The sequence below is a fragment of the Diadema setosum genome, chromosome 17 (assembly GCF_964275005.1).
Source record: "Diadema setosum chromosome 17, eeDiaSeto1, whole genome shotgun sequence".
Taxonomy (NCBI): Eukaryota; Metazoa; Echinodermata; class Echinoidea; order Diadematoida; family Diadematidae; genus Diadema; species Diadema setosum.
The window spans coordinates 21,808,462-21,880,550 of record NC_092701.1 but is presented as its reverse complement, the minus strand read 5'-3'; the positions used below and the strand labels follow the sequence as shown (position 1 = coordinate 21,880,550).

The 72,089-nt window shown below is 38.4% G+C and overlaps 2 protein-coding genes across 2 annotated transcripts; both read right to left on the bottom strand.

Annotated features, from left to right (window-relative positions):
- Window positions 1-1,927: 1,927 nt before the first annotated feature.
- LOC140240530 (high affinity copper uptake protein 1-like) lies at window positions 1,928-4,554 on the bottom strand. The gene is made up of 3 exons (XM_072320297.1): window positions 4,428-4,554; window positions 3,829-3,997; window positions 1,928-2,194 (listed from the first exon to the last, which is right to left on the bottom strand). Exons 1-3 carry the CDS (start codon window positions 4,552-4,554, stop codon window positions 1,993-1,995), a joined length of 498 nt encoding a protein of 165 aa, XP_072176398.1. The 3' UTR covers window positions 1,928-1,992.
- A 26,858-nt stretch (window positions 4,555-31,412) lies between these two features.
- LOC140240935 (high affinity copper uptake protein 1-like) lies at window positions 31,413-70,479 on the bottom strand. Its single transcript, XM_072320706.1, has 5 exons — window positions 70,379-70,479; window positions 37,187-37,351; window positions 33,811-33,883; window positions 32,372-32,540; window positions 31,413-31,656 (listed from the first exon to the last, which is right to left on the bottom strand). The coding sequence occupies exons 1-5, from the start codon at window positions 70,388-70,390 to the stop codon at window positions 31,482-31,484; spliced, it is 594 nt and encodes a 197-aa protein (XP_072176807.1). The 5' UTR covers window positions 70,391-70,479; the 3' UTR covers window positions 31,413-31,481.
- Between the last annotated feature and the right edge of the window lie 1,610 nt (window positions 70,480-72,089).

The window sequence follows — 72,089 nt, the reverse complement described above, 5'->3', positions numbered from 1 at the left end:
AGAAAGCAGGGGGAATAATATTATGTTTAAAATTCATATCAATAACAAGTCAAGGGAATGTGTCATTTTTAAAAAATGAAAATTTGTGGAATTTTCTTCATAGCGTTGTACATACGTGACATCATGAACTGCAGTAGTGTTCTCATCCAACGACGGCTGAACCGAAACATAAAAAATTCAGAACTTTTGAACGAATATCGTTCGAACGAATAATTGGCTTCAAATTTCCCAAATGTGTTCTACTAACATTGCTGCAGTCATTCAATCCACGCACATAATTATATTTGGGTCAAGTTGTCTTTTAGCTCTTTATGTGCTTTGAGTGCCTACTGACACAGAAAACCCCGTAGCGTTGTCCCAAAGTCCCTGGCACAAAAAGGGTTAACCTGTTCAGCTTCCCACCCGGTCGAACTACCCCCGTCAACGCTTGGTACAAACGGCGACACCGATAAGCTTTTGCCGTAGAGGGAGCCACGACACTTGATGAGATCACGACAGATCGGGTTCAATCATGTCAATGGAGTAATGACACTGTAATAATGCTGTATCACAGAACGTGTAGAGTTTTGTGTGCTGTACGCAAACGGTTTGGCCCGATCACCCAGCTGCCAGCTTCCGTAGAAGTTCATTGGGAACCCCGCGGCAGAATATGAATGATATATGATATGAATGAAAAAATAGATGAATAAAATTATCAAATTAGTATAGGACTGCAATGATTCAGTTGCGATCTGATCAAAATATTGAACACATATCATCAATGAATATTGAACATGGAAAATTAGAAATTTTGCCCTAAGAATGGCGATTGGCGATTCGCGGTCACTAATTGGTAGAGACAGTTCTTGCTTCGTTAAACAGCATATCTCTACTTTCTTTTCAGATCTAAAGACTGCCAGTTACGTATATCATCGCAGAATCAACATGAACACGGTGTCGTTTCTCTCCGTTTCATGAAAATGGTGAGATGTATTGTTTTCAGAACATCGACAGAACAATGATACAAAATGTTTCACAGCGTCCAAATGCATAATCATCTTTATGTTTTATTCAACTCTTATTTACATGGCAATTTGACCAATGATCAAGAGGACAACTCTGCCCTACTTTGGCAAAAGCAAGCAAGTGACATACCATCCGAATTTGAGTTATTGATGTTTTCATAATTCACATAATGAGCTCTTCTTCCAGGCCAAATTTCATGCAGAAACACTCATCCTACTAAGAGATATGTTAGATAAGACATCATGATAGTCCATTGACGTCAGTGTAAATGACAGACACATTTTGAACTCGTTGTCACACGACAAATCTTGATTCGATATCAAAATAGATCGCCTGAGCTAAATGATGTAACTAGCGCAAATAGCAAGAACATTGAGACACATTATGTATCACTCCCATGTGCAAGGTAAGGATTTTTGCATTGTCCGCGTTTTTTGTGAGTAAAAGTATGACTACCACTTTAAAGATTCACGAAATGACAATATAACATGCGTAGAACGTAGGGCTTAAAATAATAATGATAATTGCGTCAAATCCACTTGCCATCAAAAGTTTACGTCGAATTTGAGCAAAGAAGATGAAGGAAATCAACGAACGTGAGTTTACACACGTTGAACTGAGACACTGCAGCTTCTCTGAAGTGTACTACGACCCTCAGGTTAGCGCCCCTAACGCACGGGGTTCATGCCGTTCTGCTAGTATGCAAGACCTGCTTGTCCCTGCACATTGCGATTGACTTCGATACCCCGTTCTCTTTCTGCAGAACGTTGCGTGCTCACTGGACAGCATGGTGTGTTTCAGAAATCTTGACGAACATCACATCTCATAAATAATCTTTCCCAGTAACTTAAAAGAATCTTGCCTCCTATCGCATCAGCAATATTGACCTCAAGTTCATGCAATCACTATATTCTATAGAGCATGTTTTCACGGTCCACGGGCAAGTTTGGCCATCGTCACTGTCACTTATGAGGAGTAGACAAGTGATCATTTCTTGATGCTCATGAGGTTAAAGCTGATTGAGTCTCGGCCTGAAAACAAGAAATAACCCAGAGTGGCGCCCAGGACTACGGCGAGGAAGATGCAGACGTTCCCGGTCATGACGGCCAGCATCAGAGTGTAGAACAGAAACACCCTGACAACGTAGATGGCGCTAAGTAGCAAATGCATCCATGACAACATCGGAATTCTGAAAGAAATTGAACAGAAAGGTAAATTTGCGTGAGAAAGCTAAACTGACTATGGAAAAACTGGTCGTGTTCCATTGACCCTAGACCCCCCCCCCTTCCCCGACTCGCAGCTCCCCCACCCTAAAAATCGTCCCACGACCCCTGAACATAATCGTGTTTTTTTTTAATGGTTTTTGATGGCTATTTAAAGGCATTATTTACCATAAGAAATATGCAGATGAAACAAAACCCAGCATTAGTGCTTGAAAATAGTTCTAAAATGTGAGTTAGGGATAGAAACACCCAATGTGAAAAATTGAATAAAAATAATCAATGTTAAGTATTGTTAGATTTACAAAATATGAATAATAGTTATAATAAAAACGTTTCTAGACTAAACCGTCTGCAGTTATGGTCTACTGAGTAAAATAATGATATCTCCTAATATTTTAGGCTTTATTGCAACATTCTTATATGGAAGGATGTTTTGTGATACCACTGACCTACACATATGCGTCAAATGTGATAACTCGAACACTTTTTTTAATCACTTCTCCCAGTGGTAAACAGGACCTTTAAAGGGATGGTACAGTATTGGTGGAGATGAGAATTGGGCTTTTAGCATTTTGCAAGATACCAAGAAAACACTTATGAAATAGTACAGAGCATACCATTTTAAGAGGAATTCAAAGTTTATTTGATGAAAATCGAGTTTGGAATGACTGAAACATCCAAAAACAAAGTAGAACAAAGCGATAGTAATAAAAGGTGGGTCCCACACTTTATAAGAATCGCTCTGTTTTGGATATCTCAGCCATTTTAAAACCAATTTTCATCAAATAAAATTTGAATTCCTCATGGAATTACAGGCTCTTTCATATTATTTCATACGAGGTTTCTCATTATCTCACTAAAAAAATGTTAGAAACCTGAAATTAGATCTCAACCAAAACTATACGATCCCTTTAAGGCTAATGGCATTGACATGAAAATTATCATGTGCAACGCCCTGATCACGGTACTGATTACTAGTATTATTTTTATACATTGAACATTTATGTTTATCACTTGTATTTTATGACATGTGTCTATATCATCATTATTAGAATGCAAAGTCACCATTTCTTGAAGGTAAATACACTAAATGTCGTTTTAATCTTCACCTCTAGAATCTCCTTTGGACACTTTAGCCAAATTGCGCTTGAGCATGTTGAGAACGTCCCAGTACTTGGTAAAGAAGAACACCGTCCTATGGTTTTAGTTTATAAGTTCTTTTACTTGTTTCATTTTTATCTACATTTATAATCAATATAGAGTGCGCAAATATACCAGCCTGCGAGATGCTCATAGCATAGCCGGAAATTATTACCTATATCGGATTCTTAACTGTTATGTGTGCTTCATGATAATAGAATGTGTAAAGGTTTTAGTTGCAGTCTGTGTGTATTATGAGTGTCTGTGGCTCGTTTGTGCCATGAAGTTTTTTTGTTTTTCTGTCGGTTTTCTCTACTTGCGTGATTGCTGTAACGCAACATTCATGTATGTTTGTCAAAATTGATAGATGAAGTGTGTGGAGTGGATATGATTTGACAACGACTCTTGGGGAAAAAAAGAGGCACACGGCTCATAGTGTGATGGTCGAGTGGTCACTCACTGTCCCTCGGCCTGCTCCTCCACGAGCCGGGTCGATTCGGTGCATCCCGCCTCAACCATCCGATGTCGGATGTCCGTGGCGAACCGCTGCTGAAGTCTCCGCATCGTTACGACCACGCCCTCGGCCACCAGGGCGAAAAGGAAGACGGCGAGGCATGATCCGATCAGACCTGTGGATGTTCGCCAGAGTGGGGTAAGGTGGAGAGAGGGGGTGCAAGAACGAAAGAAGGGTTCAAGTATGAAAGAGAGGTCCTGTTTGAGAGAGATGGTACATAATCACTCAGCCTTCAACGGAACCTCAGATTTCGCGCCTGCGCAGCGACTTACTGCCATACATTGTGTAATCATATTGATGCTTTAAAGATCAATGCGTTGCTTTCGATGGAATATGTAGAAGTGTTCCGCCCTTCTCTAGTGGGCGAACAAAAGCAAAAAGTTCGATTATCGCATGATCTTTTACATCTATTTGCCGACCGATATCCCATATCATGATATAACAAAATGTTTCGCTGTATATAGGATAACATTTAAAATCAAGTTACCGACATCATTATATTTGGCTATACGTATCCCATAAGGTAGAATAGGATAACCACGAACCTCCAATGGATGATATCGTCCAGGCTTTAAAGAGGATCGTTTCGGAGGTGCCAAGATGGAAGCTGAAAGGAGTCACATCGGCTGGCTGCACGGTGGGAAGACAAAACAAACACTGACAGAGAACCATCACCTTTTAGTTGGTAGATGAAAATCCTGTCTTTTTACCTTTTCCCCCTGTTCATACTCTTTTAATGTACGGATGTGCCACATTGCCACATTGATCAGACATGCCAACATGGGCATATATATGCATATATATATATATATATATATATATATATATATATATATATATATATTCCAAAAAAGGAGGAACAGTACAAGGGGAATAATAATTTCAAAGCTACACACTACTTTCTTTTTCCTCATATATTTTATTCATATGTTACCTATAATATGTATATATATACATATATATACATACATACGTATATACCCTTTCTGCATTCAATATCAATCCTTTCTAGAAATTACATACTGTTGACAGCAGTGTGCCCGAAAGCAACATTCTAAAACGAAACAGATGAATCATCAATCCTTGATATCCCTTGTTACTTAAATACTTTGGTGGTACTTCACTCTTACTTTTTATTTCCGCATGACGATTCAAGAGAATCTTCTTGTGGGGAAAAACATATATGATTTCGGCATAATTATATGAATGAGAACATCACAGACTGGTCTGTTTCTTGGACGTATGTTATGTTTGCACTGTATACCAGCTGTTTATACACAAACCACACTGTAAATCATCCAACAGCCGCAAAGTTACGGGTATGGATTATTTCCCACTGGTTGTAACAAAAACCTTTCCTTCTGTGCGAGAGATTGGTGAAATGATACTATGCTCGATATTTCATATTTTCTGTCTCGCGCGTATAGCCAAGTTCTCTGCTTCATTGCCAGACACAACGGATATTAAAATGTATGTGAACGCATGCATCTAAACGAAATAGTCATGAAATCTCACATTTCCACAATTACACATACGGCAAGTCATAAGAACATGGTGTTATGGGTTTGCCCTTCTCTTGCTCTTTTCAAAAGAGAAGAAACATAACGAGTGATGACAAACTCCAGTGAGGATGTAAGGTATTTTAAACACACGAACAAAAGCTATCTATTGAGTTTAGCTTTAATCAAGATCCTCTATTGTCTATGGATCTTCAAATCAAAACTCATATGGCTCTTTACAAGTCCCGTATATAGAAAAGTAACCAACGACGATTCCGTTTGTTTGATTTTACTATACTTCGGATGATGACGATGACGTGAATAGAAATTTCTCCTAAATTTACGACAGTCGTGGAAAGCGTTCCACGTTCATTGACACCCCATAATTATTATGCAGTTTTAATTCGCAGACAAGCTGAATCAAAAAGCATTATAGTGATACCACAAACTCACAGCATATTGGCATATAGAAAATGAGGATCTTTCTCCAGTACATAGAAACCCACATAATTACATACATACGTGCATACATACATATATACATACATACATACATACATACATACATACTACATACATACATACATACGTACATACATACATACATACATACATACATACAATATACATATAGAGTGCAGTATTAAGATCTTGCTGCTTTATACTTACAAGGCTTTGCATAACTTAACCCCTGGATACGTGTCTGCACTTATCAGTGTACGTAAGAGGCTACCAGAACTATACGTTATAAAGTTATACTGGACTGATTCTCCATGTGCCCAATACCGCCTAAAATGTATGGGGACAACGGCGTAGCCAGGATTTCATCATAGGGGGGGGGGGGGGGGGCGGTTAGTCTGCGAGGGAGGGAAGCGACAGAGCCCGAGCGAGCGGAGCGAGCAAGGGGGGAGGGTGTGGGAGGGGGTGTCCCCCCTCCCACGGTAAGAACTTTGTGCATTTTGATGTTGTAAATGGTGCAATTTGCTGCATGTTTTTGCGCGTTTTATCGACGTGAAACAGTCCCACTTGTATAATGTAGCAGTATATTTTGATGTAGATTATTATTGAACAATTTGCCTATAAAATGGTATAATTCAAATACACTTCTTGTATCAATTCTTTTCACTGAATATCATGAACGCGACTGAACCCGAGCGAGCGGAGCGAGCGAGGGGGAGGGGAGGGTGTGGGAGGGGGGTGTCCCCCCCCCCTCCCTCCCACGGTGAGAACTTTTTACATTTTGATGTTGCAAATGGTTTAATTCAATGCATGTTTTTGCGCGTTTTATCGACTTGAAACAGTCCCACTTGTTTAAGGTAGCAGTATATTTTGATGTAGATTATTATTGAACAATTTGCCTATAAAATGGTATAATCTGAATCCGAGCGAGCGGAGCGAGCGAGGGGGAGGGGAGGGTGTGGGAGGGGGTGTACCCCCTCCCACGGTGAGAACTTTTTGCATTTTGATGTTGCAAATGGTTTAATTCAATGCATGTTTTTGCGCGTTTTATCGACTTAAAACAGTCCCACTTGTTTAAGGTAGCAGTATATTTTGATGTAGATTATTATTGAACAATTTGCCTATAAAATGGTATAATCTGAATCCGAGCGAGCGGAGCGAGCGAGGGGGGAGGGGAGGGTGTGGGAGGGGGTGTACCCCCTCCCACGGTGAGAACTTTTTGCATTTTGATGTTGCAAATGGTGCAATTTGATGCATGTTTTTGCGTGTTTTAACGACTTGAAACAGTCCCACTTGTTTAAGGTAGCAGTATATTTTGATGTAGATTATTATTGAACAATTTGCCTATAAAATGGTATAATCTGAATCCGAGCGAGCGGAGCGAGCGAGGGGGGGAGGGGAGGGTGTGGGAGGGGGTGTACCCCCTCCCACGGTGAGAACTTTTTGCATTTTGATGTTGCAAATGGTTTAATTCAATGCATGTTTTTGCGCGTTTTATCGACTTGAAACAGTCTTGAAACAGTACCCCCTCCCACGGTGAGAACTTTTTGCATTTTGATGTTGCAAATGGTGCAATTTATTGATGCATGTTTTTGCGTGTTTTAACGACTTGAAACAGTCCCACTTGTTTAAGGTAGCAGTATATTTTGATGTAGATTATTATTGAACAATTTGCCTATAAAATGGTATAATCCGAATCCGAGCAAGCGGAGCGAGCGAGGGGAGAGGGGAGGGTGTGGGAGGGAGTGTACCCCCTCCCACGGTGAGAACTTTTTGCATTTTGATGTTGCAAATGGTGCAGGTTTTATTTTATGCATGTTTTTGCGTGTTTCAACGAGTTGAAACAGTCGTTTAATGTTGCAGTATATTTTGATGTAGATTATCATTGAACAATTTGCCTATAATTATGTTACAATTTAAATACACTTCTTGTATTAATTCTTTTCACTGAATATCATGAACAAGACTGAACCCGAGCGAGCGGAGCGAGCGAGGGGGGAGGGGAGGGTGCTTTCTGTTCAGCAATCAAACAGAAAAATCATGCACACGAGGGTGTAGATAGGGGCATATCCCCTCCCACACGAAGGTGATTTTGCGTTTTCAGACCTAAAATTCAGCGATCTGGTGCAAATTTTTTGTGCAATACTTTTTCATCGAAGTGTTAAAATCACGGAATTTAGCTCTTATTCCGAATGTGCATCATCTGTGTGTATGTACAAAGTCTAGTGAGGTAGAGCTTAGGGGAAGGGGGATTCCCCCTCCCGCTCGCGGAGCTTTTGCGTTTTTAGAATTGAAATAAAGCGATCTGGGGCACACTTTTTGTGGTAAATTCGGAAATTGTCATTCCCAAAAATGTACTAAGTCTATAGTGGGTAACAAGCAATGAATGGGTGGCAAGATACCTCTCCCATATTCAAGGGAGCCTTTTTTTTCAGCTTTAAGCTTTTAGAACTGAAATTCAACAATCTGACGCACGTACACTTTTGTTGAAATATCTGGAAATTTGTCAATCAGAAGAGAAGTGTCTGTGGAAGGAGATTTTGAATGATTTTCTGATTGCAGTTAAACGTTGGTGCACACATTTTGTGTCATATTTGGAAAAATGTTTATGTTCAAAGTGTAGCCACAGTCTACTTCTATGCATGGCGGGGGGGGGGGGGGAGGGAGGAGGGGCGGGCGAGCAGAAGGCGTGGGCGAGTGTTATCTCCACCCTTCCCTTACGATGGAGCTTTTGCCTTTTTAAGGCTGAAATTGAGATATCTCATATACGCATATTTGATGGAATATTTGGGAAATCACAAACAAACAAACAAAAAACTGATGGGGGGGGGGACTGAGGGAGGAAAGGGTCGATTAAAAGGGGAAATCCCCCTTATACATGAGGGAACTTTGAGTTTTCGGAATATGAGTGATAAGTCTTGTGCACTCAGAATTATTCATTTTTTTTTGTTGTTGTAAATCTAAAAAGTGTACTAAGCTAGGGAAAGAGGCACAGAGGGGGAGGACGAGAGATTTTGCATATTTTGAATTGAAATTCAACGATCTGGTGCACACTTTGAGTGAAATATTAAAAAAAAAACATGATCTTATTTGATGAAAGGTTGCAAAGGAAACCCGCTTCATGTGCATGCATACAGTATACACGCATTTTTTTTTCCGCCTCCCAAATCCCCGGTCCAAATCTTGGGGGGGGGGGGGGGGGGGGCGACCGCCCCCATCGCCCCCCCCCCCCCCTCCCCCCTGGCTACGCCAGTGTATGGGGATAGAGCCTTCTCTTCTGTTACGACACGTCTATGGAACTCTCTACCTACGCTTCGGAATTGGAACAACCTCAATATATACCTTCAAATCTGAACCAGGTAAAGACCTATCTTTTCTAGCAACTTTGTGAATGATGTGTGACACATTGTGGGAGCCGGGCGCCTTTGAATGTTTCCACTGATAAATGGCGCTATATAAATGCTTCTTCATCATCATCATCATCATCATCATCATCATCATCATCATCATTATCATCATCATTATCATCATCATCATTAGCATCATTATCATCCTCATCATCATCATTATCATCATCATTATCATCATCATCATTAGCATCATTATCATCCTCATCATCATCATTATCATCATCATTATCATCATCATCATCATCATCATACACCTGGCGCCTTAACTGCTGTAACTCTGATTAGATGAAGTGCACAGTGCACGCCATGGTAGTACCTCAAGTGTGGGTCCATCCGTCATGATGCGTCCGAGTCGAGCTCTCTTCTGGTGAGTGGACTAGACTTGGTTCTCTGCATCTTTCCTCGTCACATGAGTGAATGCGATACGTCTCCACCACGTAGATGTAGCTTATGGCACCACTAGGGTGAAAAAAAAGAAAAAGATATGGGCCATGACAGCGAGTCACGTGAATGCATGGAACGTTACTACGTATAAATGCACTTCCGTTATAACGAACACGGTTACTAGTATAACAAAATTCCAGTTACTACGAAGTAAAAATTAAGGCCGCAACGTTATCCTCTCTATGTACATGTATTTGTATTCTTTATTTGTTCGGTTATAACGAAATTTGGATATAACCAAAGAAAACTGCCGGTCCCGAGGACTTCGTTATAATGGGAGTCCACTCCGAGGTTTTGATTGTTTTTAACGATATCATACTATTAAAGGTCCAGTTTACCTTTGGGAGCAGTGATTTTAAAAATGTTCAAGATAGCACATTTGATGCATATGTGTAGGTCTGTTGTATCACAAAACGACCTACCACATAAAATTTTTGCAATAAAGCCTAAAATATAAGGAGATATCAGTATTTTTCTCAATAAACCGTAACTGTAGACGGTTTAATCTGGAAGTATTCTTATTATAACTATTGTTCACATTTTGTGTATCTAACAATACTTAACATCGATTATACGGATTCAGTTTTTTACAGTGGTTGTTTCTATCCCCAACTCGCATTTTAGAACTACTTAGTAGTTTAAAGCACTAGTGCTGGGTTTTTGTTTCATCTGCAAATGATAAACTATACCTTTAACATTTAATCCACCAAATTACTGTTTTATGACTAAGGCTATAACAGTGACATGCCATGTTTGCTCTACTTTCAAACTCAGACATCCCTTGAGAAAAAAATCAAGTCGAAGCATTTTTTTCGTCAAGATAACATTTGGTCGACACTATACAACTCTGTGGGTACAGAAAGAGCATGCGTAATTTTCACACGGACCCTCACACACATTAATAAACTATAAAGTGTGTTACTATGTTCGGGTGAGTGTATGTCTGTTTGTGTGTGTGTGTGCGTGCGTGTGTGTGTATGTGTAAAGGCAAAATCATAACATGGATGCAACCATGTGTAACTCTGACTGATAAATATAGAAATAGCTTTAGAGATCAAAGCCAAAAGACGTAAGAAAGATATACAAGTATAAAATCGAGTCAGACCTATAATAAGCATACAACAATGTATTGTGATATAGTTTTCCCACACTGTCATACATTTTCCATCAATCAAGAAAACTCAGCAGCATTTGCAGAACTGCGGGCAAAGGCCAAGTCAATGCAAACAGCAAAATAATTTCGGATCATGTATTGTGTAACAGTTTTGGGATACATAATCATAGCTGGACTCTGTACACTAGCTAAATGTATCCTGGTACATATACCTGTGTCTTGTAGTCCCCTTTAGTACCAACAGTTGAGACGACAGTCCTCTTTTTACTCGGAACTCATACCCAATCCGCAAACACGAGCAATGATATTTGTATTGCATTGTTTCACTCAAGTGTCAAGAGTCAAACGTATTTGTCGAATCTCTATTGAGGCACCATTGACCTTATTGTAAAGATGTTCTTGAAGTTCTTGAAGTGTATCCGTGCGCGACGTTTATATAATTCTGCCAGTTAGATGACCTTAAGTAATTAAAGACATCCATTGTTTTCTCCTTTCAATTACTGCTATACCAAATTAAAGTATAGACGGCCAAAATGCTGCGCTTACACCATGTTCCTGGCGGCCGCGGCAGTCACGTTTCAGGCCACCGTGGACAAAACGGGTGAACGTGAGACAACGTTGTGGAACAGGATAGGCAGACGTGTCAGGACGTGATTGCCGTGGATGCCGTGTCAGATTTTTAAACTGTCAAAAAAAAAAATGTGCCACGGTAGTGCCGCTGTTGATGAGAAACCTTGCATGCCGTACTGAAATGGGGTGAACGCAACAAATCACGACGGCACATGATAGACCGTAACAAAACTTGGAGGCGGTATACGTGGCGGGACGCGATTAAAAATATTGATAGTCCAGCCTGACCAGACGCCGCGAGAACAGAGTCCGATAGCCATTATGTTCACCGGTGCCAGGACTGGAACGAAAAAGACTAGAATATCTTAGGGAAAAACGGGAGATGGAATGTCTCATCTGCCCACGGCGCATTACGTTTCGGGCAAATGATGCTGCGGTGACCATCGGGAATGTCAAAGTTGCAACTGATTGACAAATTGCCCTGCATCGACGTAAATAAGCACTGAATTGATCACTAGGCGTTTTCACATCAGCCCGATAAAAATCCAAGCTCGAAATATTTTCCGCGATTGCGAATTAGAGCGCTATTTCATTTCTTACAAGGCGTTTTCACATCAGCCCGATCAAAATCCAAGCTCGAAATATTTTCCGCGATTGCGAATTAGAGCGCTATTTCATTTCTTATTCACATCAGCCCGAAGAGGGGGTAGCCCGAATAGTTAAAAATTTTAAAATAGCTAATTCGACAGCTGAGTATGTGCAAACAGCATCAGTAATCTGTGTGTCCTTTCAAAAATTCCTCATGACTTGTGTGCAGTTTACCTCGATCGATCGGGTCAGACACGCTAGGCATAATGGGATTCATCGCGCTAATTTCTCGAGTCGTTTTCACATTATCAAATAGCGCGCTACTCTCCCGCTATTTCAGAAATTTCCCGAGTTGAAGTCGAGAAATTTTCTCGATCAGAGCGATACAATTAGCGCGCTAATTTGTGTTCACATTATCAAATAGCGCGCTATTTCGCTATCGGGAAAATTTCCCAAGTCAGAGAATAGCGCGCTATTTCGAAACATCGGGCTGATGTGAAAACGCATAGTAGCCATAATAAAAATGGGCGTACATACACGAGCAGGATTCGAACCTACGACCTCCTGATCACCGGACAGGCGTCATCTCCACTAGACCACCGAGCTTTCGCCCGACAGCAAGTGTTGGTTCTAATCCTTATAGCATGCATTTGAATAATGTCAAAGTTCTTGTGAATTTTGAAACAGCTTGTTTGTAAGCTGTTCGAAGTATGAATACAGTATCAGGCCTACATGCCCGACGGACGGGTGATGTCAAGACGGAATAGGCGGTTTTCGCATGGACCTACTAAAAGATGGGCTTTCAAAGAAACTTACCACTTTGAAGTACGAGATCCGCCGCCACCTGACTATTCGCATCTCAATGAGTACATACAGATGTCTCAAAAATGATGTTTGCATAATCATGCATCGTCACTGACAAAAGAATAAATGTTTCCATAATTCTGGTCGTATTTGGCTGATGTGCCTTTTCAGACTGAAATGCCTTTGAATAAGCACCAATGATGAGAAGTAGCAAACCTCAGAACATGATTGATCTCGTGTCATTGGACTGGAAATTACCGATTCGCTCGCTAGCGCTCACACATATGACTTTGCCTAATAGTAAGACAGACATAATCTTCTTCCCTTGCTATCTGTTTTTACTCTGGAAAAATGTGCGGAAAAAGTGGAAAATGAGATAACAAATCATGTTTAATTGACTAAAAACTTAGCTATCTCTTCAAAAGTACCTGCATTTCGCTAATGAAAATGTCTGAGCGGTGATATACCAATGCATACCACAACTGCACATGCATTTTCCTTGATTTAAGTCAGTTGTTATCTTCTGCGCATTTAGTTTATATATTTTTTTTTCAAAGCTGCGTTGTGTTTTGCCCCGGCTTGTCGGCGGCGGAGCTCATATTAAGATCAAAGCAGGGAAGAATGTTCAAAATGCTTTTGTGACACTTTTGACATAGACAGAGGCATGCATCAATCAAGGAAATGATGAATGTCCATGTGTAATAGGTCCATGGTTTTCGTAACATATTCAAATTTTAGGCATACCTTTTAAATAGAGGATGTTCTTGACAACCCGAAAGCTTGTCCGAGGCTTGTACGACATAGTTACAAGTAACATATGCAAACTGATCCCGTCAGTTGAATTCCATTTAAGAAGAGCAGGTTAATTGAATAACTTGTCGCTATATAGTTCCCGGGAATGAAGCATCCATAAATTTGAAACATTACGACAACAGACTATTTACTTGAAAGGTTTAATAAGGTATATCATGTATATAATGTAGAGTGGTGTGGCAACATGAGGGAGGGGAGGGGATATCAGGAAGTCTTTCAGATCACGAGAGCCGTTTACTGTGAAACCATATGGAACGGGGAAATATGATGGTATTCACCGCAACAGGACCACTACTGTATCAAAGTGCTGACTGAGATATAAAAAACACAACTCTATGCCTGATTAACCCCAGATAATGACAGTGATATTGTGAAACGACAGACTGGATGTAGAGCGACTTTGCGATCGAGGTCGTATTATGTCAGCCATTCGATATTAACAAACTTTACGTTAACTGCTACTTACTTTTCCACGACAAACTTGGATCCGGGTATCAGCTTGGTTGGACGACGTGCAAAATATGAAATACTTGTCAGATGGCGGCAATATCAGTCTGAAGCATGATGTGTAAGATAACAGGCGCAAACATTTCGAAATGACTTCGGAAAATAGACGAAGGAATGACTGTAAGCGGGTATCTTGGGACTGGCACACCTGTGAATCTCCGCTCCCTGCTCCGTGGTATGCCCGCCGATAATGCACACACCGCGTCTAGTCTATACCGTTAGCACGGTAAATGCGCAAGTACACAATTACATTCACAAAGGCCAACAAAAGGTATCTCGTACGGTTTCCACCACTGAAGAATCTCTTTGGTTTCTACTGACTTGCTCGCTGGAGCGTTACATCGAGCTCTTGGAAAAAATCCCATTTAGAAGCAATTTCGTTGAGGAAGAGGAGGAAGAGAGAGAGAGAGAGAGCGAGCGAGAGAGAGATCGAAAAGGAAGGAAGTCAAAAGAAAAAAGGAAAAAGAGAGTTTGCGTCACTCGTCATGATTATAATGGGGAATGGTACGGAAAAGACCGTTTGTGGCCATATTCCCAATTTTTATATATATAAAAATTGGGAATAGAGGAAGATATGATTTTCAAAGTCATCTCCCTTTGATCTGTTCTTTAAAATACTTTATTAGTGGAAATATGAGCAAAGAATATGGGATCTAGATCCGAACCCGAGACCTCCGGATTGCTAGCCCGGTGCTCTACCGACCGACAGTGTTCGTCCCAGAAACCCTTAATTCTCAATGCTCAAAATTAAAGGGTGTGTACACTTCTGGTCGAGGTGAGGATTTTAACGTTTTGCGAGATATTCAGAAACCACTCTATGAGATGTCAAAGAGCATGCAGTTCTAAGGAGTATCAAAAGTTTATTCGATGAAAATCGGTTTTGAAATGGCTGAGATATTCAAAAACAAGGTGAAACAAAAAGACGCTAATAAAGTGGCATGTCGCCTTTTATTATTAGCACTTTTTTGGATATCTCAGCCATTTGAAAACCAATTTTCATCAAATAAACGTTGAATCCTTCTTAAAATTACATGCTCTTTCATATTTTATAGGAGGCTTTTCATTGTCTCACTTAGGAATGTTCAAAACATGAATCCCCACCTCAGCCAGTACTGTACAGTACCTTTAAAGTAATTGTGTTATATAGCTCGCCTCAATGGGAAAAGGGTTACACGTGGATGCCATCTTAACAACAAATAGCATCATTATGAAAAGGGAAACCTTACAAAATTCAGAGAGCGTGTAGAGGAGCTGATTTCAAAGAAATTACATACCACACGCACATTCACATACTGAGTCGGTCTACATGAAACAACATACAGTTTGTGCTTAGCGTTTTTTTCCCCATTTCTACTGTGCCTAACCACTAACCTAATCTTTCATCTTGTCTATAGCAACGCAGATGTCTAGTATTTCTCGTCTTTCTTTCTTGTACGTGTGTGTGTGTGTGTACGCTGTATATAATCAAGAAGAACGAACAAGTGCCATTTATCTGCATCATTCTTCTCTCTCTCTATCTCTCTCTCTCTCTCACTCTCCCTGTCTCTCTTGAAGCGATCTTTAAAGACATCCAAATGGAGCGTCTCTTTCTTTTCCGCCGTAATCATTTACCAAGATATTATTATGCTCATCAGTTATATAGATCATTTATTGAATGAATTGAATCATTTCTGTCAAATATCACAATCGTAAAATATTGTTGACCATTTCGGATTGTAGGTCTATCATACTGACTGATAACACGTATGAGACAATATACCGGATCCTCGAATATTGACATTTGGTTAAGCATAATTTACATTACATAGTTTGAGTAAAATTAATGAAGATTAAATCTGCTTATATATGTATGTATTTATATATATATATATATATATATATATATATATATATATATATATATATATGTATATATATATATATATATATATATATATATATATATATATATATATATGTATATATATATATATATATATATGTATATATATATATATATATATATATATATATATATATATATATAGACAGAAGTAATGAAACAAGTTCACAAAATTAGACCTCAACGAAATTGCTTCTAAATCGGATATGATATGTATATATGTATATATATGTATATATATATATATATATATATATATATATATATATACTGTATATTCCCACCCACGTATGCTATCATAGAAGCGTATCAATTCATTTTTTTTTTTAAGTTTATTGAATTGTTCATTTGTATACAAGTCTTGTAACTAATACAAAAAAAAAAAAGAAATCATTTGTATAAACCGCTTCACGGAATGCATGATAAATCTCTCTTGGACGTATTACATACAACGTGAGTGAAGTACGTGATTCTTATTACTTCCTTAGCGGTAACAGAAAACGAATCAATTTAAATCAATACAGTATGAATTATGATCTGTAAAAAAAAAAAAAAAAAAAAAAAAAAAAACAGCCCCCCCCCAAAAAAAAAAAAAAACCCCGCAGCGTTTCTACTCGATTTACGGATGGTAATGAGCATATAGACTTTGCTTTTGAAAATGTTCTTCAAATCCAGCCATCATCTATTGTCGTTATCATTAAGAAAAATGACAAGTTTACATACAAGGGGCCCGTTTTATCAAAAGATAAAATCGATTCTAAATTGCCTTACCACACAGGCTGTCATAGACTTATAGTTGAATAATCAATTTTAACTCTTCATAAAACAGAGTCCAGGCCATACACATTTCACTTGCGGCGAAGGAAAAAAACCGTCATGCGCGTAAATTAAATTTATCAAGGTTTTGAAGACTTGATTTTCTGTATCTTAATTCCGATCAGAAAACAAAATGATACAATATCAATACCATAAAGTAATAACTCATGCATATTATATCTTCTGAAGTAAAACAATTCCTTCAATATAGCTGAACTAACTTTCCTCAACGTTATAAAAAACAACCTATAGAACTTGACAAACATAGCACATGTTTCAAAATTTTACGAAATACTACGAGGTAAAATTCGCTTCAAATTAGCTGACGCTGCGTCTGCATCACAGATCGATGGTGTCAAAACTTTTGACTTATACTGTGCATTTTCATAGAAATACGTAAATAGTGGGAAGTGAAAGGAAATTTGACAGTGAGGATGGATTCTTCTTAAGCAGTGATCTTCAGATACCTCGTACCATTATCCACAACTCTCTGTCAATGTACTGTAGCTGCACGGTTATAGAAAAGCATTTTCACACATCACAGAATGTGCGTATGTTGTTTCAGAATGTAGGCGATATTTTAAGGTACTGTATACGGGAAGGTAGATTTCAACTAATAATTCTATATACATTGTACTCTTGAGCCAGAAGTTGTCTGAGATACAAAAACATCAACAAACTTTCTATTTAAACGGGTAGTAATTTCTCTCATTACCTCGTTCTGTATTTAAAAAAATAGAACTTTTAGAGTACACTCTTTTCCTAAAGTTTCTGTTGGCTTTTTTTTTTTTTTTGGGGGGGGGGGGAGGGGGCGGATTACGGTCTTTTTCATCAATTGACTGTCCGTCGAAGCCTAAAATTATTTGTAAATTCAGACACTTTTGTGACCAAAACTTACTGGGACACCTAACTATGTAAGTTTTCAATAACAATACTTGGCGAATAGAGAAATACCAGGAGAGATGTTTTAATAAGAAATGGTGGGCGCTTAAGTTTATCCGACACCAAATTCAAAACTTGCCACCACAAAGGAACTGGTTATAAAACTGTGTTCAGAGTAGTTTTCAGACTATCGGCTGGATATCTCAGCACGCTCGACTGGTCACTATAAAGGGTCAGTGGTAATCCTCGGACACGTCGACCACGATGGTTCTCTTCCACGCAAACATGAAGTACCCCAGCCACTGGCCGACGATCACGGATAGGAAGAGCTCCGCGTCGTAGGTCATGACGATGAGCATGAGGAAGTAGCCGATGGTCACCTGAACGAAATGGAGACAGCTCTGTATCACGTGACCCCAACTAAAGCAGCCGAACCTATAGACAATGAAATGTATATATTGTTTATCATTGGGAGCAGTGATTAAAAAAAAATGTTCGAGTTATCACATAATAATGATGCATATCACTCAAGGCTGAACACTGACACTGGTCCGATGGTCCGGGACCAGTAAAACTCACTGTCGGACCAGTAACTTTTTCGGGAATGGACCAGTAAAAAAAAAAAAAAAAAAAAAAAAATTAAAACTTGGTACCTACTGGTCCGACAGACAGGTCGGACCAGTAGAAAAAATGGGTTAGTGTACAGCCCTGCTGCACCATATCAGTGATATGGTGCAGGTCAGTTGTATCACAAAACATTGTACCATATGAAAAAAATGCAATGAAGCCTATAAGGAAACATCAGCTTTTTTTTTTTTTCCTCAATAAGCCACAACCATATTGACAACTGTGGATGGTTTATTCTAGAAGCAATTTTATTAAAACTATTGATCACATTTTGTATATTTCAACAATACTTAACATTGATTATACTGACTCACATTTTGACATTGGTTGCTTCTATCCCTTAACTCACATTTTACAACTGTTTCGAAGCAGTAAAGCTGGGTTTTTGTTTCACCCACAGATGGTAAATAATGCCTTTAACATTTTACATTGGGTTTTTATTCCTAACTCACATTTTGAAGCACTAAAGCTGGATTTTTGTTTCATTTGCAAATGGTAATTAATGGCTTTAAATTAGCTTCTGAATGATGACATTGTAATGTTCGATAATCTGGCCATCATTATGGATGTTACTTTGATGGTATTCGAAATTTTCTCAGCAGCATCAGCAGCATCTAAAGTGGAAATCCCGAAAAAAGTCAAGGTAGGCTGAAAAGACAGAGTAAAATTTGACAAGAATAACAATGAAAGTTCGATCAAAATTGGACGGAAATGTAGGAAATTAAGAAATTTTGCTAATTTTCAAAGCACAGTTTTTGAACAGTTAAAATGAATAAAATGAAATGATATGCACACAAAAAAAGTAGGTTGACGATGTCATACCCTCACAATCTGACATGCAGTAGGCTCCCACTATATATGTACAAAATCATTAAATTTCCAGTTTTTATAAAACAAAATTATATCTATATTATTTCAGTAGAGAAATTAATACAATTAATAGAATTTTTGTCATTTTCTGGTACACAATAAATGGAAAACTGCGAGGTGATGATTTCATCACTTAAAGCGTCAATTACTTAATTCATTCCAGCTTTTCGAAAACTGTTGTATGAAAATGAGAGAATATTTGAAATGTCTTATTTTTATTATAACTTCCTTACTTTTGATCCGATTTTTATCAAAGTTTCACTGTTGTGCTTGCCATATTTTACGCTTTTTCTTTTCAGACTTTTTTAAACTCGCCTGGAATTTCGCTTTGAATTCCCGTCAGCGGGAAGAATCTCATGGCACCAACTTTTGAGAGTCATGGGTTTTGTTGTGATTCTTTTTCCTCTTTTGGTCATCATTTTTGGACTTTCCCCTGTTTCGTTTTGTTATTTTGAAGAGCTAAAAGTGTGTATGTGTCCATGTGCACGTGTGTATGTGTGCGTGTGTGCGGGGGGGGGGGGGGGTGCATCCCTGAGTTCCAGTGCCCCTGTATGTAATGTATGTATGATGAGCTAGGCGGCGATATTATAAGTAACTCACCTACAGGGTACCTCAGTTGGAATAGCCGTCGTAGAGAACCTTACGACTTCCGGATATTGAAGGGCGTGGCGCCTGATAAGTATCTCTCGGAGGACCTTTAACCCCTCGTACACCACGGACAGGAAAAGAACTGCGAAACAGCTTCCAACCAATTCTGGCACAGCATAAGGTAATAACAAGTTGATCAGTTGATATAAAACTGGTGTCACATTCATTTATGAATCAATGTGATGTACGTCTATCTATCGGCGTGAGGAGTCGGAGTTACGATAATGAAGACACTACCAGATGAACAGAGCTAGAGAAGTTTCATCTTAATTTATAGATATAAAATAAGAAAGTTGTGGACGGTTAAGACAATAATGCCTTTGCCTTACATAGTTACCATATAGTTTGTGAAAAAAAAAATTTCTAATCGCTAATTCAAAAACTGCAACAACTGTAGTCACTTAATTCACGGTTGCTATACAGGTGTATATAGGTTATTGAATAACTAGAAGGATACATCATTTTCGTTTTGTTATTACAAACAAATCAATTATATTATAGTGTAGATGTTGGTGCAGATACGAATACATGTATTGATTTGAGAAAAAGTAGGAAACTTTGAAAGTCCACAAAACTTAAGTTTGTCATTCAAGGTCGGAACTACTTCCATTCTATCCATCTGATTTCACCAAAGTTAGTCATTGATAATCTGAATAATGTCTTACTTTTTGCACTTCAAGTCCTTGCCCCAACTCTTGTAAAACTTTACTGGCACTCTTGTAACGAACTCGTGGTGTAATAGAGAAGTGCCTATGATATACCTTAATTGTCGACCTTATAGCTGGGAATAAGGCTAATACAATTACAAGATTTTATACCGATAAAACAAAACCATTTCCATATCTTTCTTGATATCTTTGCCATGCAAGTTCATATCAGAATTAAACCTGGCTGCATTTCTATGTATTATTCGTGCGTGTATTTCTGCAAAGCGTGATATCGCTTTTTATCAGTGGCATCCGAACGATAGTGTAACATTTCAGGTCAGCTATATCGAGTGAAACAAACAAACAAAAATAATTTCGAGCTCATTCTTTAAATAATCAGAACCCTCATCTACGGGCCCTACTTGAAGGAAAATGTCTTTTTAAAGGTAGTAAACGAGGAGTTTTTAAAGCAAACAAAAGATTCTGGCAAAAAAAAAAGATCAAAAGTCTAGAAGTCCCATGTTTGGTGTCCTTACCACCTCTGGTCTGAATTTGGCACTTCTGAAAGAGAACATAGGTGTTTTTCCAGTTTTTGAAATGCAAGTAAGCTTCCATCTACAAGACAATAAAGAATCAAATTAAGACATTACATGAGTATAAGTATTTGATTTAACAAAATCAAACAAAAACCATGCAGAAATATTTTGAGTTCTGGATTATTATGAACCATGCATGCACACAACTCCATTGGATAATGTTGGACTCCATCAGGATGAATATTTACAATCCACATTCTCCAGGTTAAGATCCCTGTTTTACATAATCCATTAATACAACGCTTTACATTCATCTTGAAAAGTCATACTATCATTGACTTATACCTACATTTGTTCTTTATTGTCTCTTTTAGGGCCTTTGCTCATCTTAATTTTCCTGATTTCCTCCTTATTGCATTGCCTTGTCTCCTATATGTATTCCGTGTATGCGTTTACACCATACTTGAATTTGTTTATTTGAACTTTCATTTACAGAAGTTTGGATAATGTGCATTGCTTGAAGTCTTATACTGGGATCCCACTAAGAAGCTGTATGCTCCCAAGGAGTCCGGGCCTTTAATTTGTTTGATTCTCATAATATTCATATGTCATATCAGTTGCATCATATATATCATAGTGAATATAAAACTATAAGTCCATAGTTTAATACAGGGGTGTTTCACAGAACTCTTATAACATCGATCCTATAAATAAGTTCGTGCAATTCAACTGGTCTTAGGAACTATTACTGCACTAATCAGTCCCACAGAAGTGGGAACTGTTTCGCTATAAGCCTTTGGGGAACAATATCTTGCTCCCATGCAACTTGTCATCCGCGTTCTCGAATATACATCTTGAATGCCCATGCATCCTTCCCATCTATACAGATCTGATCCAAACCTGTGCCAATTTTGGATTCATTGTTTGGCTCGATATAGTTCCCATGTTTAATAGTGAAACGGGGTCCATGTCTTTTTAAACAATCTCCCGACCCTATAATGAGTCTAATGAGTGTCTATTAAACCGAAAGTTGGCAGCAAAAATAGAATGACAATAAAAATCACAAGTGATTAAGATCACAAGTGATTAAGATAACAAAAAAATGAAACAAAAAGGAAAAACATAAGCTGTTTTATCATTATTTTGAAATTCTGGCAATTACACTCACCCTGCAATAATAATAAGAAGAAAAAAAGAACTTTGTTTGAAGAGATGAACACATTTTCACAATATACGATAATGAAATCGTAGTAATCGACAAATTTCAGTCAAGCTTCTAAAATGTCTATTTACCATATCTACTTATGACTGACAATACAATGTGCAGTTAAACGAGTAACGATATTTACATGAATCATCGATCAATTCAGGTCAGCTTTGATATAGGTCTCTGACATTCCTGAAAATCAGCAATTCGCACAACTCTGATTTATCAGTCAACATATATCTACGGACAGATTAGAGATAGTGAAATCATATAAATCTATCATCATTCCGCATGTGTTTTCGCTTTATAACCCACGAGGAATGACACTGCACAAGCGGAATAGATTGCAGAAACTAATTTTGATGTGTAATCTAGTTTGACTGTGACTGCATTATATTCATTTATATGAGGGAAATAAGCAAGAATAAGCAAGGAACGAGTATAGACCCAGCGCATTTATAGATTGGAATCGCTTTTATAACCTTTCTCATGAATGGTATATTATAACATATATATATATATTATACAAATAATGAATGTTTATGAGTGCAATGGACAGAATATTTCATGAGGTGAAAGATGAAATGATCCATTCAACCAGGCGCAGCCGAGTTGAATGGATCAACATTTCATCTTTCACCTCATGAAATATTCTGTCCATTGCACGAATGAAAAACATTTATTATTTGTTTTATATAAGGCCTAAAATAGATCCTTGCCATTTGATGTTTTATTAATTTAGAAACGAGAGAATTTGTGATCGCGAGAGTGCTCACAGCGCTTTACGCTAGCGCGCTGTCGCATACACACACTGTAAACGCAAGCGTTTTACACGCGTAGTGTGCCGGGCTCTCAGCGAGCGTGCAATGGAGCAAATCGTATACTTGGGTACCTAAGGGGGGGGGGGGGTCACCGTGCATCCCCCCCAGGACTCCTCGAAACTTACATTTTCAGGATCCTCATGACATACTAAAACATAATCAAGATGTTAACAGGAACGAAAAGTGGCTGTTCTAGGTGAAATTTAATGTATTCTATTGTCTTTCATAATTTCTTATGTATTTCTTTGTTTTGCAACTTTTTCAACTTTTGTTTTTTCTTTGTTTTTCTATTGGAAATTGTCACTGACCACTTTTCTACCATAATTAGCACAAAAGTAATCAATGAAAGTGATTAATTGTAAAAATAATCAGGTTTTCATGACTTTCACGACAGAGCACTGTTTTCCATAGGAAATGTACACAAAAGCACAAAATTGTGCCGTTTTGGGACGACATTCCGTTACAAAAATGGGCGTGACTTCGCAAAAGTATACGCGGATGTTGCAAATTTGGTCTCAAAAGTTGTGCGAGACTTGACCAAACAAAGTCAAGAAACCTCGCGACAGATTTATAGCACGAAACTTCGAGGGGGGGGGGGGCGGTTCCCCCACCCCCCGTCCTTATGTATGTATGTAATATATAATGTGTGCTTACATGTAGAGCCTACATACTAGGGTACCTAAGGGGGGGGGGAGGGGTCACCGTGCACCCCCCAGGACTCCTCAAAACTTACTTGACTTTGTTTTGTCAAGTCTCACGCAACTTTTGAGACCATATTTGCAACTTCCCCGCATACTTTTGCGAAGTCACGCCCATTTTTGTAACGGAATGTCGTCCCAAAACGGGCACAATTTTGTGCTTTTGTGTACATTTCCTATGGAAAACAGTGCTCTGTCATGAAAGTCATGAAAACCTCATTATTTTTACAATTAATCACTTTCATTGATTAGTTTTGTGCTAATAATGGTAGAAAAGTGGTTAGTGACAATTTCCAATAGAAAAACAAAGAAAAAACAAAAGTTGAAAAAGTTGAAAAACAAAGAAATACATAAGAAATTATGAAAAACAATAGAATACATTAAATTTCACCTAGAACAGCCACTTTTCGCTCCTGTTAACATCTTGATTATGTTTTGGTATGTCATGAGGATCCTGAAAATGTAAGTTTCAAGGAGTCCTGGGGGGGATGCACGGTGACCCCCCCCCCCCCCCCCCCTTAGGTACCCGACTAGTATGGATCAAAATTGCACGGTAAATGGAGCCACAATTGCACGGATGATGACGTCATAGTGACATGGGCCGAATGATCAATGTCAAACAACCAATCAAATGACAAGGATCTCTTCAGGCGTTATATAATATATTATAATATATATAACAACTTTCGAAACCATTCCTTACCTTCTTCGGTGTGCTGGCAGTGGACAAATCCTACACACGAAAGATTATCATTGAAGTCATGGACGCAGTTCTTGCTAACCCTGATGCTAATAATAACAGTAATGATAATAAGTTAGCTATAGTCTTTCTGCCTGTCTTATACATTACATATTCAAACCAAACAATTCCACTGAACGCTCAAGGTGCACGCTTGTGTATAAGCACCAGGAACAAGGCAGATACACACAGACCATGGCTGCTAAAATTGTGTTCTGTGTCTCATTATACATCATTGTTGACTTTGACATTGGTGGGACTATAGACTGCTCCAAAGTCCTGCTAACGACTGGATGTTAGAATTATCTTTACCGACATCGTGGAAAAGGGCGACATGTAAACCTACAGCAAGTCTACAAAACTTAAAAGAATTATAATTTGGTTGAGGAGCACGTTCACGCTTTATAGTACATCTACACACAATTTGTATACATTTCACATTCAAAGCACACAATTCCACGAAAGCGCTGAAGATGCATGTCGGCCTACAAGCCTTATCATGTACGCGGCTAAAATGCAAACAAACCACGTCTGCTATTAAATAATTGTTTTCTGTTTCTCATCATTAATAAGTGTTGAATCTGGCTCTGGCGCTCCAAAGTCCTGTTAGCGAATGAGTGCTATCTTGTGGAAATAGGCGACACGTAAACCCGGCAATTAAAGTCTACAAAAATAATAATGTACATGTAGTTGAATATGACAGACGACAGATAAAGGTAAGATAATCAGGCAATAAAGATGTCTTTCTAAACAACGATGCGGCTTATGCACCTCTCTCTCCTCCTCCCTCCCTATATGATCTATATCTATCTCCCTATATATATATATATATATATATATATATATATATATATACATGTTGAGATTTTATGAATTCACTCCACAAAGAATTTAAAAAGAATGCCCGTATGCATTGTGGCTGAAAATTTGAGTCAATTATCAAATAAATACATAATTTGTCGACCAAAAATGCATGATTAGTTTTGTTTTTCATTTCTTTAAATTTCTTTGCTTATATATAAATATATAGGCATATATTAATATGTATACATATATATGTTGAGTAAGTTGTCCATGTGTTGGTGTGATAATATCATCAAAAATAAAACTGAAACCAATTTTATGCTGTATTCACCAACTGAACACTTGAGAAAGAGTGATACGCTAGAAAATTTGTGTGTCAAAATAAACAGTTTGTGAATACAGCATGAACTTGGTTTCAGTTTTATCATAATTATATACATAACATACATATATGCCTGAACATATACTGTATATGTATATATCTAATGCTACTGTGCGATGACACGACATTTACAGTACACCAGTACACCTCACACCTTTACGGGAAATTGGTAAATGACTAATCAACAAAATCAAAATTGATGAATTCAAGTAATCTGTGACATAATCAATTTTATTTCTCTGATAAATAACTCATTCCCTAATTGTTATAAATCAAGTTATTGTCATGGCTATCTGGGTACAGTGCATTTTCAGGTACATCCAAGTTTCATTACAGACATTATGTTTCAGCAGCAAACACAAGCAGGGTTAGATATAGCTTTACATAATAATGCAATAAAAAAAAGGTTATAATGTGCTTTCAAATATTTCATGACAGTAAATTCTGCAGAGAGAAAAAAAAGACTTTTGCAGGAGGGTTAGCTGTCAATCTCAGCTGGATTTTGGAGAAATGGTGAGCATATTACCTACAAAGTAAAACTATCACCATTCCTCTGCAAGGATCATTTGCTGACTGTATCAATTTGTTTCCTAGCCTCTGGCGAATTAATCATGCTGCGCAAATAACAATCCTGCCACGTCCATCAAGTTCCAAAAACCACATTTCGGTAGTTATCAAAATGCTGTGGGTTTTTTTTTTTTAATGATAATTTGTAATATTCACAATTAGCGTCGACAGAGTAGAATGTACCTTCTCTTTCACTGGTGCCCCATGTTTTTGGTTTCTTTTTGGTCATGCCATCAGTTTTGGCTGCAGAATTATCAAAAGTGTTTAAAATTATTCAGTTTATAAGTAGTGATGCTTCGATTAAATTGGCAACACATCTGAGAAGAGCAATGTTAATGTTATTGTCTCTCGCTTGCAAATATTCACAGTTTTTCCCCCTTTTTTTTTTTTTTTTTGAATTTGTGAAGATTCAATGATTTTCACAGGTTTCATTTGGTCTTTCTCTGATACAAGGCAGGTTTAAGAGCAAAATTCAGAGGTACATGAATCAATTTGCACGTATAAGCTGACAGTTTTTTTTTTTTTTAATTGAACCTGTACAGATATGTTACATTTGTGTCGCAGCTGCATACTTTGTCATGTGTATAGATGGGTTTTGCCAAAGAAAGGCATCAAGTTGCCATTCAATATCATAACTCACGTGCTTTGCATATCCAGTTGCTGGAATGTTTGTTCTCATGATGTAGTACATGTGTACCACATGTCATGTTTTATCTCCCTCCCTGGTTAACAGTCAAAATATAATAATATTAATAATAATAATAATAATAATAATAATAATAATATCAATTATGAAAGGAAGAAGATGAAACTGGTCTTTGCATCATACAACTCCTGCAACAAATTTCTGTCATCTACATTTATACAGTATAGGTTGGCTGCTACTCAAATCATAATTAGCTTTGCGGCATGAATAATAGTATTGCACCAGCTAGTTCTTGATAATGTGGGCAAAGCTATAAAACAGCAAGTACATGCAGTGTTCACTTAAAACACATAGGCACATCATATCCACATGGTACTACACTACTACCTAAACTTATCAAATCATAGGAATTAAAACACCGCTCGGTAAGATAACAAAAATTAGTTCTTCATTATTCACAAAGATCCCACACTATTCATATACATTCTACACAAGCAAATTACAATAAGCAGTCATCCAAAGTCTTGCATAAAACATGTAATACTATAAACAAAAACTGGATGAGTGAATGTAAAAATCAAGCACACAAAATGACAATTAAAAACAGCAGACACATCAATTTAAAAGATAAAAGGAAATACACAGACATCCTACTGCAATGAACATGGTCATAACAAAATTTCATTACAACAAATAAAAAATTCAGGCCCTAAAATTATCATCATTGAAGTCTATGGTGTAAAATTCTGTTGGGTTGTTACAAAAAAAAAGGATTTTGTTTTAAGGGAAATTGCCTGTAATAAGAAATGCATTAATTTTCTGAGATATGTGGTACTAGAATATTCTCTAGACTGGTTTTGCGGACAAGGACAATAATGTGGGTAGAAGAAAATAACCTCTAGGAGAGTCACTGCGGCCACATCAGTGCTTTGGAGCATTTTCAAGGTGTACCCCGACAGGATCTACGGAACCTGTCAACATTTGCAACGTGGAAAAGGGTACAAGATTGCTTGGAGGTTTGGTGGAAAAACATCCAAATGTGAAACCTAAACTTTCTTGTATCTTTTTTACACTGGGTAACTCTAAAAGGTCACTACTGGAGTATGAGAAATGTGAATGAAAAAAAAAATACTGACATTAAAATGACATCAAATTAAGATGCTGGAGGCAAAGAGTGGTAACATCTACATTAAGAAATGTGACTGGCATAAGACAAGGAAGCCATTAAAGTCTGAACACGCACTGAACGAAAAATATGTTGACTTTTCAAGCCACAACATTTGGGATCAATCACCTAGTACTTTACGGGTCAACATTCATTCTCAAATCGGAATATCTCTTCTCTATCATTTGGCATATGTTCATCATGCACATGCAAGCAAACTTTGAACTATTAAAACTGATATATTTCCACTGAGAATTATTACTTTGGGGGGGGGGGGGGGGGGGCAAAAGCATGATGAGACAAGTGACTGTTACACACGGAGGGAATCATTCAAGCGTATCTCAAAGCTACAATGGCATACATGCCAAGCTTGAATGCTTACTTTAGCGAAGCGTCTAATTATCCCCTCTATTTCTCAGTGTCATTTAACCAAGAAGTAGGATCTACATGCTGAATCACTATAGATTTGCAATCATCAACTGCCGCAGTACAAATTTCTTCATATTTACATTTGCCTGCATATCCATATCTCCAGCAGACTCAATTGGTATAAAGACGAGTCTGCATTTGATGCCACAAAGTGACCATCACATCGTCTTTGATGTCCGGCAGGAGTTACTCAAAATATACCTCCAAAGTCCTTCTATATTTTTAAAAGTATTTACATATAATGACATATATCATAAAAAATAGCATCATTATATCGATAAGTGTATTGCTGTCATCTTTAACAGCGCTAGGAAAATGTTGGCAAGATGACACACGTACCACTACAGCCATGCGTAGGAATGGATCATCATTCTGTTGCATAATGTTATATCCTGCAAAATGGCATTATAAGTCAGCTGTCACACTGACAAATAACTTCTTCTCCTTCCTTTCTTTGTTGTTGTTGTTGTTGCTGTTGTTGTTGTTGTGTTGTTGTTGTTGTTGCTGCTGCTGCTGTTGTTCTTGTTCTTGTTTCAGTCACAGCAAGGTGACAATAATGCACCAAAGACATTCATCTAGGAGCAACTTAAACATTGATATCTTTTCAAACCTCCACAAGATTATTTTGCCAAAGTTTGTGACAATAAACTTGGCACACGATAGAAGGGTGTGGCTATTTTTCCTCATGGCCTAAGTAGATGTAATTGCTCTGTGATCTACAAATGAGAGTCACCTAGTGAGTGAATTGAAAAAAAAAATGAAAAAGAAGAAAATGTTTCAATTACGGGAAAAGGTGTTGCATTGATGAAGTTTGTTTCTGCATCATAGTCTATGTTCATATGTCAGTTCCCAAGAACTGTTGTCACTGAGTGTCTATTATAAATGCACAAATATCATTAGAGGGATAATACATAATGATCTTTGGTATTGCAGTGTTTCGTTTCTGGCTAGTAAATCACCTTGAATTTAGGAAGGAAAGGCTGGAAAAACCTTAACATACCATGACCACACAGTTTTCTTGGCAAAGTGTAATTTGGCCTAATTCAATGCAGTGGTAAAATCACCTGGCCTGGCTGTGTGCGATTTCACTTTGGAAACATAACGACGGACTTACAACCAGATATCTGCTCAACATAAAATCCGTCTGATGCTGATTCCCATAGAAACAGTTCTAAAGATCATATAGGCCCTGATCAGTATAGTTGTCTGCTGATGGTACTCAGATTGATAATTGTGTCATACGGATATATGGACCAGAATTACATGGTATCAACATCGTGTGCACACAATTACATTTACATAAAAAGAGGTAAATCCTGTTATAAGAATGACTGCTTTCAGCTGACAACCATATTGAGATAACAGGCATAAACAAATGAATTCTGCTTTACATTCTTTTCGCACCAAATTTAAGACATACACATGTGTGTGCACCCTGTTTGATGACAGACAAACCAATACTTTACATGATATAGTCCACAGTGAAATTGCCCTTACCATATGGGCTGGGAAGGGCTGCCATATGGCACAAAGTGGATGGCCCCCTTTTGCATCCATGACAACGTACGGAGGATCATATTACAGGAACAGACAAACTTCCATTCAAAATGGAACACACGTAACCATACCAACTTTCAGATGATATTAACATTATGCCATGAAACCATGGATGTGTACATCATAACATTTCAATTTTGTCATTCATCCCTAATATGGAAAATGAAACCAGGCATTGAGTGTTTTCTTTCAAATTTGAGCAAGTCCAGACCTTTTGAAGTACCCCAAAGAAGGGCTCTCTGTGATTTTCTTTGAAATTCCCTCTTTGCTTTAGACACCAATCTGTCAAAAAAAAAAAAAAATACATCAGTTGGAAAATGGGCTCGCTGCATACTCAAATGACGCCATGCCTACTTCATTCCTTTGCATCTATAGAAAAGATGGCAAAGGGTTTGGTTTTCTTTCCCTTACCTATATGTTTGATTTTAAGAGACGAGTTGGGACAAGTATCAAAGTCATAACATAAGCTACTGCTAAAGGTTGGTCACACTGCTTTCTGAGCATCATATTTCTTACCACCACTGGACTTGTCATATTTTTTGATCAATTTGAAAATAGAGTTAACTTGTTTCTTTCTTCTTCTTTTTTCGCAAATCGAACATGATAACAAATTCTACTAGGAAAATAAAAATAGTTTGTCATGTGCACTTAGCATCATGATGCAAATAGGACATTGCATGAGTCCTGTGAGTTGTTATTTCAAGACAATGAGACAAGGAATTTCTCTTTAACATTCAAATCAATACCATGGCATCGGAAGATATCAATTTTCAAATTTGACACAACAGCCATGGATTGTCTCACATGTACAACGTGATTCTGTACATCAGGACAAAGATTTGAAAGCTGCTCTTTTTCAAAACCTGACGAAGTCTAGAACTTAAGCACTGGGGCACAGAAAAAAAATGAATGACTACACTACCAGCTGTAAAACTACATTGTGAATTATAAGGTGTTTCTAATACTTTCACACATGTGTAAGTCTATTCAAGATAAGTGTATCAATGTGAGTTTCATGTGCAGATGAAGAGTATTTTACAAATTCACTGGTCTCCAATGAGGGACGGCAAAAAATCAGTCTTGTTTGTGACAATGGGGCCGATGGAGATGAAAATACTTTAACAAGAAATTTTCATGTGCATGAAACTTTCGCGAATTTTGCGAGGAGCAAAGATTCACTCCTAAAAGGTAGAATGCACGCAGAAGTGTCTGTCTATACAATGCGTTGAATGCCAGTGGTGATTCGCAAGTTTTGTGCCACGAAAAAGGCTGTCGGCTTTAACGCGTGAACGTTTAATACTGCGATTTTGTCCGGTTTTACAGTAATTGGAAGGTGCAATTGATCATTTTTTTTTTTTTTTTTTGGGGGGGGGGGGGGGGAGAGGGGTGTGAAGGGGAGAGTAACAGAGTTACAGATGCTTCCAAGTTCTGCTATAAGCATTTCAGTGGCAGTGTTCGTTGACGTCGACTACGATGGCCCGCTTCCAGCCGAATATGAAGTAGCCGGCGCGGCGCCCAGGGCGACCGCGATGCAGAGATAGACGTTGTAGGTCATGAAGATGAGCATGAGGAAGTAGCTGAGTGTGACCTGGACAATGTGGAGCACGGTCTGTAGCAGATGGCCCCAGCTGAGTAGTTTGGCCCTGGCAAAGGGGACAATCAGACAGAGAAATCAACACATGGGACTGTGAGACAGATGGCAACATACTGTATAAGCTGTTATTTTGCGGGGTTTAATTTTCACAAATTTCGCAAATCACATTCTAGCACGCGAAAATGTCTCCATGCACTAGGGTAATTATGCATTTACTCAAGTGTCGGCATCGATTCGCGAAAATAACATCTCACAAAAATGTCAATGAACTCCTCATTTGCGAAAATCTCTGTACACGAAAATAATGCCGTATACAGTACATAATGGAAATATATATGGCAGTAGAGAGGGTACATGAACCTCACTCAAACCCATTCAGAGTGTAAGCAATAAAGAACTCAAATACACCCATGAATATTTTCCAGAATTGGGACAATCACATTACACATTTTACAGGGATGCCAACATTGTAAACAACATTACAGCATTCAGAATTCTAAGGGCTGATGAGGCAAATTCTTGGTAGGATAGCAGTATTTTCCTTGAGACCTGTAGCATCTTTTGAACATGAATTCCATGAATTGTTACAATGAGCAAGCATATGTATCACATTGCTTTGAAAATGAGTGCAGTGCCTAATTAACTGAGAAAAAAAAGAAATGTCATATGGGAAATGTGTACATGAGCTAATTATGAACAGGCTTGTACTTGACATAAGGGACAACTAAATTACAGTAACGAGACCCTCTGTCGCGTTGACTTACTCTCCCGCACTGTGTGTCTCTGTCAGGAACGTCTCACTGCCCTTGGAGATCTGCTGGGAGTGGTAGCGAACGTTGACGACCGAGCGGCGCAGGAGCAGTTCCCTGCCGACCTTTAACCCCTCGTAGAACATGGCCATGAAGAAGACTCCGATGCACGACCCGACCAGTCCTGGGGACAAGGAAAAACAAGCTTCATGGCATCATCTCAGTTTACCTCATTTTATCTGCGGAGACAGGATTATCACATTGCATTCAGACCCTGGAATGTGTCCCTGTTGACTGAAATTCTTAATGTGGCGCCACCTATGGGCAAAGTATCTTCATGGTTTTACATAACTTGATGCATGCAATATAGCCACTAGTAAATTCTTTGTAATAATACAAATTCTTATCAGAGTGCTACAAGCCAATTAACTCCTTACCACGGCAACTAAAATCACTGCCGGGCAAATGAAATGAATGGGCCCTTGCCTATCAAATATTGTAGGGGGGAGGGGTCCTGCCCATATGCCAATTTAGGCAAATCAGATGAATATATTTTCAGAATTGTAATGGATGGAAATTTCGCCTGATTGTTTGTGCTCGGCAGGGTAAGATGAATTCCACATGTTTTTAATTTGGCAGAAGGTCTCTTACAATGGAGCGAGCACTTCATACAGCTCATCACTGTCATGGCAGCTATTAAGGGCTTTGGCAGCTCATACTACAGTAAAAGAAAACTGGTCTGCATTACAACATTAATTTCACAGTATTCACACTATCAAGACAGCAAACATGAAGAAAATAACATACCAGTTATACCCACACAACATATTAACCTTATAATCAAAGATATATAATTATATCACTCATAACAAGCAAAAATTTGTGTACTTTCATTTTCGCATTAGTTTCACATTTTGCAAAATACACCAAAAAACAAACAAACAAACAAACAAACAAACAAAAACAAAATATATACCCCGCAAAAATTCCACTTTGCACTAATGCCATGTTTCTTTCTTTCTTTTCTCTTTAATTGTGTGTGAGTGCATGCATGCTTGTCTACAAAATGTAGGTGCATTGCATGCATTCTGTGTTTGTATATGTGTGTGTGTGAGCAAGTGGGTATGTTTGATTTCTTTTCTGGGGATCTACCCCCATGAGCATCTGTTTTCTGCAGGTTCCCCGCCCCCCCCCCCCCACATTATCTTAATCATCCAATATAGATATGACATACTCTAGACTGATTTAACTCCATTCTGTATCATGAAATAATATTCAGAGTCTTTATACACTGATTTTTTTTTTTGATATTTGTTACTATTCATTGATCACTAGATGTACGTTACAAATGAAATTTGTGGGAAACTCAACAAATGAAATGAAATGAAATGTCCTGTACAGAGTTGACTTTTGGAACACGAGTAGCAGAAATATCTAGACCAAAATGAGCTTACCTCCAACTGAGGTGGTCGTCCATTGCTTAAAGAGGATGGTGACCTCTACAGACAAGTGGAAGTACATCATCATCTGTAACCGAGATATATCAAGAGCACATGTTTGTTTGCATTTCCATACAATTTCAGAACATTAATATGTCTTCCTTGCAGGGTGACAAATAGTTATAATCTCTGACACAAACAATTACTGCAATGACCATCACTGAGAAAGAGCAGAAAATCTAACATATGAGATAGTAGCATTAAAGTCACACACTTTTGTAATTTCTTTGATGACAGAAATAAAGAAAAATCTGGCATTTCCCCAAAGCCATTGGAGGACATTTAATTATCTACAGAAATCTTAACCCTAATCCCACCGGTCTTTTTGAGGGACTTGAAACCACCGGGGGGGAGGGGCCTTTTTGGCCCCCCTTTCAGATCTCGGTCATGGATCACGTGATCCTCGCAAAAATTTGCACAAGGTAGAGGCCAATGTAATCTACAAGACTGTATAGTTAGATTTTTCAAATTTCAATTTATGTATTTTACATTAATTTATGCTAATTTATGCAAAAATGATTTTTTTTTGCCTATGAATAAAAAAATAAAGCTCCAAGACTTTTAATTTTTGGTGAACATATTCCTTTCAATATCCTCAACAATAACATTTAAGCAAAAATTCGGCTTCATAATTATTTCTTATGTATTTTATTGTTAATTGAATTTCTTATGTATTTCTTTGTTTTTTACTTTTGTTTTTGTTGTTTTTTCGTCAAAATTTGTCGCAGAAACTTTTTAAAGCATAATCAAGCTAAAATAAATCATTATCAGCCATTGAAAGTAAAAATATTTATTTTTATATGAATCAATTGCAAAAACACAATTCCATTGGATTTGTACACAAAATCATGTTTTTGAGCAATTTTTGGGTCGACAAATTTTTTTCAAAGGGGTGTGGCTTCAAAACGGTACGCCCGGGAGTGACAAATTTGGTCTCAAAAGTTGCGGGGTACTTGAAAGAAAAAGTCATAAAATGTCGCAGCGAGAGCATCACGCGTTGCGGAATAATCACGCGAAACGTCGAGGGGGAGGCCAAAATGGCCCCCCCCCCCCCCCCCCCCCCCCCCGGTGGGAATAGGGTTAAACTTACACAAACCATATGCAAAGGTAAGTAATTGTATTAGTGTTTTGTCTCTGAAAAAAAGGTACAATAACACAGGACTGATCTTTCCCTTTGAAATAATGAGAGAGCTAACTGCAGTAAATATACCACTTCACACTGGATGCTACATGCTATCATCAATCCCCCTCCCCGTACATCTACACACAGAATGACTCGCTCAACACTACAAGAGTATAACCCTGGCTTTCCTGGGACCTGGTTACATGAGATCCCCCATGATGAATGCCTTTCAATTTCCAAACAATGTGGAAAAAGGCATGACAAAACTCGGTTCCTACATGGCCAGATTATAACAGAGGTTGGACTGCATGACGAGAGGGCTTTTGACAAAGTCTTAGACAGTTTGCTCAGGGAGGTGGGTCTGCTATGCCCCAATGGAGATATCTCCCGTTCCTTCACCACATGGGGACAGACTTCTAAGGAGTTTTTTTGATCGTGTGGAGGCTAGAGTTAAATCCTTACTGGACATCGTTCTGACAAGGAAACAATATCAGTTTGCATATATTGCTGTCTCTGATGGTGACATTCACAGGGCTTGCCCACATACAAGCATTAAAGTTTGGGAGGATCCCCCAAAGCTACTGTATCAGGGAGATGCTTGTATGCTACATGCATCTCAGTTGGTGATGGTAATGCCCCCTCCCCCAGCCCCGGATCTAAATGCCCCCATGATTCCTTAAGCATGACCATTGCGAGGGGTTATATATCTGCTCTTTTGTCCAAATACAAAGAGACAGTTATTATTATCTGTGAGTCTCTTGCGTATCAAGTCAGGGAGACTTTACAGGTCTGCATTCAGTATCATGACAGCACATACTAAATTTCAGGGGTGATATAACTACAGGTTCCATGACATTTGCTCCTGCAACAATTGCTCCCATGAAATATCTGCATGCTATTTAGCCAAACACTAAACCTACGCACAAACATAACCCTATTAACACTAATCCTAATCCTCATATCAAACTAAACCTAAGACCCAACCACACCCCTAACCCTAACCCTAATAAGTCCTTGGAGAAAATGAGACTGGAGCAATTGTTGCAAGAGCAAATGTTGTGTAACCATAATTATCTTCCATTTTGATTTCTAAAGTAATGCAATTCTCCCTATCGCATATAGCTCTCCGAATCTGAATGCATGTGGCGCTCTAAATTTTTTTACCTTTAATTCTTGGGATATAAACTTCTGGTTATGAACGCCTGATTTGTAAATGTATGCTTTTATGCACATTGAACGCCAAAGTACTAGCTAGTATTCATCGATTGTATCAAATTCTGTCTTATAATTTCACGAATAATAGAGATATTTTCTAATCCGTAACTTTGCATTTGATAAATGGGATTCTTTTGCGAAGCGGCCTAATGTTGAGCCGATGATGCCAAACAACAAAATTATGGAAAATATCCATAGATGAAGGATGTGATGTGAATGAAGTTCCAAACAGACAAAGTTCAGTGGAGAGCGTGGAAAAATCTGCTTCACAGGAAAAGCCACTTCGACCTGAAGTCAAACTTGCATATTTGTTCGAGACATTTCCAGAAAGGAATGTACAATCAAAGATCCTACACTATGTAGGATCTTTGGTCCAATTTTCCAGAACCGCAAAACCGGAAGTATACGTCCCACAAGCGATAAATCAGACATCGGTATCGTGAGGTGATATCGCTTGATATCAGCTTTATGCGATAGAGAGAATTCCAACACAAGGAAACACATGCTGATCAGCTCACAATTACATGTACCTCACATCAACCACTTTACCATGGTTACACATCATACAGGGCATTCAGACGCAAAAATTTATACTAGAATGGTATGGCTATACCAAAACGGTATAGTTATATGATGAATTTATACGTCTGAATGCTGACTAACGCAACGACGTATAACGAAACGACATATAACGAAACGACGGTCAGAGCATCATTCGAACTAGAACTCGATAGCGAGTCTGCATTTCGTGTGCATCTGAAAGTATGGTGATCATAAGAACGGTATAACTGGGCAGGGCTTAATGAGAGCATGCACGAAAGGTGACCCCACAGCTGTCACTCATGAAATTAGTGTCTGAACGGTCTGTTGGCTATACGATGATTCTTTATACGTCGTTTCGTTATGGAGTTTTGGTATAGAATGGTATGCGTCTGAATAGGGGAATAGATACACATCTTAGGTGTGTGGACGAATGAGGCAGCTTTCTCTTACCATGTTGTGATCCATGCCAGGGTCGTGGTCAGGGGGATGGGTCATCCCAGTCATAGGGTGGTGGTGGTCGTGGGTCATCCCGGTAGGCATGTTGGTGTGGTCGTGGCCACCGGTGTGCATCCCATGACTCATGTCTCCATGGGTCATCATCATGTCTGTACTAGTCTACAGAAAGAAAGAAAGTGGGAAATCAAAAAGAAACATCAGTTCTGAGACAAATAGAGGTGGCTTCCATTATAACAAAGTCCTCAAGACCTACAGTTTTCTTTGTGACATTGAAATTTTGTTATCATAGCCAAACAAATTGAGTACTGTAAAACCAGAGAAGTATGCATACATTTCAATTTTGTGAATTTTGCGAGCTCGTGCCAAGATTCGCGAAATCTAAATGCACATGAAAGTTCTTGTCTACACTATGCATTGAATGCCAGTGGTAATTTGCACACACACACAAAAAAAAAAACCCACAAAAAAGGCTGTCAGCTCCAATTCATAAAAATTCCATGAATACATTTCATTTCAGAAAATAATTTAGAGAACTGAATTTTTACAAGGCTTTTGCCTCAGCTTGGGAAGCAATGATGGACAGAGCTTTCAGAGCTTTTTATGTGGGGACCAGGAGAGGGTACACTATCATACACAACCAGGTGTGAAACACCCTCGATTCCACACAGGTTGTTTTGATAGGGATACTCTTTCAAGTGATTTTTTTTTTTTTTTTTTAAAGCGAAGGAAATGATGCTTTAAAATAAAGATATCAAGACTGTATACCACTCACTGGGGATTCATAACTATTCTACTTCACCTTGTACCTTGTACCTTCCAGTTGATTACCTCAAAGACCTCCGCCAGGGAGGGTTAATCAGGGCTAGCAACAAGTAGCTCAACAAATAGTTCAGATGCTACAAATTGTACGTTTTTGTGTCCATCCTTTCTGTGCCAATGAGTCATATGCCCACAAATTTTACACACAAATTTATGGGCAGGGAATAAATTTGGCACACAGCCGGTTAATACTGATTATAAAATGGGTTCAAGAATGTAGCCAATTGGAAGCGCTGAAATGAGTCACGTGTGCGTGCATTAATTTCTTAGTAAATGCACTAAAAAGAGTCTCTCTTCCACCTCCCTGGCCTGACGTACGTCACAATGTTTACACTAGTAGTGCGCACTCAATCAGTTGTTACAAGTGCGTCACGCGCTACTATACGCGCTGTCAATCCTGTAAACAACTTCTAGTTCGGGCCGCCGCGGGCTGCCACAACAGCCGGCGGCCTTTCTTGTGCATAACACGTGGCGTACGTATACTCTTATACGTACGTACAGTACTTATGTGCGGGATTTCCGAGTGCGACGTGCGTAAATGTTTGGGACGAACATCTTCGGACATCTTGACTTTTGAGCGAATGTTACATGTAGCTGACTGGTATTGACCCACAAAGGTACGTGAATAATGCTGTTAGTTTTCGACCCATTTTATAAAACAAATGATGCACAGGATTATTTTGTGGCGTTAATGAAGGTGCGGCGCACTCTCGAGTATTGACAACGGTTGCAAACATGCACTCGGCTGTGCCTCGTGCATGTCGCACCATTGCCAATACTCTCGAGCGCGCCGCACCTTCACTAACACACTCTATCCTGTGCATCATTTGTATACTAACATCTCTCCATTCCTCATCAGTAGCTGTGATATATAAAGAATTAATCAGTCAATATAACAAGTGTCATTCACATGGACAAAATACAAGATGCTGATCGCGATCTATTAATACAGATATTGTTAGCATCCCTTCAGATGGACAGAAATATCCCACCAATTGCCGATCACGATAATTTTGTCAACCAAACTGTGCATGACTGAAATCTACCAAAATGGTGACCCTTGCCCTTGTGTACATGCACTGTTGTGATGTTCTGTGTTTGAATGATGGGATGAAAAAATCCCAACACTATTTTGCTCCAGCATTCACACACTTGACTTGGTGCAAATTATAGCGCCATTTCTCAAACTATTGTGACGATTCTGAAACAGTCACAAGGCATCTTGGGATTTGGATCGTGATGCTGATCATGCTATTAACCCATTGAGGATGAGCTGATTTTGCAATAACTTAATACATTATGTTTCCCCTAGACCCTTGTCTGAGTATTCAGAGGACTAGTATTCAGTGGGTTAGTACAGTGCACTCCAGTTACAACGAACACGGTTATAACGAAATTTCGTTATAACGAAGTAAATCTTCTGGTCCCAAAATTATTACCATTAAAGTCTATGGTACAAAATTCGCTTATAACGAACACGGTTATAGCGAAATGTCCGTTATAACGAAGTTTTTTCCGAGCGCCACAGACAATGAAAAACAAAAGAAATGTGCTCCGTTATAACGAAATGCGAATTGCTTTCGAAAATACGTAGCGGACCAAGCATATATAACGTTTCTGCATGGGTGAACGCTTCTCACCACTGTGTGTTCGCTCCTTGTGTCACGCACAGTTTCTGAGGGAAACTTGCGTTTATTATTGTAATACAGTTATCCCATCACATTTCACATAGCTTTCCAGTGTATGATGAGTATTCAGCAAACAGATTCCTTGTTTTCGTTATATGTTGTATTGTTCGGTTATAACGAAATTTCGTTATAATGAAAGTAAACTACCGGCCCCGAGCATTTCGTTATAACGGGAGTGCACTGTATAGTAAGATTTTTATGTCCATACTGGCAAAAATCTTGGGATTTGGATTGTGATGTTAATCTTGAGCTTTGGATCCTGCTTAAATTTGTGTCAGTGTGAATCCCACTTTTGAGAGCCTTCAAAACTAGACAGTGCAGCGGAGGTCGGGACTTGACTTCTAATAGGCAAGATGGAAGCCTGGCCGCAGATGTGATGCGGAAGAGGTAGTGACTTCCTTCCTACCATTCTGCTCAGCTGCCAGCCTTGAGTGTCTGCCTGCTGCCTGCCTGGCAGTCTGTGGGACATGACAGAGGGGTGTTTCAGACTGCTTTCGTAAGCTTGATTCTGAGTGCTTGGAATCGTGTTTACATTTACAAGCCACTCTGACAGTCCATACAATAGCTGTGCCATAATATAATGAGATCAACCAATCACATGAATACATCCTATCGTACTTTATTACTACACACAAGAGTGTGTATACATGAATATGCGCATGTTATGATGGGGGTGTATCATGAAATTAGGATTAATTCTTTTTCCCAAATCAAGGCCCTGTTGCAGAAAAAAGATGCAATGAAACACAAGTCAGAAATTCAGGCATAAGTATTCAAGGTATCAGCCAATCAGAATTGAGCATTCAGAGACTATGTTTGACTTTCTGACTTTTTATGTTTGATCTCAATTTTTATGAAACAGGGCCATGGTTTTACAGCTCAAGCTGATAGCACTGCAAAACTGAGCAAAATAAACTAGGAAAACATGTCAGGATGATAAGCACATCTAGTCAAAACACCAGTTGAAAGTTGTGTTTGGGAGAAGCACGATTCTTGCATCTAGGTTTTCAGAAATAATTACACAAGTTTGAAGCTAGCTCACAAACGAGTTGTATAGTAAGTCTGAAAACCCCCAGCTGGAGCTGATGCTGCTACCCTGTACTACTGCCTTGTTGTTGTTCTTCAAAGGTTGCAGAGTTCAAATACACCACATGTCCAGTGAGTCAATCCTGCCTATTCTCCAGAGTGACAGGGTAAACTTGGAGGAAAAGGATTGCAGTCATTACCGAAGCTCATTATCATCGAAGCAGAAAGTGCCAAAGACTCACAGTACATCCTAGGTGAAACAGCTGTGGAGGGCAAATGACAGTAAACGGGCTATATTGTGGTTCAGTGTCCTCGTAGACAAAACTAACAGACTCTCAATTGTGAGGTTCGCTGGTTCAAGTCCCCTGGCTGTAGCAAGCAGTTGTGTGCCCCTCCTTGGCAAGGTGTACTTCGGAGGGGACTTGAAGCAAGCAGTCGGAGTGATGCTTTGCTTGCTTACAGGCATTCACTGCACTGTACTTTCATACAGGCCCTATGTCACAAGTCATGAATACAAATCAAATCATATTGCCATCTTTAACATGATACATAACTTGCCCATGTTTCAGTTTTGGTTTGCTGATAAAGAGTACTAAAAGTAGTTGTTTTTATGGCTGGCCTCCTTAAAGCTGTTAAACGTGGGCGCAAGTGCTATGGCCAAGCCGATTAGGGTTCATACTTGTACACCGTAGATGCAGAGATGGTTGCAAGTTGTATTCAAACACACACTTACTACCTTTTGATCTTCTATAGTTGATAACCGGTATGTAGTTTGCTGAGATTGCAGCAAGCATACTACAGTACATAAAACATGGTTATAGAAGAAGAATGTCATGGTAGGGACTGCAGTCGATTCTGCATTTAGAATTTTGTCTATGGGACAAAGTTTAATGGGCCGTTTTACACCAGTCAGTGCAATGCTGAATTATATTTGTATGATTGCTATCACAATTCAAATTATCATTCATACACAAGACCAAGGAGAAGGAATTCTGCGATTTGAATTTCATTTGCAAATGGATGAAAACAAGAGCAGCACATCTATCCTTGACAACCGTCAAAGGATAGATGCGCTACTCTTGTTTTCATCCATTTGCAAATGAAATTTCACACCAGGATGATGACATTTGCCTATAAGGACTAGAACTGACAGTTAAGGTCTGTTATTACTGCTTGCATACCATATTTAACTCTCTCAGTCTCACGGGTAACAGGGTTATATACAATGTCATTGGGATCTTATGATGATGATTCTGGGTGGCTCAAAGGGTGTGTACAGTTCTGGTTGAGGTGAGGATTTAGCTTTTAACGTTTTGCGAGATATTCAGAAACCACTCTATGAGATGTTTATTAAGAGCATGCAGTTCTAAGGGGTATCAAAAGTTTATTTGATAAAAATCAATTTTGAAATGGCTGAGATATCTAAAAACAAGGTGAAACAAAGAGATCCTAATAAAAGGCGTGGCCTGTCGCCTTTCATTATTATCACTTTTTTGGGGTTATCTCAGCCATTTGAAGACCAATTTTCATCAAATAAACGTTGAATCCCTCTTAACCCGTTGAGGACGAGTCCCGAGTATACTCAGACAGGTGTATATGGGAAATGCGTGTTGTAGCAAAAATCAGTCCGTCCTCAACGGGTTAAAATTACATGCTCTTTCATATTTCGTAAAAAGAGGTTTCTTATTATCTACAACTGTAACTTAGGAATGTTCAAAACAGAATCCCCATCTCAAGCAGTACTGTACAGTCCCTTTAAGAAAGCACCTGTATTTGGGAGGGGGGGGGGGGAATAGACACTATAACATTACACATTTAACAGCTCTCAGCCCACTCCTCCCCCTCAACCCCATCAGTATAAAAGTAGAAACATATGAGTGGAGTTGCATGACTCAATCCTGTCCTGTCAAAAGTTTGTAGACCAGAGCCTACATGTATGAAGCCATAACAACAGCTACTCAAGAGTCCACATTATGTTTCAATGCAAAAGGACACAATACAAAAGGAACTTACATGTAGGTTAGTCAAACAATAATACTAGTGTCTCCTGCTCATTAGATTTTTTTTCCAACTTGTTTTATTTTTGCATGTTGTAAAAAGTTATTTGGCCTCAGAATAAAGGGTTAACCTCAAACAAAACTTAAAAATCCCACTGACATTGCGTACAACCAGGTATCCAGTGGACCTGCATGTTTTCACTCATATCCTGGGACACAAGTTTGTCTTCCTATGCAAAGAAAACATCCATACATCTTGCATTAAGTAAAAACTATTAACTCAAATCTAAACTTAGAAATGACACAAAAATTGGAGCCATACAGGCTAGATGACAAGTGGGGAACTGTACTGTAAGAGTGGATATTTTCGTGTGAGTAATACAGTATTTTGGGTTATTTAATTTTATTTTTAATTTTTTTGTGCTCAGCTGCGTACAATGAATTTTGCATGTTTTTGATTTGGGACATTAATCACTGGAACATATGGCATGCGAAAATATTCCCATACTTTTATTTTCAGGCTTGCTTCTGGTTGCACAAAAGGCTCAAAAATTTCCACTTTTCCTACCGTAGGTTGTAGGCAATAATCTTATCATATATATCCAACAAAATGTTTAAATTTCCAAGCATTGGAAACAGTACCGTTACCCCAGCATTTTTTTGTCAGCTGCATGATCAACAAGTCTGGAAGTCAGACTAGTCCCAACCACCAGTCTCACATTTTAAATAATGTCATGTGTATTTTATGTATGTACCTTGAAAATGTCATGCACACACACACACACACACACACATGCAACTACTCTAAGCTGTAGCTGCCCCCCCCCCCCCCCACACATTTTCTTCAGGAAAACATAGACTCCATAGATACATGACAAGCAGCCGACTGCTGATGAGCTAACCAGGGTTTATCCATGAATCATGGAGACTTTTGGGGTTGAATAAACCACATGTAGATCAACCCATATGTATGCAAAACTGGGGGAGTTTGCTCAGCTGCTTCATCACACAGTGGATTCCACTATCATTTCCATCTGTTTGGAGGATAGATTAGCTTTCAAGTCTGCAGCATATAATAATAATATGCCCTGGATCTTATACAGCTAAACATACAACCTTTATAGCGGTGCTTCTCAACCAATGGGCTGCGATGTTGGCCAAAAAATGAATAAAAAAGTTTTGTAATTGATGTAATTGGGCCTAAAAAAAAAACAAAAACAAAAACAAAAAACTTAAGGATTCAAAGTGGGCCTCGGGTTTAAAAGAAAAAAGGTTGAGAAGTGTGGCTTTAGGGAACACATAATGAATGAACACCAGTGGCGGATCCAGGGGGGAGCACACTGGGTGCACCCCCCCCCCTTTATTCTTTGCTATCAAAACAAGAGAAATAAAGAAAAAATGGGGGAGGAGTGGTGCGTGCACCCCCTCTTTATGGAATTCCTCGATCCGCCCCTGGACACTATGATATAAAAGTCTCCTTACTTGCAAACATGGGCATAAAATGAACATGTCAGCCCATAAACAATGTACATGAGAACTTAACACATTGCTGGGAGTTTTTTCCATCGATATCAAAACTTTGAAATTGGAAATATTTCGACCTGGGGGATGATTCATGCATATTCTTCATAACTTCTACATTTTGTGAATGAGCAAACCACATAGACCATGTACGTACGTATGATAAAACTACGAACATAGGTATGGGCATGTAAATTTGTTACAATATCATTCCAGTTCTCAACAAAGCCAACTTGTCATTAATCATGGCTGTAGATCATATACACTGTGAAATACCAAGTCTTTTGTTTACTTTTCCTATAAACTAAAAATTCCATGATCTCAACCTTTAATACAATAAACAGGAAAAACTTGTGGAGACAACACTTAAAGGGAACGTAAACCCAAAGAGCAATGTGGGTTGAGTGAAAGCAGTGACATTAGTAAAACACATCAGTGAAAGTTTGAGGAAAATCGGGCAATCGATGCAAAAGTTATGAATTATTAAAGTTTTGGTGTTGGAACCGCTGGGTAAGGAGACTACTAGAGGTTATGACGTATGAGTGGACTACAATATAAAGAAAATATAAAGGGAATTTAATAAAAATTCATATTTCATGAAAATTACACATTCCATCAACTTGATACTGAGATATGTTAGGGGTAGCAATTATTACCCCTGCTTTCTGAAAGCTGTTTGTCAAGTACTCTTTCATTTTGCTAGAAAAGTAAATTTTTGTGGAATTCCTTTTATATTTTCTTTATACCGTTGTCCACTCATACAACCTACGTCATAACCTCTAGTAGTCTCCTTACCCAGCGGTTCCAACACCAAAACTTTAAAAATTCATAACTTTTGCATCGATCGTCCGATTTTCCTCAAACTTTCACTGATGTGTTCTACTAATGTTAATGCTTTTACTCAATCCACATTGCTCTTTGGGTTTACATTCCCTTTAAGATCATCATATGAAGCAGATCCACAGTGTAAAGGATTAAAACTGCAGTTTTCGCTGATGTGCACAACGTGTGGCATTACAAGCGAGCTCAACTGATCTGCGCGCTGGATAAGTGCACAGTAAGCCAGCTGCTACCACAGGTAAATTTCATGAGAAAATGTCAGCATATATACACTGTACACCTGACTTCAATTTGAATAGTCCTCAGCAAAAGTTCAAGCAACTGTGATTATAGTAGTAAGCCTACCATATAAACATGAGGGAAAGCTCTGCCAAGTCTCTAGTGGTTAGCACAAACCATAGTACAAAATAAGACAATTTGTTTCATTCGCACTTGTCCATATTTCTTTTAAGTGCGTTCTGTTGTAGCATGAAAGGGGGTGGGAGGTTATGGAGCAGTTTTTCAAATGGGGGCTGTACTTGTATGTACTTATTCATACACTGTCCCTGAGCAACTTCAGCACAAAATAATTGTCAAAAGTAACTGCTGGTGGTATTTAACGTTCCTTCAAAGCTACTGTAGTCCCCCTTTGTAAGATGGCATTTTTCTCAACTAGTCTGCATGAGTATTGATTCATCAATCATATATGATTTTCAGTCCTTTTTTAAATACATGTACAAGCAATGGAAAGTGCCAATTTTCTTTCATGGTGTGCTCAGTGTTATCTAGTGTTTTGATTAATAGAACAATATCAAGCTGTGAAAGAGATGATCTGAAAAGCAGGATGGTCAGTACAGCCTGCATGTGATGTACACATTTGTAGGTTAATCAAATTTCCATCTTTGTGCACACACAAGAAATGCTGCCAATGTTTCTGCAAATTATTCATTTTACCCAAGCCAACATATCAAATCAACTCCGCTAATTAATGTTTCTTCTTGTCACTCAAAAGCTTGATATCCGTTACCTTGCAATTAAGTGTGTAATAAAAGCCCGAGATGTATTATTTGTAAACATTTCACAGGCCGTGAATGGTTCCCCACACTGATGTACAGCTCTAGGCCACTTGACTGATTTTAGAAAACAAAAGGAAGAGCAAACCAAGGCCAGGAAATCAAAATGGGGATGTCACTCTGGCGACACGGATAACACCGCGGTAAATATAGACTTTCGCTATCGCCTGAGAAATATCCCGAGAGTGACAATAACAAGTGGAGCACTGTCTAGCTGGTAGCTTGTCCAATAACGGAGTGGTGCAATGACAACACAACATACAGATAGCAATTATTGTGTGTTCTGAATTCGAAAGTAATTGCCCTTTAAAAGGATAATCCAGACAATTCACATCATGTAGTAGGCCTACATAAATCGATAGTGCTATATGTATAGATTTGTGGAATCCATTGGGGTTTGTGAGCAGATAAATCAATACACTGGAAAACCCCAAACATAAACTGTAGAGCAAGATTTTTTTGCGGCATGGAATTTTTGCAAATTGGAACCAGTGGCCTTTTTCGCCGCTTGAAATTTTTGCAAATTGCCACTGGCATTCAATACATACTGTAAAACAAGGAATTTTCGCGTGCATTTTAATTTCGCGAATTTCGCGAGCGCCAAAATTCGCGAAATTAAAATGCACGCGAAAGTTTTTGTCTACACTACATGCATTGAACGCCAGTGGCAATTCGCGAAAATTTCATGCCACGAAAAAGGCTGTCGGCTCCAATTCGCGAAAATTTCATGCCGCGAATATATCATGTTTTACAGTATGCATGTAGTGTAGACAAGAACCTTTGCATGCATTTCAATTCCGCAAATCTTGGTTCTCGCAAAATTTGCAAAATCAAATGCACGCAAACACTTCTGGTTTTACAGTACACCGAACAAGGATGATGACATACTCAGACGGCTCACATATTCCACGAATGTTTGTACAGTAGCAATGTAATAGACCAGTTCGTAATTCCACTTTGCGCATGAGCAGAAAAAGGTCATTTGTACCAACAGGCATTTTGGTTTATTTTAAAATTCACTGAGATAAGCATCTGTGATGTGATGATTATTCATGTGATCCTTATCTAAATAGTGCTTGCCAGCACATCCACCTGACAGCAAGCCACGTATTTGGCAATATCAAAAGAAAAAGGTTGTTATTGCATTCAATAGGAAACAATAAATTAGATGCCTGCTAAAGTGTCAACTGACGGACTATTCTGGTCACCTGTCTAAACACAAGTTCAAACTTTGTTTGAACACGGATTCCACAAATTGTTATGTCGGGCAGCTTATGCATTATACAGCTTTGAAAACAAGTGAAGTACCTAACCGACTGAGAAAAAGAAAGGTCATTTGTACCAAGGTGTACATGAGCTAATTACAAACTGGCTTATTCCATTACAATACCACTTGCTGAACAAGTTCACCTACAATGTAGGTGTAAAATTTAAATGTATGCTGTCTTCCTTTGTTCTCCTTCCTTACGTGAAGCTGCTACATTCATTTCTACGTGTATGTCATCATCCTTGTTCATTATGACCTGTCATGAATTTTGAAAACAATCTTTTTCCTCGTCCCAATCACTGTAAATTCTGAAACTCTGCACCCAGTAGAACCGATTTATACACTATGTAGATCTATGCTAAAATGCAAAAGTGTAAAACTCAACTGGAGTTCTCCTCTAGATAACAAAGCAAATTGACTTGCCTTTTTAGATGATCAATGCGTTATACACAGCTTAGATTAAATCATGGAGAGGGGACAATATACAGTAATTATTCAAAGAGAAAGAAGGACACGGTAAGGAAAAACTGGAAATGGTACAGGAGATACTATAGCACAAAGAGTGACAACATTGTATGATTACTATACATGTAAAGTGTCTTAAATTCACTTCCCTGCACACACAAAACTCTCACCATGCCAACACATGACTACCGGTCATGAGCATGAAACTCTTGGCATTGTGTCGCAGCTGTATATTATATTCACAGTGCAGTGTATGCTAACCAGCAGGATCGCACAATGAACTGCTGAATACATTATGTGTGTCAGACACAATGTCTCATTCAGCTACCATACTCTCTTACAGCACCAGTCCTTACAAATTTCTTCTACCACTACCGGTCTTGAATCGAACACGCTAGTCACGGCCACGCTTGAAAATTGATTATCATAGTCAAAATGCTCTATCATGGGATGGCAGCCTTGCAGATGACATGAAGAGGATAATTCAAGACATGCTACACTGCATGTAAATAATCCTCTTTCATGTCCTCAAGGGTGGGGGAAGAAAGGTTGGTATCTAAATTCTAATGTACATTGTACAAGTTGTATGTTATCAGTGAAATTACCCCTGGAGGACAACTATCCCCCCCCCCCCCTGTAAAGGATGAGGTTAGGGTTAGGTTTAGGGTTAGAGTTTGGGTTAGGATTAGCTTCAGGATTAGGATTAGGGTTAGGGTCAAGGGAAGGGTCTGGGGTAATTGTCCAGGTGTAATTGCCCTAGACCTGTATGTTTCATAGAGCATTCAGACTCCATTTTTTTTTTTTTTTTTGGTTAAATCGAGAGAAATGAATCCTTAGTTCTCTTTGAATTTGTCTTTCAATTCCATAATTGACTTTGAACACATTGAAACTGCTAGAAAAATAGGGGGTTATGTGTACACCTGTAAGCATCAGGTCTTTTGGTAGGCTTAATTTGATCCCAGGGTACTCCATCATGGTCTAGACATTCAATTCTACCTGTACAGCGTACACTGTGCATGCATATTATCTCTGGGTTGAGAAGACCTCATATCTCAATTTTATCCCCCAAACCTCCTACTTCAATTTTGAATGTCAAAAATACTGAATTCTTGACTTTTAAAACATTAAAATTATCAGTGTCATCCAAAAGCAATGTTTCTACATTATTTGACGCCAACATTCAGGGACAGATCCAGGAATTCCAAGGTATGCCTACATGTAGTATCCCCAGGCAGGGATGTGGACCTATTACACAGATATTACAGCTGTAGCACCTCATATATTCGTGGATAGTATGTGCCTTGACTACTGTCAAGCAGAAGACCTAGAAAGGTATTTGATACAATATCAATGATGCCAATAACAAATCTCACCCCATCAATTTTCTCTTTGCCATTCATATACCCTTATTTTCCAAACCAGTGTATCATCACAAAAGTGATAACAACCTGCCCCAGATGGGGTACAAACAAAGAGCGGTGCCAAACATAGAGTGGTACCAAAAAGCAGGTACATATTTGATATACCGTACCCCTCGGTACCAGGAGCACACGACTATTGTTCATTAACCTATGATCTTCCCACTTTAGAATTTACATAATTTTTACCCAGTATCAATAATGCAGAGCTGGTCCAGATAACCTGAGTCATTTAAAAAGCATTCTGATTCATGTAAAATTTATGTCAAGATTTTGCCAATAATGATAAAACATTGAGGAAAATGTAATCCCTTTTACATAATGAAGACATTCATTTTTTTTTTCTTGTGTAACAATCTTTCTTACAATCACTTTGTTGTGACAAGATAATTCATCTGAAATTTATGGGCATGTTGGTATGAAACTGATCTTTTTGCCAGCACATCCATCTACAGCAAGCCTGGTACATTGTAAATTGGCAATATTTATGAAAGCTATACAGAAATGGATGCCTGCCGAAATGTCAATTGACGGACCATTCTAGTCACCTGGTCTATACGCAAGTTAATTCTTTGTTTGAACATGAATGTCATAAATGTTTAAGTCTGGCAAGCTTACACGTATATTATGCTGGTTTGAAAATAAGACCCCGTTTACAGTGCGGGGCTGGGCCGAGCCGCAGCCGAGCCGCGGCCGAGCCGCGGCCGAGCCGCGGCCGAGCCCAACCTCAATTGCGAGGCCGAGCCCCGCAATTTTGTCCATTTACACTGCCGGGCTCTGCCGCGCTTTTGATTCAAACCTTTCAATATTTTGTCGTAGTGGCGCTCTGCTTGTAAATAAACGCAATTTGGTATTGTCTGGTTTTCAGACCCTTTGCCAATTGAATTCCGTGGCGATGAAGTCGCCGTTCGGGCAAAGGCCTTTGCCGAAGGAAAAATCCTTTGCAGGACAATACCACCTTACATTATACTAGTTTTCGACTTTGAGGGGGTTAATATCCTGAATAGCGAAACAGTACAGGCAGAGGGTTTGGAAGCCAGACTAAAATTACACTGAGAAAAGGCTAGGCTTGGCCGCGGCCGAGACCACCTCCAGAGCGTGGCCAAATGCGAGGCCAATTTTGGCCCCGCATTTGGCCTTTTGCGCGTTTACACTGAAATGAAAGCGGCTCGCACTGTAAACGGGTCTAAGTGAAGTGCCTACTTAAACAATTGACAAATAAGGTCATTTGTACTATTAATGTGCACATGAATAAATTGTGAACAGGCTTGTAGACTGTTTCTGTAATGTACTCAAATTCTATGCATGCTTTGTTCATGAAAGATTCCCTGACAACCACACAGCCTACAGGAGGCTTGCCTTACCCTAGTAGCAACGATGAACAAATGAATGCTCAGTGTGAACTCCTACCGCAGGTTTATGAAACGATTTGTTTCAGACTGTAGGAAAAGAAACATCCATATATTTTAGTACATTCACAGAAATGGTCTACCCAGCAGATTGTGTAAGGACAGTGATGACATGGTTGAGTAAGCAGCAAACAATAGGGTACATGGTCCAAGGGTGGGAACCACTTGTACAGCCTTTCTGATTTATTCTCTCTTTGCATGAATTAGCATACAATGAGCTTCCCACAAAACTGTGAATTACTCCTGACCTACAAATAGGGAGACTACACTAAAGTTGACTGAGAGGTACACTGTACACTGAAGTATACACGATCTACACACCGTATACAGGTGTAGGCCTGTCAATCAAACTGGAATACTATAAAAGTGGATATTTTTGCACGCCTAATTTTTCGTGCTTGGCTGGGTAGGAAGAGTTTCGCATGTCTTTAAAGGAATTTTGGTTGAGACCTAATTTCAGGTTTCTAACATTTTTTGGTGAGATAATGAGAAACCTCTTAGGCCAAGTAAAAAAAGAAACCAGTTTCTCGTCCTCGCGCGCATCGATTTTGGCCGCCGCATCGATTTTTTTACTATTTACTATTTTCAAAATGGCGCTGAAAATACCAAGAAATTCATAATTCTCGTCCCAGCCCGCTCTCCGCCCGCATCGATTTTCAGTTGCCGCATCGACTTTTTTGATATTTACTAGTTTTTCGGCCGCCGAAAACACAAAATCGACAATTCACCTACCAATCGTGATGTGTACGTGTCCTCTACATGTATCTTAACTGGAGTACAGCTGTAGCTTCCGCGATCCGTAGTGCGTTTGTAATAACGCATGCATTTATCACACTGCGAGCTCGGCAAGAAGGAATGACCCACAAAGCAGTCGAACTGTAGTAACTGTTGGATGGGCGCGCGGGCGCGGGCCTGGGCTGTGATGTACAGCGCACTCGGTACGTCGTGAACTTTTGCGAACGATCGCTGATACTAGTATTCCACTTATTATTTCGCGCATTGTTCGTATTTTTCCCCGTTTCTCATATTAAAGGGATGAATTGTACTGTACAAATGCTTGTGAGGATTGTATCGAGTTTACATTTTCATGTCATTGTGACTATGTGCACGTTTGTGCAGTGTCGGAAGGTACGATGCCAGTGCAGTGGCCGTGCCGGCCGCGTATTACGTATATGCGTGTCTGTAGCTAGCTGCCAGGGTCCCCATCCCCCTGGTCCCTGTTGCATAAAACCCTTACCGCTGGACTTATCACTCCTTTCTAGCGGTAAGTCTTCAAATTAGCGGTAAATTTTATAATCCTTGATGCTGATTGGCTGTGACGCCTAATTTTGACGGTAGTTACCATTGAAATTCAACGGTAAGTTTTATGCAACGGGCCCCTGGTCTGTCAGCTGTCTGCACGCACGCATGAACACATTCGAATGTGTAGAGGCCCAAACACTGCTCTGTTAACGTTGCATCTGACGGCGATGTATTGTTCTACTTTGAAGAGAAATGAATGCGCTTTTCCAGCAAATGTAGAATTATTAAATGGGTGTATCTACAAAATAAATAACTTTTCCACGGATTCTGGTTTGTCGTATTTCTGCGGGATAATTTTCGTTACGATGTAAATTAACGGACACGGCCGTGAGTCGTATCACCTGTAGTGTGATGCAATCAATTCATCATCCAAATGATGAGTGATTATCAAATGTCTTTTTAGAATATATATGAAGAAACATCTTTAAATGTTTAATGCTATATGCCATATCAGTATCATTTTGACATCCATCTGCAATTGTACAAGCCAGTTTCCAGTTTGAATGTGCTACAAATGTACTGTGAAGAGATGCAGATACAATATACCAGCTGTGTGGACACAAAAAGTCACAAACACCAATGATAAAGCAGTGTTTTGAATATCATGGAATTTATTTCAGTCGTACATTTGTTGATAGAATGTTTTATACCTGTTTCAATTAATAGCACAATACATCAGAATTGCAAGTACACTGGTATCAGAAATGCCATTACAACACTAAATACCAGTATTAAGATGGTCATTTTTCCCTTGACATCTGTAGTGGAAAGAAAAAGCAAAATGTATTTCTGCACGCATGAAGTTTCATTTCAAGTATGGTACATATTATGTATATCTATTTGTTTGAAAATGCACAGAGTGCAGGCAAGACATACACTTGGGGCCTGGTCTCTCATAACACAGCTACCAGAGTGATATTTCATTTCATAAATTGGATATAGAAAATAGTAAAGCCATCTCTCGTTACCTTTCTCAGAATTACTGGACGAGAAACACATATTTTCATTTTGACAATCCTCGAAAAAATAGTAAGATATCAAATAGTAAGGACCTCCCTCATCGCCTTGCTCAAAAAACCCGGACGAGAAACTACTTTCTTCTTTTACTTGGCCTTATGAAATATGAAAGAGCATGTAATTCTATGAGGAATTCAACGATTATTTGATGAAAATTGGTTTCGAAATGGCTGAGATATCTGAAAAAGAGCGATTCTAATAAAGTGTGGGACCCATACTTTATTATGATTGCTTTGTTTTACTTTGTTTTTGGATATTTCAGTCATTCCAAACCCGATCTTCATCAAATAAACTTTGAAATCCTCTTAAAATGGTATGCTCTGTACTATATCATAAGTGTTTTCTTTTTCTCGCAAAAAGTAAAGGCCCAATTCTCATCTCCACCAAAACTGTATCATCCCTTTAATTCCATGGAATCAAGACGTCAACCAGTTGAACATATGGCACGCAAAAATATTTGCATGCTTTTATTTTCGCGCTAGCTTCTAGTTGCACGAAATGTGCGAAAATTTCAACACCGCACAAAATTTCTACTATTACAGTGAGGTTAACATACCACGGAAATCTCATCAACACTACATTTCATTACTGACTCTAAGCTTTACTTGACTCTGAAATACTGAGTGATTTGTCTTGTGCAACTGTATAACATTTTCAAACACTTCGCACTTGGGACATAGAGAAAAGGGCAGCTATAGCACACAGCGGCTGTTCTGCTTGAGGCATTTCTCAGTTTTACCAGGGAGGTGAAATCACCAGGGTGATTTCACCTCCTTGGTTTTACATGTGAGCATTCCTGAACAAGCCAATAACCTCAGGTATCAACCATATTTGCAAACAATATCTAAAGTAAACACAAACACCATTCATGAGACCTTGATATTCGACCTCAACACTGTTGTTCAACAAAGTTTACACAAAGACAGTTTGCTCAATATCAAGAAGGTACATAAATGTTTCTGTTGTTGTTTCACGCACATATTTGTGGTATCTGTGAAGTGTTAATTCTAGCATCAGCAATTTCTGGAGTGCATTTGCTTCGAGTCTAATACTTGTTGGGTTTGTTTTTACCCTACTTCTGCATAAATTTCATATTGACAACTTTAACTGATCCTCAAATATTAAATCCCTTTCCACTTGCAATCTCCTTTTTGTTTTCTTTTTATAAAAGAGCGCTTACTAGTAACTTTTGATAGCATATGTTTGTTACTATCATTCAGATGACTGGTTGGTGATGCAATCATTGAGTGACTAGTACACTTTGACAGTTTCAAGTCCATGTGTCAACCTGCCAAATGTCAATATGTAAAGTCACCTTTCATATAGCAGGTCAATGTACTGGAAAATATTTCACAATGGATCTTGAAAAATCACATTTAACTCAAATCACTGTACTTACACTGTACTTCAATAGGTCACTTGGCCTCATGTGATAAATGTATCTTTGTTCAAAATTAGCCAACAACTATACATGCTAGGTAGTCTTATTTATCAATTTTGACATCTGAGTGATATACTTAGATGTTTATCTATGATGTGTGTATGGGGTGGTGGACAATGAACAAGAGCTTTTACAAAATTGTACTTTGATGTCTATGATTGTGATTTGGTAATGATAATGTCATGAAAAGATTCAAAATTGTTTAAAAGAAAAAAAAAAGTGAAAGAAACAGGTTTGCTCATCCACAGTACATGAGGAATGCATGTACAGTGTAAGCTCTGTCTGATGCCAGAAGTAACAAGTCTCACTGAAATATTGCTAAGAGCTGGAAGGCAACTGAAGGAGGAAATGATACACTAAAAGCAATGCAATACTACCCGGTAACTAGACTTTAATGATAGCGGCTAGGTATCACAGTCATAAAGACATCAATGATAATATTTCATGTTACCATATGTAGTATCTAGTTTAATTTTCTACGATAGCATGCAAAAACAGCAACAATGCAAAGCAGATTCATTGTTTATGGCAGCAAACCAGTTTGATGTGTTTCAGTATTCTTCCTGTGATGGCTACTGCTTGAATATTGTACTCTCCTTTACTGGCACAAATTTTGAAAAAAAAAGAAAGAAAGAAGAAGAAATAAGAAAGAAAGTTCCACCACCCTCTTTACATTGTACTCAATGTACAAAATTACATACACTAGTGTAGTACTCTCTTTTCAATTAACTGGACAGTGCATTACCTATTTAGGTGATCCGAGTATCCTCTCGGATCACCTTCTGTATCTGTACGGATTCTTTGTTCTTCTTTCTTTCTTTCTGGACAAAAGTTGTGTTTCGATTAGCTCAGAAAGTGCTCTTCCTATCAATGTCAAACTTATACTATATATGTATCGAGTCCCAAAGATGACAGATCAAGTAAAATCATTGTGATCAGTTGACCGTGACGTCACTATGACGTCATTATATGAAAACACATTTTCATTCATATCTCATTAATAGAATGGAATTTTTCAATGAGATTTACGTCACATATATTTCAAGTCAAGCGAATTGTACACATATTCTCAAAATTCATCTATACCCATAAAACGTGCACGTACGCGTGCATTGAAATATTTGTATGCTCCAATCGAGCTCAAAATTTTTTTGCACACGTTTCTGACCATTTGGAGCATTTTTTGAAAAATTGAAAAAATCGGACAGACGCGTACGCGCGCGCGCATATACGCACGCACAGCTCATATGCAATAGAAATTTCCCGTTTTTACACTTTCATCGGATGTCTGAAATGTCAAGGAATATTTCTACCAAGTTTCAAGTCAATATGACGTCATACGGGCCCGTCAAAGTTGAAATTCCGCGCGCGCGTCAATGGCCATATACAGTGCAACTATGCCAAAAAACCGCCAATTTTAAATCCGATTTTACTCATCAGGATGGACGGTGACCCCCCCCCATTTTCTTTACATATTCTGAAAGCTGATGAGTTGTACATGTCATTTCATGGGGTGGCAATGCTGGCAAAATGATTAAAGGATATCAAATTTCTTAATAAAGTAAAAAAAGTAAATTTTCAAAATGACGTCATCAAATTTCAAGTTTATTCGGGCATATATCACTAATCCTTTGTCAATTTTCACCCAGATTTCAGTATGTTGTAGCTTATTAAATGCTCTTTCATTAATATAATAACAGTGTTTTGATTAGATGACGGCATCACCTCGTAAAAATGGATTGAAAGTAATCTTGTCAAATTTGTCCAGTTTACGTGTTATCTCTATGGGAGTGCAGTTTTTCTGGAAATGAAAATTGACATGACTATCTTTATCGAGCACTAGCTCACTTATGCTTTGGTGAATTTCTCCCAGATTTTAGCATGTTGTAGCTGAGACTTTGTGCTATCGTAAGTGTGCCCTTTGTTTTTTCATACGATGTCTGCATCACGTCAAAATCTTGGTTGAAATTAAAGCTTATCTTCGATGTATTGAAATATTTCTTTCTTTCTGCAACTTTATGTGCAATAACTCAAGAAAAACATACCCTATCACCACCATATTTTGAACATGTTTAGTTCATGTCACGAACATTATTTGATAAAATAACAACTACTTGATCAGACGCCATCTTGGGTATGTAAATTAGGGTCAAAGGTCATAGATGTTTCATCCTGTATCTTGGTGAATACATGTCCTATCTTTCCCATATTTTGCACACGTAAAGACCATGTTACAAGGATCATTTCACAAAATAACCACTTTTTGCTCAGATGCCATCTTGGGTGTGCAAAGTGGGGTCAAAGGTCATATGTACTTCTTTCTCAATCTTTGCTATTACGTGTTATCTCAATGGGAGTTTTTCTAGATGTGAAAATTGACATGACTATCTTTATCAAGCACTATCTCACTTATGATTCAGTGAATTTCTCCTAGATTTTAATATGTTGTAGCTGAAACTTTGTGCTATCATGTAAGTGCCCTTTTTTTTTCACACAATGTCGGTATCACGTCAAAATACTTTGTTGAAATTAAAGCTCATCAACGATGTATTGAAATATTTCTTTCTTTGCGCAACTTTCTTTGCAAAAACTCAAGAAAAACATGCTCTATCACCACCATATTTTGCACATGTTTAGTTCATGTCACCTACATTATTTCATAAAATAACGACTTCTTGATCAGACGCCATCTTGGGTATGTATATGAGGGTCAAAGGTAAAAAATGTTGCATTTTGTATCTTGGTGAATACCTGTCCTATCTTTCCCATATTTTGGACACGTATATACACGGTGTCGCAAGAATCATTTCACAAACTAACCACTTTTTCCTCAGGTGCCATCTTGGGAGTGTAAAGGTGGGTCAAAGGTCATATGTATTTCTTGCTGTATTTTTGTTATCTAGTGAATACAGAATTTAGTACCAAGGATGGCAGCTATGACTCCCTTTTCTAAATGAGAATCCAAACATCACACGGCCAATGTCTCTAAACACAGATGAAACCTGTATGGTCATGCGTATTGCGATCAGGACTCGAATCATTGATAAAAAAAATTGGATCACCTTAATTTGTCAGTAATGACAAATTACAATCTCTAGTTTATCAATATTTTTTTCATATCTATTCTGCACAGTGGGTTTGGTTGGAGCCAATTTTCCTCTCCTGAGCCATAAAGTATGACAGAATTATTCAGATTTTTTTTTTTTTCAAATCGAGGGTTTCTATCCATTTGATATCCACTCCCACTATGAAAACACATGAATCAACATTTTGCAGAGAGAAAAAAAAAATGCATGTACTGCTTGATGATTGTGTGTGAGTCACAGTGGTATGATGAATGTGTGCATCATACAATGTACATTGTACAAGTACATTGTATGCTGAGTGAAATTATGTTGTGTACTACTGATATAATACAAGATTATAAAATGTATTGTACTATTGTACATGCACAGCATGCATTAACATAATGGCCCGAATTCACGAAGGCAGTACAAATGAAACCATGGTTTACACCATGGACAAAAACCATGGAGCGCCAAGTGTCGCACGGAATATTTCGTTATGAAATTGGTAATTTCGTTAACAAAATGACCGTTTCGTTATCGAAATTATCATTTCGTGGACGAAATGTTCATTTAGTTACAAAATGTTGCCATTTCGTTACAAAATAATCATTTCATCGACGAAATGACAGATTTTGTCATGAAATATTCCATGCGACACTTGGCGCTCCATTGTTTTTGTCCATGGTTTAAACCATGGTCTCATTTGTACCACCTTCGTGAATTTGGGCCTATGTGTTTAACAATTATGTGAGTACAACATGTTGCATGTCGAATGTTGATATAGTATGTACACTGCTGAGTACATGCCGGGTAAGTAAAATCAACTCACTTCTGGCACAGAATAAAGGTTTCCAAACGACTTTCAGGAAAATTTGAGCAGTTGATGAATTATGCAAAGCCATTTGGATTATGGGCTTATAATAGAAAGGCCTTTCTGAAATGCCCCCAAAAAGTGCAATCTCAAATGTGTTTGAGCCAGAAACATGTTTCTGTAGAGATGATAAAAACACAAAGTCATTTTGAAACTAATACTGTATCTCACCCCTGCCAACTCCACTAACTCAACTGCCTACTCTACTACCTCTGCCAACTCTACATTCTCTGATCCTATGGTCAAACAGCGCAATTGAGCTGCGCAGTGAAACAGCCTTCTTCTTGACTGGCAGTAACGGTGATGAAGGAACGTTGCTGTGTGTAGTATGGTTAAAGGTATTGTTTACCATTGGGAGTGGTGATTAAAAAAAATGTGCGAGTTATCACATTTGATACATATGCATAGGTCAGTTGTATCATAAAACATCTTACCATATAACAATTTTGCAATAAAACCTAAACTACAGTATAAGGAGATATATCACAATTTTTTCACTAAACCATAACTGAGATGGTTTAGTCTAGAAACGATTTTGATAACTATTGTTCACATTTTGTATCATTGATCATAATGATCAAGACTTTCACATTGGTTGTTTCTACCCGTAACTCACATTTTAGAACTAGAGCACTAAAGGTAGGTTTTTGTTTCATCTACAAATGGTAAATAATGCCTGTAAGTGTGTGTTGTGGTTGGCTACTGTACATGTACATGTATCTATGTCAACATAAAAACATACCGGTATTTGTTTTCATTTGGTAATAGATCTCCTCTGAACTCTAAATAGAGAATTTGATCCCACAGCCATAACACTACAGGGCATCTTGGAAGTTTAACCCTTGGTGTGCCAGGCACTTTGGACAATGTGTACAACTCTACAGGGTTTTCTGTGGTACTCGGCACTCAAAGTACACAAAGGGCTACAAATCAGCTCTTCATGATTAGCTATGACCTCATGACCAGTGTGAAGTCATCATCAAACATACAGGCCCGAATTTACCAAGGTGGTACAAATGAAACCATGGTTTACACCATGGACAAAAACCATGGAGAGCCAAGTGCCGCAGGGAATATTTCGTTATGAAATTGGTCATTTCTTTGACAAAATAAACGTCTCTTTAACGAAATTATCATTTCGTGGACGAAATGTTCATTTAGCTGCAAAATGTCATTTCGTTACAAAAATAATCATTTCATCGACGAAATGACTGATTTCGTAACGAAATATTCCATGCGACACTTGGCACTCCATGGTTAAAACCACAGTTTCATTTGTACTACCTTCGTGAATTCGGGCCACAGTGTATGGCCTGTCTGAATCTCTGGAGAACGTCGAGGTGTAGCATATACTCAGAGACATACCGTATCATGTCAGTTCAGCACTGCAGTACAGATTTTTTATAGCTTGTGTATAATATGTAGGGCAAAAGTCACAAAAGTCAACTCGAGTTGAGACATTGTGATATGTTAAAATCTAACTGCTTGAGATAACCAAATTTGCCCTGATGTAAAAAATTGTAACTAGACGCCATTGTCAAAGACAACCATTGTCAACACTGTGTGATACAGCTACACTTGACCTCTCTGCTTGTACCTACACTTCGAAAGAACAAAACTCTAGTCTGCTTTCTCATCAACTTCTTATAGAAGGCATCAAGACATCTAAAGTTGGGGAGGTAACACAGAAGTTTAGTTTTATACCCCAAGTAATAAAATGGAAAATAATGAGTATAAGCATTACTTGTCACATTCCAAATGCCTCAATGTAAAAGCCAAATCACCTTGTGAAAAGAGATACCACCTTAAAAATTTCTTCTCCTAGATGCATTTTCTGCGTTGACGCATAAAATAGTTGGGCATTATAAAAGACAGTTTTGTCTCTATCCCAAATGAGCATTTGGTCAAGGGCCCCATCTTTTTAAGAGGCAATCCCCATTTCGTATTACTTGCCAATCCGCAAACTTAAGTTGCCCCGGAATGAGGGGGGGGGGGGGGGGCAAGAAAGTTCTTTAACAGCACCCTGTGAGGTCACAGATTTGGGCAGTATCACTTCCACCCGTCTTGTCAAGACTTGGAATCACGGCTCCAAATGATCTGATATTGCCCACTTGGTCCTACCAAGGAGGTTTAAGAGTTGGAGTTCCAACTGGCTGTGATAACTCAAACAGTTGTCAGTTTTCTATTAATGTACAAAAGAATTTCACAGGTGCATTTGTGCCTTTGAAGATCGATGTTCTATGCCACCGTCTTGCTGAGCAATCTGAAGATTCATTTTGAATGTTAACATAATGTTAGCTATATTTTACTTGTTTATTTATTAAATGTGATGAAATCTCACTTAATGATAAAGTATATGAAACAAAAGTAAATCCCATCCAGAAATTTGTGCAAAAGTGTAAATCAGTCCTGTATCATGTGAAAGTGTTTAAAACTGTGCCATCCTTGGAAGCCAGTTTTATGACTTTTCCACTTGATTCCCACATATAAAACTGATATAGAATAATCATCAAGTGTAATTCTTTATTGATAGATATTTTATCAGATTAGTGCCCGGACATGCCCAGTCGAGTAATTTTCATTTTTTCCATTTTTTTGGTTGCTGTTGAGCAATTTCTATTCATGCATCCCCATGTCTATCACTTATTTTAGGGATGGTGAATAGTAGAATTACCATCACAAAGACATTATATTCCCTAGAAAATGGCTAATGATTATGCAAGGAGGCACTTAAAGTCAATTGTCTTCCCATCTGCACAGCAAATCCAGTTTGGCTAATGCTTCAAATATTTTAGAGCGACGAACATCTAGCAACGAACATCTAGCAAAGGAAATAAGACAGTTGTGACTCCATTCTCTCAACCCTCCTGGGTCCTACAAATTTTATGTGTAGTAAATAAGAATAGGCATCCAACTATTCAATCTCAGTACTGCGATATGTCATGCATGTACAATACTTGTATTGAAGTTTATGCACTAGCCTGGTATATAACACTAACACAGATACAGCATGAGCTGGCAATGTATATAGGAAACACCTAGTGAACTATGTGTTTGTCTTTGGAACTCTGAAGTGCCAGCCCTTATTTTCCATCCGCATGCAAATCACCTCAGATAAGAATTTTCCCCCTAAAGACTATTAACCAAAATGGCTGTTGCAGCCTATCATAATACCGCAGGTCCCAGTTTCAGGAGGATATGAGTAATAGTTTTCCACGAATATCCAGTTTGTTTGTTTTTTCTCAAATGTTTGTTATGTTTATACAACACATGCCTCAAATGAGGTTTTGTTTGAAGAGGGAAGTTTTGATATCACAGATAGTATCAATCACTGATAAAGAAAGTTCTTTAACAGCACCCTGTGAGGTCACAGATTTGGGCAGTATCACTTCCACCCGTCTTGTCAAGACTTGGAATCACAGCTCCAAATGACCTGACATTGCCCACTTAGTCCTACCATGGAGTTCCAACTGGCTGTAATAACTCAAACAGTTGTCAGTTTTCTATTGATGTACGAAAGAATTTCACAGGTGCATTTGTGCCTTTGAAGATCGATGTTCTATGCCACCGTCTTGCTGAGCAATCTGAAGATTCATTTTGAATGTCAACATAATGTTGGCTATATTTTACTTGTTTATTTATTAAATGTGATGAAATCTCACTTAATGATAAAGTATATGAAACAAAAGTAAATCCCATCCAGAAATTTGTGCAAAAGTGTAAATCAGTGCTGTATCATGTGAAAGTGTTTAAAACTGTGCCATCCTTGGAAGCCAGTTTTATCACTTTTCCACTTGATTCCCACATATAAAACTGATATGGAATAATCATCAAGTGTAATTCTTTATTGATAGATATATCAGATTAGTGCCCGGTCATGGCCAGTCAAGTAATTTTCATTTTTTTCCATTTTTTTGGTTGCTGTTGAGCAATTTCTATTCATGCATCCCCATGTCTATCACCTATCTTTTATAAGTAGGGATGGTGAATAGTAAAATTACCATCACAAAGACATTATATTCCCTAGAAAATGGCTAATGATTATGCAAGGAGGCACTTAAAGTCAATTGTCTTCCCATCTGCACAGCAAATCCAGTTTGGCTAATGCTTCAAATATTTTAGAGCGACGAACATCTAGCAACGAACATCTAGCAAAGGAAATAAGACAGTTGTGACTCCATTCTCTCAACCCTCCTGGGTCCTACAAATTTTATGTGTAGTAAATAAGAATAGGCATCCAACTATTCAATCTCAGTACTGCGATATGTCATGCATGTACAATACTTGTATTGAAGTTTATGCACTAGCCTGGTATATAACACTAACACAGATACAGCATGAGCTGGCAATGTATATAGGAAACACCTAGTGAACTATGTGTTTGTCTTTGGAACTCTGAAGTGCCAGCCCTTATTTTCCATCCGCATGCAAATCACCTCAGATAAGAATTTTTCCCCTAAAGACTATTAACCAATAATACCGCAGGTCCCAGTTTCAGGAGGATATGAGGAATAGTTTTCCACAAATATCCCGTTTGTTTGTTTTTTCTCATATGTTTGTTATGTTTATACAACACATGCCTCAAATGAGGTTTTGTTTGAAGAGGGAAGTTTTGATATCACAGATAGTATCAATCACTGCCAGACTACATGTTTATTTGCACAGAACAAAAATACAGTCACTGAATGGAACATACAGTACAGCTGTATGCATAGAGTGGATGTGGGAATAATTTACTGCAGGAAGACCCTATGAACAAAAAACAAAATAATACAAAATTAATATCAAGATCGAAATGTTTATGTGATACAGAGATACATTGTACTTCAATATAATGCAATAGTTCCTCATTTCTATGAGGATGTTAAAGGGTGTGTACAGTTCTGGTCGAGGTGAAGATTTAGCTTTTAACGTTTTGTGAGATATTCAGAAACCACTCTATGAGATGTCAAAGAGCATGCAGTTCTAAGGGGTATCAAAAGTTTATTCGATCAAAATCGGTTTTGAAATGGCTGAGATATCCAAAAACAAGGTGAAACAAAGAGACTCTAATAAAGTTGGGGCATGTCGCCTTTTATTATTAGCACTTTTTTGGATATCTCAGCCATTTGAAAACCAATTTTCATCAAATAAACGTTGAATCCTTCTTAAAATTACATGCTCTTTCATATTTCATAAGAGGCTTTTCATTATCTCACTTAGGAATGTTCAAAACATGAATCCCTACCTCAACCAGTACTGTACAGTCCCTTTAATGGTACAGATTGGCATGTGTTACAAATGTTGTGTATGGTCTGGGTCACATTTCAATATGTACTTGTAGAATTTGGAAATGCAATCAACATTTACTAATTGTACAAGCATGACCTCACAATTTAAATGGTAATTTGAGGATATACTTTCATCAGATTTAGGTCTGCTAAATAATGGCATGAGTGCATTCCGGTACTACACTACTCTAACATCTAAACAAAATATGATCACATTAAAAACACAAATTTCTTTGACCAATTCTCCACAGTATTAAAAACGGTAAGCTGTTTCTTGATATGAAATACGAGTTTGCCAGAAATTCCTTCCTGGACTAATGATCACCATCGTTTATTACTGAGACTAGAATATACTTTATATTTCATTGAGGAAAAGCAATTTCCCTGACAATGAAATAGTCCCAAATACCAATACCCAAATCATTATCTTGTCCATGGCACTGTCTTCTCTGCAACTCCGTGGTTGTGTTTGTACACTGTATGCATCGGGAGATAAAAACCTCATGCTCTGTGGAGATCTGCATTCTACATGCTCCATGACATAAAATAAATCTTCATTTAATAACAATTTCGACAGTCTTACTCATTATACTTCAGTATTAAACTGTAAAACTGTAAACTGGCATTTGATCATCAAACCCATAATGATAGAAGCTACATCATCTATAGATTACTACCAGGTACAATGTTTATACAAAGGAGGAGGAGGAGGAGAGAAAGAAAGGGGAGGAAAAATTTTGAGTCATCCATGACAACATGCATTTTGCAGATCTACTGTACATACACGCATACAATTCCTCATGGTATTTAGGGTAGATTCATTACATCTTCTCTCTGGATTTTCCAACTCCCAACCTGTGCTGCTCCTGACCTCAGGTGACCTTTGACCTTTCACTCTAGTACATGGCAAGAATGTAATGGGCCTACCAGGAGAGCAGTCAAAAGGTTACAGTGAGCACCCCAACAGCAGTGGAGACTAGTTAGTACTATCATAGAGCTAGCTCCATGGTATTATACTCCAAAATGCAGTTAAATGATCTACCAAACACATCAGGAGGTGTGGCACCATAGACCAATTTTCTTGTACAAGTATCTCATGGATTTACATTGTAAGTAAGGGCAGCCTAAACCACCAGCCTTTATTAATATGGTTAAGCTCCAAAGATGTATGTATGGGTACTCAGAGTCCTGTGAATCCCATCCATTGAAAGTGATGTTGTTGTTGTTATTGTTGTTGTTTTCATATTAAGCAATATAATGTTGATCAAAACTTGAACTTTTGTTCAGATATAAAGCAAAGACCTACATTTTCAAATCCTATGGATCAAAGGGCAACCATGACACTCTTTTTGATTAATTTAGTAATATATAGTAACAGTAAAAATAATGTATTCAGACTCCTATCATTATTAATTCCATTAAATTCCAAATGGCCTTTTTATTATTCTAGGCACTAAAATGCTGATTCAAAGTTGCAACTTTGTTCAGAATTAAGAAAAAAAAAATCCCCTGCTACAGGATCACCTCTTAACTTTGTGGTAGCTACATTGTATGCAAATATATAATCGAATCAATGTCCCACTTACTGTACAAGCCTTGATTTGCAGATTTTTTGCTTTCCAGCCAACAAAGTGGGTGATATAAATGGTATACTCATATACACAAATGTAAACAGCTTCTATATCATGATATCAGAGTGAGTTTTTCACAGTGGTAGATAAAAAAAAAAAAAAGAAGTATTGAGTAAATTGCTAATTGGGTGATGCACAATTTGTAGAGTAACATCTTGCTTTGCTCTTAAAGATCCTAGATTGTGCCATGCTTGTCCATCTTGTTCATGTGATTAGTGTTGTCTGGAGATTGATAATTATATCTTATCAAAACCTGTGAGGGACGAGGATAAGCAAACACTTATGCACTCTGCATGACGAAACCCACCATAAAACAGAGCAACGCAGGGACTCAACGAGTAAAACATGCATCATAATTGCATGAACTTTAGGCCACCAACTTTTGTTGTTTTTGCAGTGCAGTGATTAGCAGAGATTACACAAGGAGAAAGGGACATTTCTATTAAAAAAATATCATCTTCAGTTCAAACATGATCACATGTCCATGCCAAATGGGCATATCTTTTCAAAATTTCCAGGATGAAGCTTGAGCCTATACAAGACGCTATGATGACTATGAATGCCAAATCTGAACAACTTAGACTTTGATTTGACTGCAAGTAATATTGAGACATTGCTCGGATATGTACGCATTGTACATCTTCATGAAAATGTTTATTTGCAATCTGTACGGACTTTAAATAAATGGATTCTAACCCAAATAATGCCTATTTAGCTAATACATGTACATCCTCTTTGGTAGCATTTCAGCAATGTAGCTCATCAAACTTCAGATCAGATATTTCTGGTCAGTTCAACTTTGAACATCTATATTGGTAACATCAGCATGTGTAACAAGAAGTGCTCGTTCTTGAAGTTCAGTTAACATACATGTTTGTTCAGAGTAAACCTTTCTTTGTTTCTTTCATTCATTCTAAATGCTTGTGGGGGCTGGCAAAGTAGGGTAGGACATTCATAAGCAAATTGCAGACTCAAAATTCAACAATATTAAAACTTCCTACAAGCTACTTGTATATCACGAGCACAAGACCAAGACAACTACAATGCATTTTGAGATGACACTATCTATACAGTATGTAACACCATGAGTATAGCTTGCCTATAGTCAAAACTTGAAAAATCAAAATGTGCCTATCTTCGAATACATTCACTACTTCTATACTTGGTTTTGTTGTTGTTTGGATGAGAGGATTGTACAACAACCCATGCATCACATCAATTCCTCAAAATGTTGTAATATACGTAATTGAATCGATTCCTAGGAGGTTTCTCCATCAATCTTCAAAACTATAAACCCTCCTGAGGGCTCCAACATTCTATAGTTGCCTTGAGCTTAATTCTTACAAGCATTCATTCAAGTTTTACTGTAAATTTTTGTTCAGTTGCACCATAAATCAATTGAAATTCATGATGCTCATGAATTCAAGCATCTTGACTTGCCACCTTCCCAGTATAGTGGTCACTGAGAGCTGACACAATAAGGGCTGAAGGGGTTACTGTATACGCTATAATTTTCGCATACATAAATTTTCGCGAATTACCGCTGTCACACATTTTTGCGAGTGGTTAAATTGCGATTGAGGGACCAGAGAAAATATGAAGTGGCAAAGAAAGTGTGAATTTTCAACTTACTCGCAAATAAGAATGATACTAGTTATACACTGCATGAAAAAAACTTACCAAACTCTGCGAACTAGTAAGTTAGAATTCAACATTTTTGAAATGTTAAGTCCATCGCGCTAGATTTCTGATGAGTGGTACGAGGGGTACGAGTACTCAATACTTCAGTACTCGTAAGTAGACGTGGACTAGCCCGACCACACCCAGACGCTGTTTGTGCGAATGCTACTTACAGCGACTGGGCTGTGTATACTAGTAGTTAGACGTGGACGTGCTACAATGTACGTAAACAAGCTTAGCCAGTATGGTCTGTTCGGTAAGCCGTGACATGGTATACTAGTACTGAAATGTTCGTATCATCAAGGCAAGGGATTCATTTTGGAAGGTAATATTTTCGCGTGTTGTTAATTTCGCGAATAGCTCCCGACTCGCGAAATTCGTGAAAATAAAACCCACGCGAAATATATAGCGTATACAGTAAATCTCATCAAGTAGCAAACATCAAGTGATATGCACAACCACTGAGATATGTTAAAGTGGTGTACAAATTTGTATGCAATCAGTTGCTGGATGATCTAACTTGATGATAATCCACCATGGTGTTCAAAACACAAAACACCAACAACCTGGTTATATTAGTACTTCACATTTTATGGAAAGTTTGAGTCCTATTAAAACTTAGCATTTGCAAGTAATCTTTTATGTGGTCAACTTCATTCCATATAGATAGTTCTCCTTTATCAAATGCTTCATCTATAAAGCAACATGTCCATTTTTCTGGCTACAAATTATGCAATGGTATAGTACACATGACTAATCAACCCACACTTAAAGGCACATGGTCCCGGTGGTTTAGTCAAACGCGTACGTGGGCGCAAGTTTCCTATAGAGACCTACGCTATCGATTCCTCTTTAGCGCTTACGCTGTGACCCACTTCCCTGAGTCCAAAGAAGTCCGATCCACTGTAGTCAGAGGTCCGATCACAGTTCGGCTCATGATTCGGCTGAGGGGGATGACAGCTTTAGCAAACTTCTTCCGTGATGTCATAATAAGAAGCACATATGCACGCACCCTGGCATTACTACAGACTGCGTGATGCACAATGAAGACAACAAAGGCAACGTTACTTAGCAACACCTACGCACTTTACTCTTGATGACAGCTCAACTTCGACAATCTTCGTATCACTGCTAACGGTGATCGGCAATATCATCAAGAGCGCCCTCTACACTAACGGGACTATGCACCTTTAACTCTTTATGTGCCATGGTGAAAACCCCCTGTGTGCCACGTTATTCTGAGACACGAAGGTAGTCATGTTTTGAGAAAGAATTCTGTTTTTCCAATTTGTATAACTTCTACAAATTTCTGTTAAGCTGGACGTAATAGTGAGCAAAGTTAAAGAGGAATGTCAAACTTTGATTCTTTATATACAAGCATGTACAATGTATAACAATTCTATTTTCATTTTTTCCCCTTTTGAATAACCAGTTGCTACATAACTGTAAAGGCATGACTTTTGCACATAAAATAGTGACAGAAACTTAGAATGTACACGCAAATCTAGTTGGGAACACCGCTTGATAGTCAATCACCACATACAATGCAAGCCGTATGTGAGAGGAACAAAAGCATGAGAAACGCTTTGATTGTACCGCGGGATTAGCGATTTATCGATCGGTTTTGGCGGATTTGTTTGTTGAGCAGAATATGCGAAGTTGGCACGCCGTCGACTGAGCTGGACGTGCGAACGTGGCACATAAAGAGTTAAAAGACTTGGGCACTTTTAGAAACCCTTGGGAAGAGTGCTACCACCATGCTGTGGACATGTACACTGTAATTCATGGTTTTTTGCATGATACAATGTAACAGGTAAGGTTGACTTTCAAAAACTTCTTTAAAAAAAATCACATTGCACAAAAAGAAAAGTTTGCAAGAATCAAACTGAAGGAGGCAAACTCAAGAAGAGGAAGAAGAAAAAGAGGTTCGAAGAGGAAAAGTTCTAGCCAAGTACAAGTTTGTGATCGAGGAAATGAAAAAAGCATCTCATTCTGATATCTGCCCTCCAGAAAACAGTAATAATATGGCAGAGAAGAACATGGTTGTTCACTGCCACTTACCAACATTCATATTCAATACATCTTTGGACGTTTTACTCAATTGCAGAGATTCTCTACTGACTCTGTAACCCCAGCGCGGGGCGCTGTTAACCAGTAGGGCCTACATGTTGGGGTCACTGGTGCGGTTAGGCCTACTGACTCTAGAGACTCCAAGCTGCTACACTGTAGCTGGCTGCTGCAAATACGGTGGTCGGTGTAAATTAAGACAGGTAGAACCTAAATTACTGTACAGTATAAGTGGAAATTTTCCGTGTTGAAATTTTCATGCATAGCTCGCATAGCACAACCAGAATCTAGAGGTACTACTAGTGAGTAGTGTGAAAATCAAAGCATGCAAATATTTTTGCTTGTCATACATTATGTATGTTCCAGTGATCATGCTGCTGAACTGAATTGAATGAAGTTGAAGCCTGAAACATTCTGGCATAGATAGAATCTTACAGTGTCTAGTTTAGTACATGAATCGTGGGGTCCTAATTTCACAGCAGCTAGGCCTATATTCAAAATTTGGTTTTGTTTTTGTTTTCTTGAAAGACACATCACTGTCGGTCACAGTCAATAGAATCGATACGCGAGAGGAGGGGCTAGGCGCGAGGCGCTAGGCTAGGCCCAAGTAAGAAGTCACAAGTCACCCACATCATCAACTTAGAGAAAGTCCAAAGAAGATCTGCTAGATTTGTCACCAACGATTTCAGGAAAACCAGCAGCGTTACTGACATGCTCCAAGATCTAAAGTGGGACTCTCTTCAAAGACGATGCACAATTGCCAGGCTTTCACTGATCTACAAAGAAACTCACTGTTTAATCCCGTCAAACATAAATCATCTTAAAAGGAATGCCAGAAGTGGATTAGCAACCAGGTTAAATCAACCCTTGAATTACAACACTATCCAGACCAACAAAGATTGTTATCATCATTCACTTTATCCAAGGACAATCCCGATTTGGAACACACTGCCAGCTGAAATAAAATCTGCAACCAATATGGACACCTTTAAATCTCGTTTGTCCAAAATGAGATTTTAAAGTGCTGCAACTGTATGCATGAGGGACTGCACGTTTATAGCCCAGCTGCAGCGGTTGGTGCAGTACTGACAAGACAAGACAATACAAGACAAGAACTTGGCAAAAGGGCAAGGCCAGCCAGCCAGCCGCAGGGCAGGCAGTCGCACTTTACCAGTGGCAAGCATGAATATTAGGGTGTGGGACTGAATAATCCGGTCAACAGCGGTGGAGTTACGAAAGGTTGAAAGTGTACGCATTTTTACTGAGTAGATGCACATAACTTCACTGTGCATCTATGAAAACCACTATTCAAGAGGTAATTTAAGTCATAAACTTACATTCATGTCCATTTTTGGGTGATGTCGTCGGAAGTCCAATGGATATTTCAAGCAAAAGCAGAGGTATTGCCCGTTCGCCGGTCTCTTGGTGATGTCGTCGGAAGTCCAATGGATATTTCAAGCAAAAGCAGAGGTATTGCCCGTTCGCCGGTCTCTTGGTAGCTACAGCTACAGCTACTAGCTCAGTAGTATTCTTCTACTGTAATAATCGCAGGCGCTCGTTTCTCATTCGTTCGCGATCGCTCGGCTCGTTGATCTTTTCGATCCCGTATCCGCGATACGACGAATTTTTGGTACTTGTATATTCCCAAGTGGCAGTTTGGTGGAGTGCTCGCTTTAATTTATGGTCTGTGGAGCCCGATCCAGACTCGATGACTCTGGTTTTGGGTTGTACGCACGTACATGTACGATGATCTAATACTAGTATTACGTGCACGTAGTGTTAGCATGATTTTGTGTGCATGCACTTGCAGTCGAGTGCATGACCTTCGGTGATCGACACGCAGGGTTACAGGTGTTTTCTTGACAACCACGGCACCTCAGGGCCCCATGGGCAAACATTTTTTATATATTTTTCTTTTTCTTTTCAAAACAACAATCTGTGTGTGAATGGTTTCGATGTAAGAGGTACTATTTACTACTGGGAGTAGTAAGTTAGAAAATGTTCGAGATATCAGTAATTTTATGTGTTGGTCAGTTCTATCACAAAACATCCTATACATTGCATTTCGCCATCACTATTTTTACTCACTAAATCATAACTGTAGACGGTTTAGTCTAGAAACATTTTTATTAAAACTATTGTTCACATTTTTATATTTAACAATACTTAACATTTTAGACGTGATTAATACTGATTCAAATTTTTACACGGATTGTTTCTATCCCTAACTCACATTTTAGAATTAATTTGAAGCACTGAAGCCGACTTCTTGTTTCATCTGCAAATGGTAAATTTGCCTTTAATGAACAGTTATCACATTCATCTGCTCTGCTTTGAGTTTTCACTGTGAATCAGTGAATCTATTATTTTCAAAGCATGATAGACTAAAAGAATATACCCACACCTAGAAGGCTACTCCGTATCTTTCGATATTGATGATCTGCAAACACCACTTCATCCAAAAGTAAGGACCCAGACAGAATGTATTATTCTAAAATGTTAGTCGTCAAAATTGACCTTCCCCGTTATGGATGTGAATGTTTCACTTACGTTTCTCGAAACAGTGATTTTCCTTCAAGATAATTCGACGTTCTATGTCCGTTCGTTTGTCATTCACTTTCTTTATTGAGGCGGAGAAGTATTATGTGTAGATGATATTAATGATGATGACAGTGCGTTCTTCTATCAGCGCAAAAATCCATCAAAAAAGATGCTCATGGCGCTTTAGGTGTTTAGGCTAACCTTGGGAAATTGGGGAATGTGGGCTTGGATGACTGAGTGACAAGGTGAGGAAAAGTTTGTTTTGTGTTTGGTTTTTTTTTTATGAATTCCGTGAAATTCAGTGAAAGTTTGAGGAAAATAGGACAAATGATGTAAAAGTTAAGAACTTAAAAAGTTCTTGTGTTGGAACCGCTGGATGAGGAGACTGTTTGAGTTTATGACATCATGTGTGGACAACCATTATAAAGAAAAAACAAAAAACAAACATGATTTCACTTTTCTAGCATAATGAAAGAGCACTTGACTAATCGCTTTCGAAAGCAGGGG

What these genes read in the sequence shown, in the direction of transcription:
- LOC140240530 (XM_072320297.1), bottom strand. Translation starts at nt 4,554, where the DNA reads ATGGTTCTCTGTCAGTGTTTGTTTTGTCTTCCCACCGTGCAGCCAGCC. An exon ending in GACGATATCATCCATTGGAG is followed by an intron (nt 3,998 to 4,427) that starts GTTCGTGGTTAT and finishes GAACATCCACAG; the next exon opens with GTCTGATCGGATCATGCCTC. An exon ending in GAGGAGCAGGCCGAGGGACA is followed by an intron (nt 2,195 to 3,828) that starts GTGAGTGACCAC and finishes AATTTCTTTCAG; the next exon opens with AATTCCGATGTTGTCATGGA.
- LOC140240935 (XM_072320706.1), bottom strand. An exon ending in CTGGCATGGATCACAACATG is followed by an intron (nt 33,884 to 37,186) that starts GTAAGAGAAAGC and finishes TCTCGGTTACAG; the next exon opens with ATGATGATGTACTTCCACTT. An exon ending in GACGACCACCTCAGTTGGAG is followed by an intron (nt 32,541 to 33,810) that starts GTAAGCTCATTT and finishes CCTTGTCCCCAG; the next exon opens with GACTGGTCGGGTCGTGCATC.